This window comes from Anastrepha ludens, chromosome 4, assembly GCF_028408465.1.
Source record: "Anastrepha ludens isolate Willacy chromosome 4, idAnaLude1.1, whole genome shotgun sequence".
NCBI lineage: Eukaryota > Metazoa > Arthropoda > Insecta > Diptera > Tephritidae > Anastrepha > Anastrepha ludens.
In genome coordinates, this window is record NC_071500.1 from 16,583,177 (window position 1) to 16,655,265 (window position 72,089).

The 72,089-nt window shown below is 39.5% G+C and overlaps 1 protein-coding gene across 1 annotated transcript; it reads right to left on the reverse strand.

Annotated features, from left to right (window-relative positions):
* Positions 1–6,248: 6,248 nt before the first annotated feature.
* LOC128860521 (RYamide receptor-like) lies at positions 6,249–47,056 on the reverse strand. Its single transcript, XM_054098107.1, has 7 exons — positions 46,894–47,056; positions 46,497–46,699; positions 40,536–40,684; positions 16,837–16,958; positions 14,770–14,996; positions 11,031–11,222; positions 6,249–7,119 (listed from the first exon to the last, which is right to left on the reverse strand). The coding sequence occupies exons 1-7, from the start codon at positions 46,955–46,957 to the stop codon at positions 6,661–6,663; spliced, it is 1,416 nt and encodes a 471-aa protein (XP_053954082.1). The 5' UTR covers positions 46,958–47,056; the 3' UTR covers positions 6,249–6,660.
* Between the last annotated feature and the right edge of the window lie 25,033 nt (positions 47,057–72,089).

Genomic DNA, 72,089 nt, shown 5'->3' on the forward strand with positions numbered 1-72,089 from the left:
TTTATAGCTGCTTGGCTTTCCACGTAGAAGTTTATTGCGCAGTTAATTAGATATTTACAACAAAGGCCTTTGCTTGAAACTCAGTGCAATAGTTAGGAAGTTTAAATGACTTTTTGATGATTAAATCCGCACAATACGAGGTGTATTCAAAAAGAATCGTGGATTTTGAATTTTCGCAGGTTACGCTTATTCGAATTTCGATTTTTTTTGTTGTGATATGTGGGTACTCTTGTCTCTCCCTCAAGCCGACGAGTTCGGCCATTTTGAATGTTCAGTTAATTGTTGACAGCTGCTTTGCTTGTACGTGTTTCGTCTCGACTTCGATTTTTACCTATTCAAAAAGATGGATCAAATAATCTGTATCAAATGGGTGAAAAGCGAAATTTAGTGCGCGGATGCATTCCGAATGTTGATTGTGTCATACGAAGAATTTACTTTGGACCAAAGCAATGTTTATCGGTAGCACAAAATGTTCGCAGAAGGTCGAGCAGATGTGAACGACGAAAAGCGTGCCGGACGCCGGAGCACTTCAACAACAGACGAAAAAATTGATGAAGTGAAGAAGATGGTATAGGCCAATCGTTGAATCACCGTTAGAGAAGTTGCTAAGGACCTAGACATATCGATTAGCTCGTCCCATTCAATTTTTTTCAATGATTTGGGCTTGAGACGGGTCGCCGCAAAATTCGTACCAAAACTGCTTATTTTCGACCAAAAGCAGCATCGAATGAACATTGCTAATGAGATGTTGGACTCTGTCCGCGACGGGTAGAGGGTCATAACTGGTGACGAATCGTGGGTTTTTTGGTTATGACGTGGAAACCTAAGCTCAATCATCTCAATGAAAGCGGCCGCACGTACCAAGATCGAAAAAAGCGCGCCAAGTTCGGTCGAATGTAAAAGTTTTGCTTACCGTTTTCTTCGTTTGCAGAGGCGTTGTGCATCATGAGTTCTCGCCACAGTGTAAAACGGTCAATAAGGAATATTACCTGTAAGTTATGCGCAAGCAACAAGCGCTAAGCAATCGGCCAGAAACGCCCGGATTTGTGGAAGAAAAAAAAAAATGGACTCTTAGATCACGATAACGCCCCTGCTCATACATTGTTGCTTGTGCGCGACTTTTTGGCCAAAAACAACACACTTATGATGCCACAGCCACCGTATTCCCCATATCTGGCCCCTGTGACTTTTTCTTGTTCCCGAAACCGAAGAGGCCCATGAAAGGACTACGCTACACTACGGTTGACGAGATAAAGACGGCATCGAATAAGGAGCTGAACAAGATAAAAGGGGGATATTAATGAATACATAAATAATTTTTCAAAAAACTCAAAAATAATTTTTCAAAAAAAGTTGGCAGTCGGTCGGTGCACGGTCCGTAGAATACGGTGGATGCTGAAGAACCTCTCTTTCGGGCTCTTGGAGTGTGGCTGTGACGTATTGTGCAACATGGGGTCTGGCGTTGACCTGAAGGGGTATGGTTTGACCATGTCGATCAGAATAGCCCCATTTACGCAGTCAATGTAGAGCTCCTTGTTGATCGTCGCATTGTTTTCGAGCTTTTCCCAGTGCACTATGCCCTCCCAGTCCCACCAAACACATCTCATAATCTTCTTTGGATGAATATCCGTCTTGACTCTCGGCCTTGGCTTATCTTCTGAAGCCACCCATTCCATTCTTTTCTTCATATTGATGTATAAGCACCATTTCTCATATCCCGTGGCGATTCGGTACAGCGCTGTTGCTCGATGGCGGGCGAGATGCTAAGAAACATTTTGAAGGCGACTTTCTTTGTTTTCTGCGTTGAGTTCGTGAGGAACCAAGACTCTCAGGCTCTCAATTTTTGGGTAAATCTCATTGAATGAATATGATTTAGAATAGTTTTATGATCGCAGTCAATTTTTTCCGTCAATTCACCACTAGTTTGGCGGCGCTTCTCTTACAAAATTGATTTGAGACGTTCTCCATCGAATTCAGAAGGCTCGCCCATGCCTCTCTTGCCAACAAGTGCTACTTTAGACAATTGAGTAGTAAAGTCCTCTCTCGACGAACGAAACTACACTCTACAAGGCTCTCATAATGCCCGTCCTAAGGTATTGTGCAGAAGCGTGGACGATGACAACATCCGATGGAGCGACGCTTGGAGTGTTTGAGAGAGAGATTCTGCGTAAGATTTTTGGACCTTTGCACGTTGGCAACGGCGAATATCGCAGGCGATAGAACGATGAGTTTTACGACGTCATAGACATAGCGCAGCGAATAAAGATCCAGCGGTTACGCTGACCCAAATGGATACAAACACTCCGACTATGGAAGTATTCGATGAGGAACCAGCTGGTGGTACCAGAGGAAGAGGAGGGCCTCCTTTGCGTTGGAAAAATCAGGTGGAGAATGACTTGGCTTCACTTGGTGTGTCCAACTGGCGCCGGTTAGCACGAGAAAGAAACGATTGGCGCGTTTTGTTAAACTCGGCCAAAATCGCTTGAGCGGTTATCGCGCCAATTAAGAAGAAGAAGAAGAAGACTCGCCTATAACACCTTCTGTATACACGTCGGCAATGTTCTGGGCTGCTGCGGGCTTCGGCAGCTTTTTGACCTCGATGAAAAGCAAAGAAGAGCAGGTGTCATAAATGTTATTTTTTACTTCCTGGCTTTTTCATTTCTAAGCCTCAAAACTAATAAATAATTAAATAACTTAATAACACTATTAACATAGTTTTGTAGAGTAGAAAAGGTTCTATCGTCAAACAGTGAACAAATCGTTGTAAAATAAAAGAAAATACAAATACGCTTTGAACTTATTCCTGAACCCAATGCCATTTAAGAAAACTTCAATAAAACTCATTTGTATCAACATAATATTGGCAATTAATTGGTGTTCCTATCAAGCGTTCGTGACAAGTTTCTCAAATTTTTAATATGCATACAGGGGTTGGCTTACAATTACAGTCCAGAATAGCAAACCATTTTTATAATACATTTTTTGTTTAGGGCAAAAATGTGTTCGGCTGTTTGTTTTGGACTGCTGAGGGCCGTGTCTACCGTTGTTAGCACTTACTGCATTATGTTTTATGCCCACGGTGAGGGTTGAATGCCGTAAAGTAACACGAAATAAAACGTCGCTATGACATGACACGTTAACCTTTATGATGCCAAAGTTTTGCATTGTAAATACCTGCATTGTTAAAAGATTATTGAATTATAAAGGTAATTATTTTGGACATCGCATGACAAAACTTGGGCTTCCCACAATAGGTGATTTAGCCAAAATATGTAGATACATAAGTTTCTACCCCAACTTTTGCTGCTCAAGCAGTAGCCATAATGGCATAAAAACAAACTAAAAACAAATTTATGGTTTCATGATAAGCTTACTTATCTAATTTATTTACAAAGTTTATGTTTGCGACAAAGTTATCTAAAAAAAATTTCCTTTTCATTCATCGTACTAGAAAAAATCAAGACATTATTAACAGTATAACAAACGGCATGGATAAAAAATAATACTCAAGAGGAGTTGACGTGTTTTCCATGTTTTTATATTACTTAATGGCTAATACTATTACTGAAAAAAAGATCAGCACAAAAATCTTTGAAACGATTTTATGACGTGTTCGCCTCCAATGTTTACGTCTTGACGGTGTGATTTTATCACATCTCCTATTCTATTGTAAATTTCATTACTTCAAGAAGCGAGTGCCGGTCTAATTTATGCCAAGAAGACATTCTTACTGTCAGGTCCTAGGGGCTAGTGGAACACAATGGATGGCGGTAGCCTATCTGGCATACGTAGACGAGTCGCTGGGAGAGGCCCTAGCTGAAGCGAGACGAAGAAAAACCGACGTTATCATCGGCAACGTCGCAAATCTCTACAACATCTGCTGCGGATGTTCAAACATACCCGAGCTCAAAAGACCATGCGGGCGCAGTGCAAACCTCTTATAGAACATGATGCAAAAACCTTCCGAGGTGTATCATAGTTGGCTGGTCCCTATTTATGCTAAGTCGTAGAGAGTTGTGAGATTTACAATTAAACCCAAGACTTGCAAGAGCTCGCATGTATCGCCTAAAAATTTCAGCCTAATCAGTTTTTTATCATTCCTGCTGAAGGCCTTTGAAATTTTGATTTACCTGCACGTAGTGAGTGAAATCTCTCGCTGATCTTTGTTGCGTGCTTCGCACCCTTACTGTAAAGCCAGATCGGTGGAGTCTACCTAGCACACTATTGTTAAATATATAGAAGGTCCAATTTCCCAGAAAGCGTCCAGTTGACTCCTTGCTCGTCATTGAAATGCTTCTAATAATGCCCTCCCAAAGAAAATCACAAAATCTCTGGACGAACTGGCGGCCGGTACCGACCTTATCAGGAGTATCTATAAAATGCTTAAAGACGGAACGGTCGTGGTACAGTCCGGGAGTATCTTTGTGCGCCAGCAAGTGAGTAGATACACTCCGATAAGCGAGGTTCTGTCCCCATTGCCTTACGTTGTAATTAGCGGCTCACTGGATGAATTAGGGACAAGGGACTGCAGGGTGATTGCCTACGCGAATGACGTGTGTCTTATTGATGCAAAGTTGTCTAAATGCAGTTGTCAAACGGGCCGCGTACTACGGTCTGTCGATGAATCCTCGCAGGATGGAGCTTATCTTATTTACGAGGAAATATAAAATACTCGGTGCTCAACCCTACTCAGTAGGGAGCGCTGCTTTGGATATGTCTGAGAGGGTGAAGTATCTGTGACTAATCCTTGGTAGAAAACTAACGTGACATACCAAGTTTGTGTAAGCTAATATAATTTGAGTTCATTCCCGAATTAACTAATCAATGCACAGCCCCGCTTAGGCCAGCCACCATTTTCTCCACTCATTTTCCCTCCAGGGAAAAGTGAGTGGGTTGGAGCACTTGAAGACAAACCTTGTGAATCTTTTCTCGCATGACTCGAAGTAGAACGGAAACGTTGATGGAAGAGGAGCTCACCTTCATACCTAACTTTAGAAAAGTGGACCACTGCAGTGTGTTTTATGTAGAGATAGTGGCAAACAAAAAAGCAGTTGACTGACTGCTTCCTTATGTAACTGGGGAAGTAAACACTTATTCAGAAAGCCAAGCGCCAAATATTGTAGTTCCCTGTGCTCAATGATGGTGCCCTTGAAATTAATCGAGAAATACCTGAACTTCCCCACGACAGCATGCGCATACTTCTCATATAGGAAACTTCGCAGGGGTATTTCAAGAAACCATCAGAAGGGCGAGTTAGCTGAAGAAAGGTGCCATGAGGTGGAAATGTGATAATTAGGGTTAGCTTGACTGATTGTGGTTTGCTCTTATTAAGATGAGCTTTGCGTCACCTTCAGCGGTTAGAGCATCAACTTCCGAGGTGACAGGATTCTTTTGACAACGCAGTCGATCTAGATAACTTCTAATGTATCGATATACTCGATACCAAAAGCGCTGTTTATTATCGCGGTTTGCTCGATGCCGAACGAGATGCTGAGAAGCAATTTGAAGAGGGCTTTCTTTGTTTTTATCGTTGAGCTCGTGATGCACCCAGGCCCCCAATTTTACGTTAAATCTTATTGAATAAAAGTGCTTGAGAATCGTAGTTGATTTTTTCCGCCAATTCACGACTGGTTTGGCGACTGAGTTGTGGCCTTCTTCATCGAATTCGGAAGACCTTCCGCTACGGGAGGTGTAATCGAAATCACTCACCAAGTCGCCATTTTTGAACTTGGCGCACCATTACCGTGATGTAGACTCGCCTATGATACCTTCTCCATACACGTCGCAAGTGTCCCGGGCTGCTTCGATTGCTTGGGCAGCTTTTTGACCTCGATGAAAAGCAAAGAAGAGCAGGTGTCGAAAATATTGATTTTTTGAATTTTTACCTCCTGACTATTCCATTTCTAAGGCTCAAAAGTAAGCAAAAATTAAATAATTCAGAAATACAATCAACATAGTTTTGTAGGGCAGAAATAGCTAAAAAATCCTTGTAAAATAGAAGAAAATATTAAAACGCTGTGAATTTATTCCCCAATCCAATATTTATAATAATAATAAAGCTTGTAACAAATAGTTTTCCCCCTGTAAATTCAGAAGTGTTGAAAATTAAAAAAAAAAATAGTGAGGAGTGCATACATACATATAATATATAATATGTACATAGAGCTCAATAAATATACCAGAGTATTATATACATATTTCTTGTATTTTATGTAGGTATTTTATTTCCAAATTTACGCTTACCTTGATTCAACTTGATTAAAAGTAACAAACTTACATGCTAACTTTATAACTTAAATAAATCTGTATTGACTTTATGAAAATCACGAAAAACCTTTTAATTTGATCACAGATTTTGTATAGCAAAAGCCAACTCAAAATTTTACAACAAAATCAAAGTATTAGATAAGAGCCTTAAAATGTTAATTGTTATTGCATGTATATCCCTATACGAGTACACATTACGAAATATTGCAACATTTTTGTAGCTTTGATTTAACAGTAAGAATTGAAGTGCTAAAAATAAACTCGTATTTTCATAATACCTATTTTGATTATCGTCGTATGCAGGCGTGCCACTGTTGGCTATCACTGATGTTGCACTCTTAGGTATGCAATTTTTCAATAACCACTTTTGATTTTTTTTCTTTTTTTCTTATATTAGAGCAACACTTCTAGTTCACTTTCATCCTGAATAGCTTCCACTTGTTTCGAGTGGTTATAGTTCGAATGGCTTTTGTAAATGTTTGTAATACTGTTATTATTACTGCAAATACTGCTGTGGTGTTGAGAATCAAATGTTGTTAGATCTAAATATACATTGCAACTGGCATCATTGTGCGCCCGATCTTTGGCATGTGTGAGACTATTGTGTGGTATGGCATTGTTCGACGTAGAAATTGCTGGAATTTTCGTTTGAGATACATTTCCTCCGTTGCTGCTTGCTGCAACGCCATGCATGTTACTTCGTATACGTACGGATGAGTTGGGCAAACTGGTGGAACGTATCGAACTGGCCCGGGTATGCATAGATAGTGCACGCTCTTGCCCGTCTATTACTGTGTGAGTCCCACAGAGACAAGTAGCGAAACGTTTGTTGAATTCACGCTTAAATTTTTCCTGAAAAGTTAGAGAAGAGAGATGCTGCATATTTCTGTTTAGAACGGTTGATATTCAAAGTACTGTGGGGTAATCTGCGAGTTTTCCTTAAATGTTATGTTGGGGTTTCTATTAAAATGGGTAAAAATAGCATAAAACCAGCTATATGTGAGGTAGTAAACTAATTAGTGGGGAGACAAAATTACCCTTACTCGTATAAAATACACTCTTAATATTAGCTTTAATACCTTCTATATCTTCTCTATTTCTTAATGCATTGCTCACAACAACTTATAATGGTGCTCACACTCACCAACGTAAACATACGCCCGTATGCCCGTATCAGCTGACACGATGAAACAATGATCTACAATACTACGGTACGGAGACTACATTAACCGTGGTGAGAATAAATTAACATGGGGCGTTCATTTGAGTCATCGTGTCAGCTGATACGGGCGTACGTGTACGTTGGTGAGTGTGAGCACCATAACTCATGATGAAAAGAATATTGAGAAGGCGTCTATCGTGGTATCGTTACTTTGCTCTCAGCGAATTCGCCAATGAGTGACGCCATATTAGCACAATTGGTGACCAGTATGACCAGATTACTATTTTCGTAACTTTAATTATAATAGGTTTTTTTTTGGTATCTAGTCTCGAAGTTTTAGTTCTTCCTTCATGGCATTTCTCTCGCCTGTTCTAATTAAATGTAATGTTTATAAATTTGTAAAATATACATTTTTTTAAACTTAGTTAATAAAACTCAGTTTTATTTAGCTTTACATTTTTGAACACCTGCATTGCCCGCGATAGCGTTATAGTTGATGTTCTTCTGCTTCCAGCAGTCAAATTTCTCTCTCGCTATTGCAGTGTTGCCTAGCTTTGGATATAAAAATTTAAATAATATAATATACCAAATGTTTATTGAATTATTTAAAGAACTTTGTATGTGTGGCAAGTTGTCTTTAAAATGTGCGTCTTTTTTTTAAATAAATGTGTTATGGTTATGTACAATTTAATTTATGCATTTTTTGTTAAGAGCGCAACTTTTTTGCTATATTAGAGGCTATGTACTGGTGCGCAATTAAGGTCCCGCTGTTTGTCAATAGATGCCGCCAGCAGTGTGTTCTAATCGATTCTAACATAACCTAAACGACATAAACCAAGCTTAGACACTTGGCAAACGAACTGCTTCGACACATTAGTGATTTTGTTTTGGTATCCTATACTTTTGGTTTTGTGAAAATGTCTGATTTTGGGAAGTGCTGATTTTCCTCTTTCATTCGAAAAAAATACGGCGGCTGAAGCTTATCGAGAGCTACAAAAAGTTTATGGAGATGCTGCTTTAAATGAAACAACGTACCGAGATTGGTTTCGTCGCTTCAAAGACGATGATTTTCATGTGGACGACCGTCCGCGTAAAGGAAGGCCAAAAACCTTCGAAAACGCTGAATTGGAGGCATTGCTCAATGAGGATCCGTGTCAAACGCAAGAAGAGCTTACTTCAGTATTAGGAGTTACACGCTAATCCATTTCCAAGCGATTACATGCTTTGGGAATGATACAGAAAGAGGGGACTTGGGTTCCTCATGAGTTACAACCAAGGGATGTTGAACGTAGTTTTTTCGCCTGTGAACAACTGCTCCAGCGGCAAAAAAGACAAAGGGAAAGGGTTTCTTCATCGCATCGTGATGGGTGATGAAAAATGGATTCATTACAGTAATCCGAAGGAAAGAAAGTCATGGGAACTGCCCGGTCATGCTTCTATGTCATCGCCTCGGCCGAATATTCACGCTGCGAAGGTTATGCCATGTATTTGGTGGGGCCAAGTTGGTGTTATTTATTATGAACTGTTATAACCAAGCGAAACCATCACTGGGGATCGGTATCGACTTCAATTGATGCGGCTCGCAATACGCGGAGAGGCAAGAAAAAGTGATTCTACAGCATGACAACGCTTGGCCTCACGTTGTCAAACCCGTTAAAAGCTACCTGGAAACACTGAAATGGGCAATCCCACCCCACCCGCCATATTCTCCAGATATTGCGCCGCCCGATTATCACCTGTTCCGATCGATGGCACATAGTCTAGCTGACCAGCAGTTCCATTTATATGAGGGCATCAAAAAATGGCTTGAGCCGTGGATAGCCACATAAGGTGAGCCGTTTTACCACGACGGTATACGAGATATACCAGAAAGAACGTAACAACGACGTACGTTTGTCAAAAAAAAAACTTTGGTGGTGGCAACGTTATGTGTGTAAAATGCAAATATTTGCTGTGTGTCGAACAATATTAATTTTAAAATATACGCGGAATTCTCGGACGATGCTCTCATCTAATTTTTAGATCATAAAATGGATGAAAACAATATTTTCCAACAATATAACGCTGCCATTCACGTTTGCAAAGAATCGTTGAAATGGTTTGAAGAGCACACCATATCACTAGTTAGAACTTCGGGGGTGCATTTCGCTCAAAATTTATGGACGAAAAGCGCAAGGACACCAGTATAAGACTGTACTAGAGCTCAAATTGGCTAGTTTGGAGGCTTGCGAAGATTTGGGCGTACTTTGCTGCAAAATCAATGTCAAAATGTATTTTTAAAGTTATTAATAAAAATGGAGGACTAAACTAAACTAATTACTGACTAAAAATTCTGTAAATATATCTATATTAAAAATTAAGTTGAAGCGTTTAGACGAATATGTTCTTATTTTTAGTATGATATTTAAGGGTAAGTATTAATTATATTTAAGTAAATCAAAAAATTGATTTTTTAAATTTTTTTGTTTTTAATGAACATAATTTAATATCGTTCCGATGAATATTTTTGATGTTACACGCAAATTTGAAAAGGCTTTTCAGAGTGCTTGAAAGTACAAGAGCGGCAGCGCGTTTTTCTCAAAATGGCGTCTTCAAAGTCGGTGCCCAACATTACTCGAAAACGGCGAAACCGAAAAGTCTCAAATTTTAACACGAACTTCTTAAATATAGCTTTTAGTAATTATTAGAAGATTTTTGCTCACCGACAAATATTTATATATATATAAAGATATATTTATAAACAATTTAAGGTCGAAATTTTGGTCAAAATCGATTTGTTTTTTTGACAAACCACCATTTTGTCGAAAAAAAATTATTTTTCTTATTCCTTCGATTAATTACCAGATTTAACATTGTTTTAACGAAATCTGTTTGGTTTTTTGGTTTTGGATCCAGTTCAGAGATATAGTGGTCACCGCAAAATGTCCTTTTTAAGAGGAGCTTCCGGAGATCAGCTGCAGCTGCTTTCCAAATAAGTATTTTTACTAATATTAAGACTTAAAATACAGTTAAAGATAATACCTGTACAAATTTTTAGATCAATAAATATAAAAGTTTTCTCGGAAAATATTCTGGAAAATTCGCTATTTTCGGCCTTTTAACCGTATGTAACCCCTTAAAAAGCAATGATTTAAGTATAACAACAACAACAACGAAACTTTTACTAAACATGCCTTAGATTCACAAATAATACTCGTATGAGATGGAAGTTGTTGTGAGCAATGCATTGAGAAAAGAGAGAAAAAGTAGTAAAACTAATATTAAGAGTGCGTTTATACGAATAAGTCTCACTGTATTTAGAAAACCAAATGGAAATTATTCCAGTTAGCAACTCTCAATTAGCAACAATTAGCAAAACTGGAATTGTAGGAGAGATAGTTGGTTAATTTTTCAACCAGTCATGAATTCACCGCAACCCCAGTTTATATGTAACTACGCACATTTTAGCACAAATCTTGCTCACAAAAAAAAAAAAAAAAAAAAACAAAGTGTAATAATAAAACGGTTGCTCCCCATAAATCTATTTTCGTGCGCTAATCAAAAAGGAAGCAAACCAAAACTTGTAAATTATACGTAAACATTTTCACTTTTGGCTACTCACGTTATAAATTCCATAAATGAAGGGATTGTAGCAGCTATTACTCATCGCCAGCCAATCACAGCTAAACCAAATTATACTTATAAAATGGTATTCATTAATCTCCGGGAAGGTTACATAAAGAATGTTGTACAGCTGCAGAGGTAGCCAACAAAGACCGAATACGACCACAACGATTATAAGCATTTTTATGACCTGTGGAAACATTAGGAAATATGATAGAAACTAAATGGAAGTTCAGCTCAAATGCGAAAGGAAATGACCGACAAAACATAACGAAGAATGGGGGAAAATAGGTAAAAATCACATTTAAACATATGTGGTTAGGAGCATAAGTAAATATGTATTGAATGGAGAATAAGTTCGTGGCCTTTTTATATTTTCTTTTAATTTACAACCATTTGTTTGCTGTTTGGAAAAGGGTAAGTATTCATTCGATAGAACTCTTTCTGCTTTCTGCTATGTTAATTGAATTTTTGAGTAATTGAATTTTTTATTTCATTTTGAGTACTTAAATTTTTTATTTAATTTAAAAATAGAATACCCAGCAAGCAAAACTGAACATTTTCGATACCTGCTCTCTCTCTTCATTGCTTTTCATCGAGGTCAGAAAGCTGCTAAAGCTACCGAAGCAGCCGGGGACATTTGCCACGTGTATGGGGAAGGTGTCATAGGCGGGCTTACAGCAGGGAAATGGTTTGCAAAGTTCAAAAATGGCGACTTTGACGCGGATGGCACGTTCCACAGCGGAAAGCCTTCTGAGTTCTGAATGAAGAACGTCTCAAATCACTTTTGAAGGAGAACGGTCGCCAAACCAGTCGTAAATTGGCGGAAAAAATGAACTACGATCATAAAACGATTCTCAACCACCTTCATTCAATGGGATTTACCGAAAAATTGTGAGCCTGTGTGCCCCGCGAGTTTAACAAAAAACACAAAAGAAAGTCGCCTCAAATTTTGTCTCAGGATCTCGCTCGGCATCGAGCAACACGCGATGATAAACAATGGGTTTTGTACCAAATCGTCATGGGAGATGAGAAATGGTGCCAATACTCGTACATCAATATAAAGTAAAGAAAGTAATGGATGGCTCCAAGAGGTACCCCAACGCTGAGAGTCAGGAAGAGTCTTCATCCATAGAAGATTATGAAATGTGCTTGGTGGGACTGAGAGGGCATGGTACACTGGAAAAAGCTCGAGAAGAATGGCACGATCAACTTGGAGCTCTACTTTGCACAGATACACCGCGTGAATGAAGCTATTCGACTGCAAATACCTCATCAACATGGTCAAACTATACTCCTTCGCGACAACACCAAGCCCATTGTTGCACAAGTCATCAAGGTCGCACTCCAGAAGCTCAAGTGGGGGGTATTCTAGCATCCGCCGAATTCTCCGAACATTTCACCGACTGATTACCATCTTTTCCGCTTCCTGTGAAGGGAGCTCTGCACCGTATGAAGGGCGTTGCCTTCGATAATAAAGAGGTCCTTACTGGCTCAGCAACTTCTTTGATACCACACCAGGCGATTTTTGGCGGAACGCCACCAACAAATTGGCCAAGAAGGGTGAAGAGGTTGTGAACAGCAACTGCGAATATATAGTTGATTAACTTATTGATATAATTATTGTTTTTTGTTTAAATAAAAGTCTTCGGTCAAACGCTACGAACTTATTCCCCAACCTAAAAAAAAAATAAATAAATGAGTGAACTCAGGATTTTTTAGCTTCGCTATGGAATGCCACCGCGTTTAGGAATCAATTAAATACACTTTACTATATTTTTATTAGCAAAATGAGCACTGAACCGTAGCGACTTATTTATTATCTTCAAAACAAAACAATGCCGGTTCTTAAGTAAAGTAAATATAGCAAAACATCGGTATGTTCTAGTGAGTGAATAGCAAAAGTAGGATATTTTAAAGTGGCCGTCTTAAAAGAGGATGAAGAAATCGATGCATTGCTGGTGTGATATGATCACCGTGATATGATCAGCTGCGATTAATGGTGCTGTACCTTAGCCCTAACTGTATCCATAGCAATCAGCTGTGCCGCTCATGCATATGGGCATCACTGTGAACTATAATTGGTGCCGCACCATAACGCCGTAACCATAGTCGTGGCCTTAGCCGTATCTATTGAAATTTGGTTTTTCCCAGTAACCGTAAGCAGCTGTGAAATTCTTAAAATTTGTTTTGATATATTATTTGCGATAAAAAATTTTATATTAGAAATAAATGACGAAAAATTAATTAACTTAGTGCAAAACTACCCGTGTTTTCATGATAAAATGCAAATGCTGCCATTAATTCTACTTCAATATCAGCTGTTTAGGGTTACGGCATGACTAATCGACAAATGCTGAAATGTTGCGGTTATGGTTATGGCTACGGCACTACTTATTGCAGCTTAAACTGGAGCCATGAATTCGATAACTGTTTGATGATATGCATTGAGTTCTTGACAAGAAACTATCAAGGATGACAGACTACCAGGGCTGGCCATGCGAAGCAAATTTGTGAGAGAAACTTCGCCACTAGGCAAGGATGAGAGATGACCAGGTTTGGCTAATAACTATGATGAAAAACAAAATTGTGAGGAGAACTTCGGCTGTCATGTGACGGTGTTATTCGCCAGCCGAATTACGCACAATCATTTCACATGAATTCACACACGCGTCTAGTCATGGCGTCGTTCAGACGGCAACGAAGTAAGATTGTACTAATTTTTTCGGTATATCACTAACACACCCTTAGTTTTTTTTCGTAAACAAACCGATCACTACCCCTGTTACGTCAGCCTATCAACTGATTCTGTCAAATTCGCTGAAAGTCATCTAACGGTCTGATATTGGTCACACCCATGGTGAAAAGATTTTTAGAGGTGTACTACCTTGCAGACCGTTATTCGGCTCAAAGCGATTTCGACAGATATGCTGACGTCATTCGTTTTGTGTTTCACTAAGCTAAAGCTAAATTTTATGAAACACAAAACGAACGAAAGTTCCAATCAGAACATTTTTTTTCACTATATGTAACGAGCAAACCTGGTATCTATCATCCTTGGGTCACACCATTGGCACTAGAGACTCGTCAGCAGCATTCTGTCCGCTCATTTCGTGCCTATTCACGCACTCTTCCAATGAGTAGTTTGGCAGATAGCAACGAAGTAAGTTCTGCCTAGGTTCTTTTTTATTTTTTTAACGTATATCACCAACACAACCTCAGTATTTTGGTAAGCATACTGCCATGGCAACCCGCATGACGTAAGCAAATCAGCTGATTTCTTCAAATACGCTGAGAGTCGGTCAACGGTCTGGCGTTGGCCACACCTCTGCATTCTCCACACCATGAAAACTCGTTCACATAAATCGTTTTGTGAAGTGTTTCCTTATAGTGGTGTGAATGCATGACTTATTTTTCTATAAATCTGGCTTTTCTCGATGAGCTGCTCTGTCAACTACCGAGTAATACTATTTCTTTCACGTTTTGTTCTCTAATTTTGCTTATCCTTTGAAACGGACCTTTGAAACGGACCTTTTAACTTACCAATTTCCAGCTTTTTTGACAGAATATCTTTGCATAAAAGTGCCTACTTTTTCATGCTTTAATAATAATTATAAGACTATTTTTATTATACAACTTGAAAAATGTGAAGAAATGATGGTTTGTATAAGCGGAAATGCGCTCCGATATGTAAATTTATACAATACAAATAACAACTTCCATTATGCCAGGCTTACCTTCTTTTTGTTCCGCAAAAGTGTTATATCGCGCGTATCCTGTGCATTGCCAGGCGCCCGCGTACCCCACAACTTCACAGCCATTTGTATGTAAACGAAACTAATGACGCAAAATGGTACCAAATATTGCATAAACACCAACGCATAGCGATACGTTTGTAATTGTGCCTCGGAGAGATTTTTATTCATGCAAAATGGTCGTGTAATGTTGAATACTTTTCCGTTTTCTAGGAAACATCAGCAAATAGAAAATTAAGAAGTAGGAAAGCCTAAATTCGGTACGGACCGAATTTTATATACCCGCGCACATTTTCGTATAATTCAATTTGGACTGGCTGTTAAGTTCTGAAATCAAACAAACTCATAGACAGTGCGAGGTATAGTCGGTAACTTCAGATGAACGGACGGAAATTGGGTGTTGAAACATACGGAGTGGAAGTGGTTTTTATTTGCCCGCAATAATATTTACATACTTACATAAGCTCTTCGGAAGGGCTATAATAGCACCAAACTGGGGAGAGTGCAAAGGGCTGCTTGTATTGGCATCACCGGAACATGTAGAATTTGTCCCAGTGCAGCCCTCAATGTCGATTTGGCCTTACTTCGCGTCGACTTTTACGTCATTTCCATCCCGCAATCTGGTTAAAGGAGGTTGGCCTCTGGAGGACATCTCTCAAGGAACATAGTAACATTTTCAGGCAGTTCACACAGTATTTTTCTGAACTTCGAACAAACCTCTCCATTCGCTACGTGGAGTTTGAGGGTCGTGCTAGGGAAATCTTTCCAAATAGGCTGGATTGGATCGAGGGGAAAATCTGCTCCCAAGCTTGCAGAGGTCTGTCGAGAGTCAGAGCAGGGGTTTTCTCTAAATGAGCCAGCCAATTTATCTATCTCCTTTAGACTGCCGAATACTGCTAGTGTTTTTCAAACAGAAGTCTTTACGGTCCTGCAGGCATGCAAAATGTTTAGGGAATGTGGGAGCGAGAGAGATATTAGCATTTTTTCCTGTAGTCAAGTCTCGATCATAGCTCTGACGACGTCATAGACCAGATCCAAATTAGTCAACTTCTGTAAGGAGTAGATGAAATCTCATGGGTTTGCAGGTAACATTTCTCTGATCTGGGTTCCAAGACAAAAAAACACATGTTTCTTGCCAGGAAGGGATCGACTGAATTGGCCTCAGGGATCTCCTATCCGGTCAGAGGCATCCCCCTGACAGTTGTCAAAGGGGTTAGGTTAAATGGCTGCCCTTGCGAAGGGACCACTAGAAAAAAAAAAAAATTTGTCCGCTGTGATACCATACAGGGGGAGAGGAGGGAAATAGGAAAGGGAGAGGAACCAGACAGAATCTTGGGCTTGTATCAGAGGATTCGAGGATGACGACCAACGAGTGGGTTAACCGCTTCAAGCTGCTGATAAATTTCACCAGACTTATGATATTTAAGTCCGCAATATGAGCTGGTATAGCAAAAAGGTAAGACCCCAGATGCTTAAACCTTTGCCCAACGAGAGTAGGGTAGCTGAGAAGAAGGTGCTGAGATGATTCCACCTCACCCTCAACACAGCTTCTGCAGAAAGGGCTTGACACAATGCGAAGCCTTACCGCATGGACACGTAACGGACAGTGTCCGGTGAGGATAAATACCAAATTCGTTGCTTTGTTCGCCATAGAAGTTCTCTCGATATGCCATATCTAAACAAGGAGGGCAGCAAAACGTCCACTAATTTTTGGGAGAGTTTTAAGCATTTACCTGCCCATTTTTTTTCAAAATTTTACTTGGGCAGTATTGAGTTCATTACCTGTACAAGATTTTAGTAATTTTGCTTGATTTACAACATAGATATGACATTCGTTAGTAACCGTTATATGGGATGTGCGTATGGCTGCTAACCGATTTCGTCCATTTCCAATGCAAACTTATCTTGCCAAAAGTTTCATTGAAATATGTACGAGTACATACATGATTTCTTTGTTCTGCCACATACATACAACTGTGAACAAATTCATAATAGCCAAGTGCAAAAGTGCATGCGGGTATAAAAATGAATTTAATAATAATTATTTACCTCGGTAACGTTCGTGCTCTAATTCCACACGGAAGGCTATGGCACACGGCGTAGCAAAAATGAACGCTACTAGCCAAATACCAACAAGTATTAATTTGGACATAAGCTTTGTAGGACGAGTTCTGAAAAATAAGAATATTAAATTTTGAAAGGAAAAGTGGTAGTATAATTTTTACTTCGAATATTTCGAGGTTGTAAAGGAATTCGCATACTTAGGAACCAGCATTAACACCGATAACAATGTCAGCCTTGAAATCCAACGTAGAATCTCTGTTGCCAACAAGTGCTACTTTGGACTAAGTAAAGTCCTCTCTCGACGAACAAAACTAACACTCTACAAGACTCTCATCATGCCCGTCCTAACGTATGGCGCAGAAGCGTGGACGATGACAACATCCGATGAAGCGACGCTTAGAGTGTTTGAGAGAAAAATTCCGGGTAAGATTCTTGGAACTTTGCGCGTTGGCAACGGCGAATATAGCAGGCGATGGAACAATGAGCTGTATGAGCTTTACGACGACATAGACATAGCGCAGCGAATAAAGATCCAGCGGCTACGTTGGATGGGTCAAGTCGTCCGAATGGATACAAACGCTCCGGCTCTGAAAGTGTTCGAAGCGGTACCAGCTGGTGGTAGCAGAGGAAGGGGAAGGTCTCTTCTGCGTTGGAAAGATCAGGTGGAGCAGGACTTGGCTTCATTTGGTGTGTCCAATTGGCGCCGGTTAGCACGAGAAAGAAACGACTGGCGCGCTTTGTTGAACTCGGCCAAAATCGCTTGAGTGGTTATCGCACTAATTCAGAAGAAGAAGAAAGGAAGTTTCCGTCTTTTCCCGCCTCTTTCGAATGTTGAATTCTGAGCAATTTTTGGTCCTCAGTTAACTTGTGCGGAATGAAATGTGCACAGACCTTTCGTAAGCCCAAATGATCAGTTAAATTGCGATAAATCGATGTTTTTACTGATTTTGGGCGGCCAATATGTTCATTGTCAATTATGCCCTCACAACCATCACTGAAAGGTGTAAACCGCTCTCGAACTCTAGCACGATCATTGCTATAAACTTTTTTCACCAATTCAAATGTTTCAGTAAAGGTTTTACTGATTTTGAAATAAATTTTTTTTTTTTTTTTATTAGAAAATTGAAAAAGTAATGAATTACAATCACAATGAAATTAAAAAGCATTAGCGACTAGGCCATCTGCTTTACGTAACATACGTATTTATATAATAATATTCGTGTATAATTTAGATTTCAAAATACAAATTAATTTTGTAAATAAAGTGTATAAAACTTTTAATGTTTTCTGCGTTAACTTCGGACAGAAGTTCTTCTATTGTGTGGCTTGATATTGATTGTCTTATTGAATGTAATGCTTCACAATTTGTAACGATGTGTTGGATAGAAAGAGTCTCTTCGTTGCAGAATTGACAAACGTGGTTTTGTAGGTTGTTGTTTTGAAAGAGGTGGCTGTGGGTCAGGCGTGTATGTCCAAGCCGAAAACGGGTATAAATAAGCGTGTTTCGCCTTGTGGTTGTTGCTGGGAAGATTGGAGGGTTGAAGCTTGGATTAATGCATTTATAATAATGGTTTATGTTTTGCCATCGTTGTAACATTTGTTGTCGATTTGCTTTGTTAGTTGCGTTTTTTAGGTCGACCTTGTTAAAACTGTATATTGTGTATAACGGCGACTTAGTGGCAAGTTTTGCTGCTGCGTCTGCTAAGGTGTTACCACGTATTCCAATATGGCTAGGGATCCAAAACAACTTTATTTTTTCAGGGTTTGAAATTAGCGTATCTCTGATTTGAGATATCAATATATCGTTGTTGTTTAAATTTTTTATTGAAGTCAAAGTTGATAGTGAGTCACTGCAGATAAGCCATTTTCCTCCGTTTTTTTCTGCTATTTTACAGGCGTTATAGATGGCAGTTGCTTCGGCTGTGAAAACGGATGCATAATATGGTAATAAGGCAGAAGATAGTGTTGCATTTTCATTAACAATGCTGAAGGCGAGTACATCTTCATTTTTCGACCCTTCAGTATATAGTGTGGACCAATTATGGTAATTGTTGGGTATGCGTTGAAAGTTTTGCAGAAATACGGACACCGGAGTTATTTCTTTTTTATATTGTGTTAACTGTAGTAGAATGCTGTTCGTCGGTAGTGTCCATGGAGGATTCTTTATGTTGGAGGTGATATTGTTTTCCAACGGCATGTCAAGCTGTTTCGCAATCTCTATTAGCCTTTCTATTGCTGGTTTTTTACGTGATTTTCGTTTTCGTTTCAGCCTGTTTTTTACTATTGATTTTAAGGCAGGGTCATCATTTTGTGTTAGTTTGATTGCCGTTCGTCCGGATATATAACTGATTCTATCTTTTATTAGCGGAAATCCCGCTTCGGCGAGAATGTTGAGGATGGGAGTGGTGCGAAAAGCGCCTAACGCCAGACGAATCGCAGAATGGTATATAGATGAAATTTTAGAAATATTTGTTTGGGATGTAGCACCGTATAGAGATAATCCATAATCGATTTTCGAGAGAATGGTAGCTCTCACAATATTAAGTAGTGCATTTGTATTACTTTCAAGTCTGATGTTGCTTAAACATTTTATTATATTAAGTCTGTTTTGTAGTGACTTGTGCAAAAAGTTTGTGTGATCATTCCAGTTGTATTTGTTGTTAAGAAATATACCTAATATTTTAAGTGATGTAACATTTTTTATGTGTGTATCTTCTGTGTTTACGAAAAAACTTTTGCAAGTATGTCTGTTGCATATATGTAAATGATTAGATTTGGCTATGGATATCTTAGCTCCGCTGATGTTGCACCAGTTTGTTATTTCTACTAAAAGGCTATTGAATTTTGATTGGAACGTCGTTATATCTTGTACTTTGGCATATATACATAAATCATCTGCATATAAGACATGATTGAAATATTTGTTCTCATTGATTACTCGACTGAGTTTGTCAAAGGCAACTAAAAAGAGAGTGACAGAGAGGGGGGAACCTTGCGGTAAACCATTTTCCAGAGGCCAACAATCTGTTATAATTTGGTTTGCTTTAACCCGGAATTTTCGATTTAGCATAAAGTTTTTAATGTAATTTATTATTTTTGGGCCTAACTTCCAAGCTAAAAGTTGATCCATTATGGAGTGTAAGCCAACTCTATCGAATGCCTTTTCCATGTCTATGGATATAAGGGACGTGTGGTTTCTGCTGGAAATACTATTGGTTATGTATTCATCTAAGCGAAGTAATGCGTTTAATGTGTTGGTTCCGGACTTAAAAGCGGTTTGGTTACTTGACAGCAACTTATTTGTGTGAAGATACCACATAAGCCTCCGAGATACCATTTTTTCTATGGTTTTTGATAGGCAAGATAGAAGGGAAATAGGCCTATAACCTTCTGTCAGGTTTTTTGGATTGTTTGGTTTCGGTATGGGTACAACAAGGGCAATTTTCCATTGTTGTGGTATAGTGTGTGTATTGTAAATGAGGTTGTAAAGTTCACATAACTTGAGCTTGCCAACTGAAGGAAGTTGTTTTATAAACTCATAGGGGATATTATCTTGGCCAGGTGTTTTTCCTTTTTGTGAAGCTAGGCATCCATCGAGTTCTTGCAATGTGAAGGGCTCTTCTAAAGCTTTCGCCTTTTTACTTAGTTGATAGACCATGCTTATTGGGTTTTTATAACGATTTTTTTGTCCTGTGAACTGAGCTGAAAAATTAGTGTCTTTTGAGTAGTTAGACCATGCTTTTGCCAGCGAATCACCTATTTCGAGGGAGTTAGATGTAGATAATTTGTCATCTTTTTCAGTAGAGTGAATTAAGTTAGATGGGCGGTGCCCGAAGAGTAAGTTCACTTTGTTCCAAAGGACTTTTGATGGAGTATTGCAGTTTATATCCTTAGTGAAATTTGTGAAAGCCACACGTTTAGAAATTTTCGTTTCTCGTTTGAATTTAGCATTTGCCTTTTTATAATTTAGGACATTTTCAGTGGTGGGGTGATGTTTGACTAGTTTCCAGAGGTCTTGCTTTTTTTTTCTAAGATCATGCAAGGTATCATTCCACCAATATGTTGAAAATTTTCTTTTCTTATTGGTAGACATAGGAATTGTATTGTATGCGCTTTGCTTAATTTTTTTGGTAAGGATCGCAGCGGCTTTGTTTGGATTCATTGAATCGATTCTCAAGTTTTCCAGGTCGTTTGTCAAGCGCATATGGTATTGGGCCCAGTTTGCATTTTTTAATATAAATTTTTTGGGAGTGTGGTATGTCGTGTTTGAGGCCATGTTAAATAGTGTTATGCTGATAGGAAAATGGTCACTCCCACAAAGTTCCTCGTTTACTTTCCAGCTAGATGCAATGTTTAGTGGTGGAGTGCACATGGAAATATCAATGTGTGTGAGTGTAAGGTGAGTGGACCAATTTGTAGGACTTTTGTCGTTTAAGATGATGAGGTTAGTATTTTCAATAAATTTGGAGACATTTTTGCCCTTATTGTTAAACCTTGGAGATCCCCATAACGGGCTCCAAGCATTTAGATCACCTACAATTAGCATAGGTCCATTTATTTGTGAAGTGAGTTCGTGTAAATTATGCTCAGCAATTTGCTCGTTTGGTGGTGAATATATGTTTAGTAGAGTAAAATTGATTTTGGATTTTATCTTGATTGCGATTGCAAGTAACTGAGTGTGTAGCTCAAAAGGAGTATATTCAATATTATCAGCAATAAGAACAGCGATTCCACGTTTTGCATTTTCTTCTGTTGTAATATTACTCTTACCATACATAGAGAAATTTTTGGGTATAAATCTTGTGGAAGGACTTTCCTTAATATGGGTTTCTTGGATTGCTACGATTTTATAGTTATTTTCTTTTAATAGTAAGCATAATTCATTATAATTGTTGAGGTATCCATTAATGTTCCACTGGAGAACTTTAAGTACCATATTGAAATTTAAATTGTACTTACTCTTCTAACGTATAACGATAAAATCTATAGGTGATTTAGTTTTGTTGCATTGTTTCACTGTCTTCTATTGTAGAATTTGTTGAGTCTATGTTAGTGAGTGGCATGTTTGTGGTCATTGGTGTGTTTGTTAAATTATTGGACTGACTAATAAATTTGTATTGTTCATAAAGTTGTGAAAGATTTGGGTCTAAGTGTAATTGGGTTGATGTTAGTGCAGAGTTGGTTGATAATTGATCTGTACTTTCTTTGTTATTTGATTTGCAGCTTACGCTCTGGGAACGGATTGTAGTTGTTGAGTTGAGTTTTACATAGTTGTTGTATTCCTTTTTTGTTGTTTGAGGTTCCTTAATTCTTTTTTTAATTGCTTCTTCAACGCTCTCTTCAGGTACATTTTTACGGTAGTCTGTGTTGAATTTGTTGACTGGCTCAATAGCTTCCTTAAAAGAGCATTTATTTACAATTTTATGTTTTATTATATCTTGCCTTTTTCTATACGTCGGACATTGTTTGTTGTTTGAACGATGATTATGTTTGCAGTTTATGCACAAAACTTTTGAACAAGGCGTGGAGTAGTGAATGCTAGATGAGCATACATTGCATTTTGCTTCAGAGGTACAATGTTTAGCTATGTGACCAATAATGAAGCAGTTTTTACATTGCATAGGAGATGGGATATATGGTTCGACTTTTATTTTAAGCCATCCTACGTTCACTTCTTTTGGTGGGCTATAGGTGCTGAAGGAAACGATGTGCAGAGGGGTATTGGTGAGTTTTTTGATTTTTTTGCATTCTACTGCACCTTGCTGTTTCAAACCTTCTACGATTTCATCTTCGCTTAAATCTTTTAATACTCCGGAGTATATTACACCTTTTGAGATATTGAGCGTTGGGTGAAGGGAGACAGATATATTGCAAATATTAGATAATTGTGTTGCTTTAAGGAATTTATTCGCCTGTTGTTGAGTTTTAACCAGAATAAGTAAGTCTCCTTCTTTAGTGAATGATATTTCTAAAGGTTTTTCAGTTGTTATCGATTCTAGTGCTTTGTTGACTGCGAAAATATTGTAGGCTTTAATTGATTTCTCTGTTTTGCTTTTTATTAATAAAAATTTTGGACATGATAAGTTTTGTTGGGTACTTGCGGGTTTGATAGATTTTAACGCTGGAAAGTCATAGTGATTGCTGACGTTGTAGGCTTTTCGTTTAGTTTTTGGTTCTTCGCCTAAGATGGCGAAGTAGTTACTTCTGCCCCTTTCGGGGTCTTCTTCCATAGTGGTTTGTCACAAATAAGCAAATTAGTTTTTAACCGTTGTTATAAAGAGTATTTGAATTAAAAATTGGTGGCACCTTGGCACGTAAAAATTACACTTGAACGAGTGTTATTTCAGATTGACACAAAATACTACACAAGCGACTGTTCTAACGTGACCACACTGTTTTTTTTTTTTTTTTTTTTTTTTTATTTTTATTTAATTTTATTCAATTTCCAAAATTTCAAAATCAAATTAGATTAATAAATCGAGAATGAAATAAAATTTTATATTAGCTCTTTGTTCGAAACTCATTTTTGTACCAACGACATAGACAAACTGACACTTTAGACGCAATAACTTCGCTTCCAGGGAACCGAATGTCATCAAGCTTTCACTGGAAGTCAGCTAGGGATGTAGCTTCCAACGCACTAACTCATTTAGAAGATGACGCCATCAAAAACCTTTTTATGACGCCAGTCTTGTTTATTTTGGACTTCACCTGGGATTAACCGCTTCAAGTAACTGATGAAATTCACCAGGTTTGTGATACATAAACCCGTAATATCAGCAGGTGTAGCAAACAAGTGGGAGCCCAGAAAAGGCTCGGATGATTTTTTTCTCACCCTCCAAACAGCTGCTGCAGCAAAGACTTAAATCAATCCCAAGTCTCACCGCATGTACATCTCACGTACAGTGCTCGGTAATGGTGCCTACCAAATACGAGAGCTGCGGCTTTGTTAGCCTTAGAAGTTTTCTCGAGCTCCCCCAATTCAACCGTGGCCAACACGTTATCACGATTTTGCACGTTTCCGCACTAGCCCAACGCTGGCTGCTAAGCAAATATTTTGTGCTAATTTCTGTGGTTGTGGAGGTAATTGGCACCAAATCAGTCGAATTCGCCATAATAAGTGTTTGACCCTTCATACTTGCTTTTCTTTGAGTTTTTGCTTAACTATTGCCCAAACATTTTCAATAGGGTTGGCATCGGGCGACTGTGAAGGCCAGTGAAACATTTCAATCCCATTTTGCTGTTTCCGCTCTACACAACTTCGGCTTCGATGCTTGGAATCGTTGTATTTTTGTGCAATCCAAGGTTGGCTAGTTCTTCCAAATATCTTCGCAGCTGACGCAATGATGCTTTTTGGTAAATTTAATTCATCAAAACTGCATTTAAATTGCCGATAACCACAAATGGCTAAATTATTTTTCAGAGAAGCACCCAAAACATGCAACTTAACTGGATGTTTAACAGTTCGTTGAAATTGTCGCTTATCAGCGAGGACCAGCTCTGACGTATGCAACTATTCTACCAAAAGGGAATATCCTTTCCGTTCCGAATTTGCACTAACCCGTGCAAGTCTGATTTAAATGTGTGATAATGATAGCAGCGATTTTTTCATTGTGATCCAGAATTTGAGATCTTCTGTACGGAAACGTCCACGAATCGTGTCTTTGGGTGCATTAACACCACTTTTCCATAAAACTGCAGCGGCTTCACCCAATGATAAGTTCGGCTTTGTCAGAACAAAATCAATGATCTTCTGATCTTGCTTTGGAGAGGTATTATTTTGGCTTGATTCGGGGAAGACTTCAACGTTTTTAACTTCGATATACGTACCATTGCGCCTACCTATTTATGAAGGTCTTCGACTTCTTCAAATATTTTGAAATATTTGTACCTATAGGGTGTGTTCAAAGGAACACTGCTTCAACTCGTTTTTCATAATCATTTTCTAAAAATCATCAAAAATCTAAATTTTTCAGAAAACTAACAAATTGCACAACGCGTATTGCAAAAAGGTTGAATTTTGCCGGTGAATTTTGGGCACAACTGCGCGAGGCTATGAGAAATGTAGACACTGAAATTTTGAAGTACGAGGTGAATTCCCGACCATTAAAGGCAAAACACTCGCAATGCAATCGCTTAAGTGATTTGACCGCTTTTTATGCTCCATTGCTTTATACAGTCCACTCAGTTTAAATTTAAATTTTATAAATGCGTTTGCTAATAAAAATGAATTTACTTCGCAGAGCAACTGTGCCAAACATTAAAGTACATATATATTAAAAATTTGGCTCCGACTCCATGCACTACCCCCTCACTTGTTTTGAGAGAAATATTACGAATTTTCCAATGAAATTCACAGGAGATGTTCATTTCGTGCCTATTTTGCTAAAACTAGCACCAACACTATTCAGTTAATAATAGTTTTTAAGTTATTTGTTGATAAAATTTGTCTTTTACCTTCACCGAATTTTGATAGAATAAGTGCACTTATCACATTTATTTTAATAAATATTGAAACTATATTAACATACACACACGTTTTTAACTCTTTTTATTGATATATAACATAAATTAACAATTTAAATTACATTTATAACTTGCAAACACTTGACGCGCCAGCTAAATTTACAATAACTGAAAAGCATGGCTGAATGGAGTGCTGCCAGAAGCAAAAAATAAAAAAAATAATAGAATGCGATTGAAAATGAAGCAACATAGGAACATAATTTCCACACACTCTTTTCTGTTAGAATAATGAGGGAATGGGGGTTTACAACCTCTAAGGTGTATATATTGAGTTCATAAATACAATAAATACAATATCGATATGGTTTTCGAAATACAGTTCCGCTTCACGTAAAACTCCTATGTGCAGCGGAGACAGTGTTTGACTATTAAGGGTGATTTTTTTGCAGTGCGGCCGAAGGCCGCCTACGCAGAAGAAAGTTTTACGCAAAAATACTGTGGTCAGCACTAAAATTTCTCCCATCCTACTCGAATTTCTCCTATCGTACCTACTGAGAATGCATCCCTGCATCTTCGAAAACGGTAATTTTTACTTTCATTTTGTTTTGCATTTTCGTGTTTTCCATTTACCGTTGCCATTTAAAACGCGTTGAAAGTTTTCGATTAAGTGATTTAGATTATATTTAATAATACAAAATGAGTCAAATGGAAGCAGGTAATGTATTTCTTATAAAACATATACATATATATTGAATTACATTAATATACTTTTTAGGTGATAATATACCTTCCACAAGCAGTGGAAGGACTTTGCAAGAAGCAGCAATTTCTAAAAGCAATGCTCTCACTGCTGCTGAAATAAAGCTGCGATGGAATTTTGCAAAAGTGATAAGGAGATTGGGGACAACAAAGCAGTGCGTCCAATTTGCCGAGGATAACGGCCTCATTCTGCGGTCGAAATTATAAGATAAGACACAGATGTCACTGCATATGAGGGGCAACAGCTCACTGGGCATTTTTCGGTGCAGAAAAGCGTCATGCCGAACTAATTCTGAGGTGTCTAGAGCGAGCGGGACTTGGTTTGAAAAGGCCAAGATTTCGCTCCCCCATATTTTTCACATCATGTATGGGTATGCACATCACTGGTCGAATGCCATGACGAGAGAAGAAAATTTCGTCGAGGGCTCCTGCTTGTCTAACGAAACAATAACTGACTGGTACAGTTATTGCCGTGAGGCTGTGGTAACATATCAGGTTGACAAGCAGGAGTCCAAAGGAAAAAAAGGAGGACCGGGCAAAATCGTGCAAATAGATGAGAGCAAATTCGGCAAAAGAAAATATAATAAAGATAAATTTTGTATGCCTGCAATATAAAACATTTTATTAATTAAAATATTTCTGTTGTTAATTTAGGGAGAAGAGTGGAAGGCCATTGGGTTCTCGGTATGATAGAGAACGGCGGCGAAGGCTTAAGGCTGGAGGTATGTCCGGACAACGTGCGTTCGGCGGAGGTGCTCATACCGTTGATTAAAACAGCATGTGGCGGAAGGCACAACAATCCCCACGGATTACTGGAAAGCATACGACTGCCTTCGCGATCATGGGTATGAGCACCTAAAAGTAAACCACAGCGACCCGGACAATCCGTTTGTGACGAGCGATGGTATACATACGCAGAGGATAGAATCTCAATGGAGGGTGCTAAAACGGTTCTTTCAAAAGGATAATTATAACAATCCAAGCCACTTCGCGGATATCATTGTAGAGTATCTTTGGCGCAAGTCAATAATTAAAAGTCGCTATGATCCCTTTGAAAAGCTGATTGATGTCATCAAATACAGTTACAAACCATAACATTCCGTCTTTTTATTGATTTATTCTTTTTAAAATTTTTTAACTATTCTGCGGCGCTTTTTTTTTCTTTTTTTTTAAGTATATATATCTATATATATATATATCATATATTCATAATATAGTGAAAATTTGGAATTAAAAATCGCGCGATTTTTTATTCCAAATTTTCACCTGCGGCGCTTTTTTTTCTTTTTTTTTAAATATATATATATATATATTATATATATCATATAATATATTCATAATATAGTGAAAATTTGACGTGTTTTTGTTTAAAATAAAATATATGTATAAATATATATATCTATCAAATATTACTATATGATATTTTTTCAAATACAACATATATATGTATGAAATATTAATAAATAACTTTTTTTTTGTTTGAATACAAATCTAAATACACCCAGCAAATACAAATCTGTAAACTCAAAATGCATACAATCAAACATACTTTACTGAAAATCAAGCATTAATATATATATGTACAATATATAAATATATACATATATCCATAAATATATCTATATATATTATAGATACATATATATATATGAATAGACGTATATAATATAGAAATAATTTGTAAAATTTTGTATTTTTATTCATTTATTATCTTCTAAAATTGTTTATTTATACCATGTCTGGCAGCACTTCGGCTGGTTGTAGTAACCAAAATAGGAGGGTTCTTGGTCAATTTTACAATTTTTAAACTCAAATAACTTAAAAACTACAAGTCGCCTACAAGTGAGGTTTTCACTTTTAGAAAGTAGAATACCCCCTCTACCCCCCCTTATACCCCTTTTTTAAAACAGACGGGGTAGGGGAGGGGTATTTTCCCAAAAATTTAAATCCACCAACAATTTAAACATAACTTCACCATGCATTTCCACTAACGCATTCACAATTCTCTCATTGCCCTCGTCACTGGCTATGATTTTTCGAAGGCTGTAGATTTACCAAATGATTGTACGTAAATTGCCAATTCGGCGACGTTTTGTTGTAGTTTCCCAAAAAAGGCAAACAAATTAACAACGGAGCGCGCAACTCAGAGCATTTTGCTTTAATTTGGTAAGTAAAATATTATTATTGTATAATCTGTGCTTCACTCTAAAGTACACCCAAGCAAGTAACGGTGGTAGCTTAAAAGTGAATTCTCTTCACAACTGTCTGGATGTCTAGGCTACACAAACAATTTGTCGCTTGTTGTACAGCTGATACGCATTTTTAATTGGCTTCAGAGCATTGCCTTGTAGCCATGGTGTGACGTGGTGTGCGTGTAATGCATAGCTTTATATCGTAAACTAATCCTTATCTACTTTAATTGAGCAACGAATCTGTCTGAATTTTGTATTTCTCCATGCATTTCTCTTACACCATTTGCCCGCGCATTGTTAAAGCTAACGGTACTCAACGGAGACTTGACATTGCCGAAAATACTTGGCGCGAAATTTACTTTTGTTTTTATGGATTGTTCTGCTCCTATAAAATGTAAGCAGCGTAGAACAGTTTTTATTTTTTAAGCTTTTACACTTTGTCAATTTGAAAACTTTGACTTTCAATTTAGCAGTGGGAATAAATCAAAACTTCATAATTAGATACGTCGCAAGGTGGCATGTGTCATATGAGTATGTAATATGTCACATATAAAATTTTAAAAATTCTTAGGCTTGTGAGCATCCCTGTGAGTTGTAAGTCAAATATTAACAATAACAAATATTACAAATTCATGCTGGAAAGAATAATGGTGGTACCGTTGCTCTGCTCTCAGCGAATTGGACAATGAGTGACGTCATATTAGCACCAGTATGGCCAGATTACAATTTTCATAACTTGATTTAGCATGTTTTTGAAGTGAAAACTTCTTTAGAATCGTTGGGAGTGATTTGAGACTAGATGAAACGAAAAAGCGACACTAAAAAGAGACATACATAGAGATCTTGTAGTATATAGCCTGCGAGAGAATGAGATAGAACACAGTTATACAGCGTTCCCTATTTTCCGTCTCCTCTTTGTGCGGTGCTTCGTAGTCTCCCCACTCTTGGCTACGAAGCGTTACATTATATGTTGATATACGTATATGTGTGTGGCTGCGTACTGCTGAGCCACGCTAGTATAGTGAGTATTGTAGTATGTATACTACACTGCCTATTACTTACTTTGGTGTTTAGTTCAAGTGTCATACGTATGTATGTTTGTATGTATGCTAGTACGTATGTGTGCGCGCCTGCGTATTACGGAGCCCACGGTGAGCGAGAAGGCATTATGTATACCTATACTACACTACCTAATACTTGCTTAGACCAAGCGGCCTACGAGTGTTTGTGTGTATGTTAGTATGTTAGTTAGTTAATAGCAACCGCGTGTGCTGTATTGCGTCCGTATTTTTATATTCGTAAATATTTTCATTTTTAAATATAATATTTACCGCAATTATGCCGAAAAATAATGCAGAAAAGTGTCGTGAATATCGGCAGAAAAAAAACGAAAAGAAAATAAAACTAAAAAAACAGTTTTAATTGTGGCAATTTATATTTCACCAAATCAATCAATAAATAGCATTACGGAATTCATTCACGAAAATTTAATAAAGTATACACCAGAAGTATCGCGGATACTTGGAAAAGATTACGATAAAGTTCCAATGATTTTAAGTGGCGATTTTAAAGTAAATTTTGCATTGGACACAGCGGTTCCTTTACTTGACTTTCTCCATACAACATTCAATTTAAAAATGTGTAACAATCGCACTGAATCGACAACACGATCCAAAACAACAATTGACGCGGTATTTCAGAGATATGTTGACAACATCGAAACCAAAGCATTTGTATCATATTTTAGCTATCATAAGCCACTCGTATCATTTGTTGAAATTGAAAACATTGAGAATGAATAATAATAAAATGAAGAAAATAAAATATGAACTTTATAGCAATATTATAATGAACCTATAATTATCCCGCTCCTAATGCTGCTTTCGTCTCATTCTCTCTCAGTTTGTTTTACGAAAGGTTTCACTTCTATCGCGTCTAACCGTTAGACTTTTATTTTTTTTGGTGGTGGCTCATCTGGAGCCTTCCATTCAGCACTTTAACGCTTAGTTTCAGGTTCATGTAGAGAGTTTACGAATTTGAAAAATTGTCTCGCCAGAAAACACAATGTTCGGAAATTGACAGCTTTCGGCCAAGCGAAGCAATTCCTTCGATCTCTCAAGTTTGACTTGTTTCTGCTTTGGTGAGAGGTCATGCATCTTTAGGATATTGTAAGGCTTGGCCTTGAGATCATTTTTCAGTATGCGGCGGATGCTACGCTCGGATATTTTCAGTTCTTTCGCCATTTGATTGGCACTTCGTCCGGGATTTCGCTCAAGTCGCTTCCTCACTTTTTGAACCATTTCAAGTGACGTTTCAGTCTTTTGATGACCACCTCCATGACGTTTCGCGCTATTAGCAGTATAATTGTAATGAGTAATGGTGCGATAAACAAAAACTTTATTTACTTTAAGGTGCTCGAGCTCACGAACAATCGCTGGTTGTGACTTACCAGCCAAATATAATGCAATCACTCTATTACGTATGAAATCCAATATTGATTTTCGTTTTTTCGCGTTTTCTCTCGGCAAAATGCATCCGCGCGCTTGTAAACAATACTCTGAACTGTCAGTTAGCCAACTGACAGACAGGTGATGCCCGTGCATTTGCTTCAGGGACAGTCCTTATATGTGCTTTCACTACAAGAACATTTGTTTGTCTTTTTTGTTTACATGCGGCAATACTTGCAATGTGCCACCCCAGTACGTTTTACATGAATGAAAATGAGAGCGATGCGCCGCTTGTTAAACTGTGAAAGCGCGAGTTATAAAAATACCTCCAAATGCAGTTTTTCTGCGGATGACGCCGTGACAAGAAAATGTGTGTGTGGGTGTGCGTAATTTTTTGTGTTTGGTAGTTTCTGTTGTTTTCGCCACTCACCTTTACAAAAAAGGACTTATTTCCCCCACTTTTGTTTGTATATTTTCGGCATGACGATGCAGCGAATTCGGAAAGCCCAATTGCGTATTTAATCATTCTTGAGGAAGAAGAGAAACGTAAACAAGCAAACACAGTTGGTACAAAGTAACACTGAAGAGACACAACAACGCAGCGTCATATTTATAAAGAGTTTTCCAATAAGAGGAGTGTAGTCTTATTCTTGGAAATAAAAAGTCGTGTGTTTATGCTTACAGATGAGAAAAGAGAATGAACGAGTTTATTTTACGCATGTACATATGAGTATAAGAATAAGATGATGCAATGAACACAGCAATGAACACAGCACACAATCAGCTGTTTGTTTGCTTTAACCTTTGTGTTTTTGTGTAACACTTCCACTTTCATTGATCAGATTATTCATTTTCAAAACATGAGCAAACTTTCAGAAGTGACTTAAAATTATTGAAATTTGAACTCTTTAGAGGCTTCGTGAAAATATCCGCCAGCTGTGTATTTGTTGGCACGTACTTGAGCGTGAAGCCTTTGTTCTCATACACCTCTCTGATGAAATGAAATTTGACCTCAATATGTTTGGTCCTCTTGTGGTATTGTGGATTCTTCACCAGTTTAATTGCGCTTTGATTGTCTAAACAAAGTTCTGGTACTGTGCGATTTCCGGACATTTCCTCCAATAATCGACGAACCCAAATTAGTTCTTTTACTGACTCACAAGCGGCCATGTACTCTGCTTCGGTTGTTGAGAGTGCAACTGTTTGCTGAATTTTTGATGACCACGAAATAGGACCGCCGCATAACATGATTACATAACCTCCAGTTGATCGCCTTGTCCCCAAATCACCAGCAAAGTCCGAATCACTGAAGCAGGTCAAAGACAAATTATTAATTTTCTTGAATAAAATACCTTCACTGAGAGTCCCTCGTAGATATCTGAAGATTCGCTTTATCAAGACGATATGTTCGCTGGTATAAGTGTCCAGAAAACGACTTGCATACGACACCGCATAGGCTAGATCAGGTCGTGTCACTGTAGACAAATACATAAGAGATCCAACAGCTTCGCGATATGGGTACTGCACTTGCTGACTGCTTTCTGTGTTTAAATTTGCACCTTCTGCTGGAGTTGTGACGGGCTTGGCGTCGAGCATTCCAAATCGTTCCAACACTTTTGTTGCGTATGCTTTTTGTCGAATAAATATTTTTCCAGATTTCCTGACAACTTCCATACCCAGGTAAAATATCGACTCAAAAACTTTAATGTCGAAGTCTTTCGTGAGATAATCGATCAGCTTACAAAGTGCTTCTGTTGATTGCGCTGCTATGATGCCATCGTCAATATAAATTGCAAGAATTAATTTCGCACTGTTAAAACTCCCGATAAAAACGCATGGATCCTCTGCACTGACTTTTAGATTACAAGTCTCCAGCATCTGAGTAAATTTCTGATTCCAACATCTCGATGCCTGCTTTAAACCATAAAGACTTTTGTTCAGCTTACACACCTTGTCAGTTCCATCTTCGTAACCAGTAGGTTGATGCATATAAATCTCCTCGCTTAGAGTTCCGTAGAGAAACGCTGTCTTCACATCAAACTGCTTTACAATCATGTCAAGCTCAACTGACATGGCAAAAATCATTCTAATTGACGTAAACTTGGCAACAGGGCTAAAAGTCTCGAAATAATCAGTACCAAACTTTTGCGTAAAGCCACGAGCGACTAAACGCGCCTTAAAACGTTCGATTTCACCTTCCTTTCCACGCTTGATTTTGTAGATCCATTTGTTAGAAATCGCTGTTCTACCTGTAGGCAAACTTACCAGGGACCAGGTTTGGTTTGTTATTAACGATGAAAACTCCTCATCCATGGCACGCTTCCACTGCGCACAATGGTTACTAGACACTGCTTTCACATAGCAATCCGGCTCATCTGCTTCAGCAATATACGCATAGCTTAGTGCAGCTTTACTTTCAATATCTCCTCTTTGCGAACGTGTCATGATCCTACGTATCTGCGGTTGATTGGTTGCATCTTCGCTATCGTGATTGCCACAGCTTTCAGTTATGGTTTCTGGTTTGTTAGCATTCGTAGTTGGTTCTTCCACTGCTTCAACGTGTTCTTCATGCACATATGCGGCTTCTTTGCAGGTTTCTTTGATTATAACGTCTCTTGATACTTCAATTTTTCTTTCGTTAGGTATCCAAACCCTATAGCCCTTGCAGTTTTCCTCGTAGCCTACAAACACACCTTTCTTGGATTTCGCATTAAGTTTTCTTCGCTTTTCCTGTGGTATATGCACAAAAGCCTCCGATCCAAAAACTCGAAGTACAGACAAGTCAGCCTGTTTATTAAACCACAATTCAAATGGTGATTTACCATCCACTTGACATTTACCACTCCGATTAAGAGTGTACACGATATTGTTCACTGCTTCACCCCAGTATTTCAGGCTCAATTCTTTGGCGTGAATCATAGACCGTGCACCTTCGATAATTGTTCTCATGTCTCTTTCTGCGCGGCCATTGTGTTCTGGCGTATATGGTGTTGATTTTTGATGAACCACTTTTCTTCTACTGAATATTTCTGTCACGTCTTTGTTGACGAACTCTAGTCCGTTATCGGAACGGATGCACTGTACTCGCTTTCCTGTTTCTGCCTCAGCTTTATCTAAAAACCGTTCAACAAACAATGCAACATCTGCTTTTGACTTTATGCAATAGACACATCGATAATTTGAAAAATCATCACGAAATAGCAACATATAGCGCGCACCACCATATGAAATCTCTTGCATAGGGCCGCATAAATCAGTGTGAACAAGCTTACCTATCGAATTAGCTCTGTTTTTGCTTTCATGGAATGGCATCCGATGCTGTTTACCGAATACACATCCCTCACAAAAAAAATCATTGCTATTAAAAGAAATACTTCGTTGAGTTAGTACGCTCTTTACATGGTCTTTAGCTTGATGACACATGCGTTCATGCCAAAGTTGCAGCGACTCAGATTTCGCACTAAAATTCGCCTGAGCTTCCACGCCGCTAACCTTCAATAAGAGCTTAAACAGTTTCGAATTTTCTCGTAGACCTTGTAAACACACTTTGCCTTGTTTTTTAAAATAGCAATCGTTGCCCTCCGCTATCAACGAGTAACCTTTGTCTAAACATGCGTTGGATGAAAATAAGTTCATTTTAATACCAGGTACATATAGCACATCAGCCAAGTACTTTGCGTTCCAGACGTTGCCATTATAAGCTTCAACGTGAATATCCCCCCTACCATATGCTTGCACTATGGAACCATCCGCAATGCGAACATCTTTTGGCGTATCAAACTTGACATAATCATGGAACCACTCTTTGCGATAAGACATGTGATCGCTAGCACCAGAGTCCATGTACCAACTGCTCTCACGTGATATGTTCGATTGCACAAACATAACCTCACTTACAAAAGCATTACCATGTGCTAATTTTTTAACACTTTCTCTATTTGGACAGTCTCGTTTCCAATGACCAAACTTTTTGCAAATGAAACATTTTCCTTTCTTCTTATTGTCGCCTTTACCTTTAACTTGATTAGCTACGAACGCTCCTTGTGCATTTGGCTGCACACCCAATCTAGATTCTTCCATACACAAGCGTGCCGTTAGCATTTTCAATGTACGGTCCTTTTTCTCTGTTGCTTCCCACGCCGCAAAGAAATGATTATATTGCTCCGGCAATGTCATTAGAATTTTTGTTACCAGCATATTCTCGGAGATTTTTTCACCCAGATCTTCTAATTGCCTTGCAATCTTCTGCAACTTCGCTATATGCATTGCAATGCTGTCTTCGGCGCTTTTTACGTATTGAAAAAATTGTTGTTGTAGCAAATGGATCGATGTATCCGACTTTTGCTCGTAAACGCTCTCCAGCGTAGCAAACATAGCAGCAGCAGTTTCACAATTTATAATATGCATCAGCGGTGCTTCGCCCATTGAAACGACTAGAATTTTCTGCGCCTTTGCATCATCTTTTATCCATTGCTTTCTAGGTTCACCGTCAGCTTCAGGTTTCGTTACAGCTCCACTTACAAGTTCCCATAGGCCACCAGCTCTAAGCATCACCTTTATCTGGAACTTCCATAAGGTCCAACCGTCCTCAACTTCAAGCTTGTTGATTTTAATTTCTTCCATCTTAAATGCCGCAATATTCTAGGAAACGCGCCTTAAAACGTTCGATTTCACCTTCCTTTCCACGCTTGATTTTGTAGATCCATTTGTTAGAAATCGCTGTTCTACCTGTAGGCAAACTTACCAGGGACCAGGTTTGGTTTGTTATTAACGATGAAAACTCCTCATCCATGGCACGCTTCCACTGCGCACAATGGTTACTAGACACTGCTTTCACATAGCAATCCGGCTCATCTGCTTCAGCAATATACGCATAGCTTAGTGCAGCTTTACTTTCAATATCTCCTCTTTGCGAACGTGTCATGATCCTACGTATCTGCGGTTGATTGGTTGCATCTTCGCTATCGTGATTGCCACAGCTTTCAGTTATGGTTTCTGGTTTGTTAGCATTCGTAGTTGGTTCTTCCACTGCTTCAACGTGTTCTTCATGCACATATGCGGCTTCTTTGCAGGTTTCTTTGATTATAACGTCTCTTGATACTTCAATTTTTCTTTCGTTAGGTATCCAAACCCTATAGCCCTTGCAGTTTTCCTCGTAGCCTACAAACACACCTTTCTTGGATTTCGCATTAAGTTTTCTTCGCTTTTCCTGTGGTATATGCACAAAAGCCTCCGATCCAAAAACTCGAAGTACAGACAAGTCAGCCTGTTTATTAAACCACAATTCAAATGGTGATTTACCATCCACTTGACATTTACCACTCCGATTAAGAGTGTACACGATATTGTTCACTGCTTCACCCCAGTATTTCAGGCTCAATTCTTTGGCGTGAATCATAGACCGTGCACCTTCGATAATTGTTCTCATGTCTCTTTCTGCGCGGCCATTGTGTTCTGGCGTATATGGTGTTGATTTTTGATGAACCACTTTTCTTCTACTGAATATTTCTGTCACGTCTTTGTTGACGAACTCTAGTCCGTTATCGGAACGGATGCACTGTACTCGCTTTCCTGTTTCTGCCTCAGCTTTATCTAAAAACCGTTCAACAAACAATGCAACATCTGCTTTTGACTTTATGCAATAGACACATCGATAATTTGAAAAATCATCACGAAATAGCAACATATAGCGCGCACCACCATATGAAATCTCTTGCATAGGGCCGCATAAATCAGTGTGAACAAGCTTACCTATCGAATTAGCTCTGTTTTTGCTTTCATGGAATGGCATCCGATGCTGTTTACCGAATACACATCCCTCACAAAAAAAATCATTGCTATTAAAAGAAATACTTCGTTGAGTTAGTACGCTCTTTACATGGTCTTTAGCTTGATGACACATGCGTTCATGCCAAAGTTGCAGCGACTCAGATTTCGCACTAAAATTCGCCTGAGCTTCCACGCCGCTAACCTTCAATAAGAGCTTAAACAGTTTCGAATTTTCTCGTAGACCTTGTAAACACACTTTGCCTTGTTTTTTAAAATAGCAATCGTTGCCCTCCGCTATCAACGAGTAACCTTTGTCTAAACATGCGTTGGATGAAAATAAGTTCATTTTAATACCAGGTACATATAGCACATCAGCCAAGTACTTTGCGTTCCAGACGTTGCCATTATAAGCTTCAACGTGAATATCCCCCCTACCATATGCTTGCACTATGGAACCATCCGCAATGCGAACATCTTTTGGCGTATCAAACTTGACATAATCATGGAACCACTCTTTGCGATAAGACATGTGATCGCTAGCACCAGAGTCCATGTACCAACTGCTCTCACGTGATATGTTCGATTGCACAAACATAACCTCACTTACAAAAGCATTACCATGTGCTAATTTTTTAACACTTTCTCTATTTGGACAGTCTCGTTTCCAATGACCAAACTTTTTGCAAATGAAACATTTTCCTTTCTTCTTATTGTCGCCTTTACCTTTAACTTGATTAGCTACGAACGCTCCTTGTGCATTTGGCTGCACACCCAATCTAGATTCTTCCATACACAAGCGTGCCGTTAGCATTTTCAATGTACGGTCCTTTTTCTCTGTTGCTTCCCACGCCGCAAAGAAATGATTATATTGCTCCGGCAATGTCATTAGAATTTTTGTTACCAGCATATTCTCGGAGATTTTTTCACCCAGATCTTCTAATTGCCTTGCAATCTTCTGCAACTTCGCTATATGCATTGCAATGCTGTCTTCGGCGCTTTTTACGTATTGAAAAAATTGTTGTTGTAGCAAATGGATCGATGTATCCGACTTTTGCTCGTAAACGCTCTCCAGCGTAGCAAACATAGCAGCAGCAGTTTCACAATTTATAATATGCATCAGCGGTGCTTCGCCCATTGAAACGACTAGAATTTTCTGCGCCTTTGCATCATCTTTTATCCATTGCTTTCTAGGTTCACCGTCAGCTTCAGGTTTCGTTACAGCTCCACTTACAAGTTCCCATAGGCCACCAGCTCTAAGCATCACCTTTATCTGGAACTTCCATAAGGTCCAACCGTCCTCAACTTCAAGCTTGTTGATTTTAATTTCTTCCATCTTAAATGCCGCAATATTCTAGGAAAATTTCAATTTTATTTCTCACGCGTTGGACAGGCGCTGGGCCCATAACCTGTAGTCTTATTCGTGGAAATAAAAAGTCGTGTGTTTATGCTTACAGATGAGAAAAGAGAATGAACGAGTTTATTTTACGCATGTACATATGAGTATAAGAATAAGATGATGCAATGAACACAGCAATGAACACAGCACACAATCAGCTGTTTGTTTGCTTTAACCTTTGTGTTTTTGTGTAACAAGGTGTTATTTTGATATTCAAAGAAAAATGCTATTTTTTAATATAAATGATCGGATGTTTATTTCATTATAAATAGGAAGGTATGTCGTTAATAGTGGACAATATCCTTTTCATGAAATTTTCCATAACCGAATGGCAAAGTGGCTGCCCTATGTCCTCGATAGCATCCCGAACTCCGTCTTTGATGTCTTGAATCGACCCTGGGCTGTTGGCGTATACTTTCTCTTTCACGTGGCCCCACAGAAAAAAAGTCACAAGGTGTTAAATCACAAGATCTCGGTGGCCAATTGGGATCACCTCTTCGAGAGATAACACGGTCCGGAAACTTTTCCCGTAAAAGATCAAAGGTTTCGTTGGTTGTGTGGCACGTAGCGCCGTCTTGTTGAAAATAAAACTTGTCCAGATCAATACCCTCCAATTCCGGCCATAAAAAATCGTTAATCATCTCTCGATAGCGCCGAATATCATCTGTTATTGGAAAACCCTTTAGTTTTGCATTTGAAACAGCAACAATGTTTTTGCAACAGTTGTACAAAACTATGACTTGGGACATAAATCACATCATATGACACCTTGTGATCTCCCTAACTGCATTGCTTTATACGAGTATCATACATAAATATCGGTTTAGTGAAAGAGAACTGAAATTAGAAGTTTGATTAACTTTATTTACATGTTAGGTACCAGTCAAGTTCGATGAACTCGTTCTGCCTAAGCTAAAATGAGTCACATCCAGTTAACCAGAGAAATCAAACGATACTCGATAGTAAACTCCTCTGGAAAATTAGAAGATAGCGCGATAACCGCTTACGCGATTTTGTCCTAGTTTAACAAAGCGTGCTGGTCGTTCCAAGTGAAGCCAAGTCTTTCTCCACCTGATCTCACCAACGCAGATGAGGCCTTCCTCTTCCTCTGCTACCACCAACTGGTACCGCATCGAATACTTTCAGAGCCGGAGCATTTGTTTCCATTCGGACGACTTGACCAAGCCAGCGTAGCCGCTGGATCTTTATTCACTGCGTGTAGTCGTGAAGCTCATACAGCTCATACAGCTCATCGTTCCACCGCCTGCGATATTCGCCATTGCCAACGTGCAAAAGTCCAAAAATCTTTCGCAGAATCTTTCTCTCAAACACTCCAAGGAATGATTTATCGGATGTTGTCATCGTACAAACTTCTGCGCCATACGTTAGGATGGGCACGATGAGAGCCTTGTAGAGTGTTAGTTTTGTTCGTCGAGACAGGACTTTACTGCTCAGCTGCCTACTTAGTCGAAAAAAGCACTTGTTGGCAAGAGAGATTCCACGCTAGATTTCCCGGCTGACATCGCAGGCAAACTACCAGCTGATATTCAGGCAAAGGAATCGAGCCATCATTAGAAGAAACAGCTGCAGAGTGACTACATTCGATCGAAGTATGGCAAAGCAGATGGGATTCTTCAAAAAAAACGGACGTTGGACTCATAGGCTATCTCAAATATTAGTCGGTGGGTGATCAGGAAACGAGGAGACGTTGACAACTATCTCACGTAAATATTGAGTGCTCCCTGATTTATTTTTTTTCTAAAGTACTTCCAACGGCTGAATCTGAAGGACGCCTCGTTCTCCGCAAACTGCAACTACGCGATTGAAAGTGCGGAGAACATATTCTTCTACTGTGATCGCCTCAGAGAGGAGCGCTTAACGCTTGAAGTACTTCTCGGTGACCAGCTATGCCCGGACATCCAATAACCCAGATGGTCGCATCAAATACTTGCAGGAATGCAGTGCAAAATTTTGCAACGACGATAGTGCTATACCTTCAACGCACAGAGCGGCAACTGGCAACTGCATGTCTGAGCGAAGAAATCAACTGCAGCTTTCGACTGAAGGTGGACTGCCTGCGAACTGACAACAAATCACAGACGCCTGAGCCAAATGCTCACGACGGTATCAGACTACGACACGTGGGTAACACTTAGGAAATTTTGTCCGATATTCCTTTTGCTGCAGAATTACTTATGAAGTGGAAGCAATGGATACCATCTATAGCGTATAACCTCCATATGCTCATGTGGGAGGAGCCTGGGTGGAGGTAGTTGTTGTGTGAATAGACATAAACGCTGCTCCACCTTGATGAAATGTAACCACGGTCCCTGGGTGGAATTCAGCCGTGAAGGAGGATTGTTATAGTGTTAGTGCGAGCAAGGCCCACACACCACTGGTGCGACGGCACCTTTGATGATGTTTCTAACACTTTGATTTTAGCTACCTTAAAAAAAGGTGGGAAAAATTTACACCCCCTTGGCGGTATTCATATAAATTGCAGAACAATAAGCATCAGAAAGTGCTAAAATTTTTAAGTAATTTTCAAATAGGTAATGACGTACCTGACCGAACTTTGCACAATAGATCTATTTTGATCGCAGTGCGCCTTATAATAATACTAATATTACATTGATCTAATCACTTTATAATTACCTGAGTGGATTAATAATCGCACGATGCCTATCAATTGCGATGGCCGTGAGCGTGAAAACAGACACATTTACAGTTAACGCCTGCACGAAGGGGCAAAAGCCACACATAAACCATGGCAGATTCCAGCGTTGCAATAAGGCCGCTTGAAACTGTGTCACAATATAAAAAAAATATGAATTTTTAATTAAAAATATATTTATGCTAAATTTTGCGTGCAAGAGCATAAGAATTATATATTGTACAATAAATATGAGGAACAAGTTCGATAAAAACAGACCTGTAAGTTCATGAAGGCACGAATCAACGTCTATGGACACTTTTATATACTGTTATCTGGCCTTTGTTACGAAACCATTTTACAATTTGTATTTTGCATTGTAGACCATTAATGATTGCAATTTTCCATGTGTTTGGTAGCATACGGAATCCCTGTCGTATTTAAATTATTGACTTCTTCGAAGTAACAAAAATCAACTGGGCCCCACCTACTGACGTGCGAAGAGAACTAGCCATCACCTTCCCATCGGATTGTGAAACCTTATCCCTTAAGCGGTATTGCGTGTTTTTTTTATCTATTACATCAATTCATAAATTCATGTCTCGTCTTACTTTGTAGATTGAAAAACCTCGATACACTAAAATAATGTGAGTATACTTGGTATCTATCTTGCGCTATCATTAAGTATATCAAAAATAAGCACTCAAAGCAGTTGTAAATGATAGATACTCGAACCATTTCTTCAATTTCCTTCCTCTACAACTGAGCATCTTCTAGGGTTGTTTGACAAACTAAATACATAATTTTTTTAGTACTCATTGGCATTTCATCAAGGAAAGACTTACGTCTCAAGAACAAATCGTACAACTGATTGCTTAAATCAACGCTCTGTAAAAAGTACTCATCGGGCGCTTAGGCCAACTTGTGGTGTACATAACCAACCTACGAAACACACTATTCGGCAAACCATCGGCAAAATTGATAATAATATACATTATTGGATGACACGCAACTGATTAGACCACGAATAGCCCGAAGCGCAGAGAATATTGCGGCTGTAAATGACAGTTTTGCCGAAGACCTGGAAGAATCGATTCGGCGCCAATCTCAACAACTTGGCCTATCTTAAGACACTATGTACTTGACCGATCTTGGTTGGGAAGTATACAAAATATAGGTAGTCCCAGATTTGAAGCCGTCCGATCATCCAAAGTGTTATAATATCAGTCGTTGGGCTCTTGAACAACTAGTCAAAACAAGTCCGCATTTTGAGACCCGAATTTCGTTCAGCGATGAGGCTTATTTTTGGCTTAATAGCTACGTCAATACGCAAAATTGCCAAATTTGAGGTGAAGAACATCCCGAAGCCATTACATCCGTTGAAAACAACATTTTGGTGTGGCCTATGGGCTGGAGTAATAATCGGCGCATATTTTTACAAAGACGAGGGTGGCGCGAATGGAACAGTTAATGGAAAACGCTATCGCACCATGATAAACGACTCTTCGATGCCGGAAATTGAAGTTTGCAATTGGCACAACAGTTGGCTCCAATACGACGGCGCTACTTGCCATACAACCCGTGAAACAATGGATTTAATTGAGAATCCTTCGTCGTCAATCGGTGCACAATTTATATCTCATCTCGGACCAGTGGATTGTCCATGAAGATCGTGTGATATCACACCTTTGGATTTCTATTTGTTGGAGTATGTAAAGCTTAAATGCTTTGTGAATAAACCAACTTCGACTGTCGCATTCGAAACCAACTTCACTAAATTTAGTGTTTGCCGATGGCCGAATTACGGTGCAGTTGCGGCCAACATTTGAAAAGGATTATCTTTAAAAAATAATAATTAAAAATAGGAATGTCTGGTCTCACTTTGGATTGCATCAGAATTCTTCGACATAACTCTAATTTGGGTGCTTGGTCATAGTGACATTGCTGAAAACAACGTACCCGACGAGCTGGCCAGACGAGGGAACCGTGAGGTAGTGTGCCCGCAAAAGGAGAGAATCTGGATCCCCTTGACAATCCTCGCTCTACTCCTGGAAGGATGGGATTTGCAGCAACTCAGCGAGCGCTGGGCAAGTACACGAACGTGTAAGGTAGTTACCGTTCATAGTCCACAAATACTCAACCTCTCACTCCTCTCCTTTTCGTCCTACCGTTTTTCTTCACCTCTTTTTTCCCTTACAATGGTATCGCAAAGGATGAACCAAATTTCTTTCGTACAAGTGGGCCCACTTTCAGGGCAACCGTTACAACCTAAACTAACCTACCTGATACTTCTAAATTGATCATCCTTTACAAGGTTTTCGACTTTTTCAAGAATGTTCGTGTAAGCCATCTGAATCGGCCGCCGGCAGATGCAACGCCGTAAAAGCTGTATGCGATATTTTACGAACAAATTACGATATTTTACGTATCGAAATGGGGTTAGAAGTGGAAGAGTTGTGCTTTGAGATACGTTTATGATCTTAAGAAAATGCCTCATTACACTACATAACCTCAAACTCGAATGTTTTGCACTCCTAAGCAGAATATCCCGAGCTCAGGCGTGCTACGGTTATTCTCAGTTCGCATTCGGTTTCAGTACATCAAAGATCTCCGGATAAGTGTAACCTGCTTTTCGGTTTACAATTTTTGTCGGCCTATGCAGTTATGATGCAGACATTTACTATCTTCTTATCAATAAAGAAGTCGTTCATATGGTTAAAACGCCATTCAACATGTGTACATACAGAAGGACAATCTTCCTCGGACTTTTCATACTGCTTTAAGGCGCGAAGTAATGCTTTGCAATTACTCTTGTGTTCAATCCCCTGCTCCAGCAATTTTACGTTTTTGGTTGCTAGAAACGTCTTTGTTCTCAATGCCAAAATGAGACTACTTTAAAAACATTGATAACACTTTTTGCGGCATTAAAAAACTGACGTATGGGTAACCCATAAGCCTTAATACATATTATGCGGTGCCCTTTAAATTGATTTTTATGTTAAAGTTGTTAGGAATTTCCTACAGTGAACCAAGAAGAGACTGGGACGCTAATATTCAAAAATAAAATTATTCATATATTTTTAAGAAATCATTTGCGTTGATGACTTTCATTTTTATCTATTCAATATGCATACTAGTTGTTTTAATATTAACGGTAACTCCGTTTATTTAAGTTATAACCACAATTCGAGTAGCACAATTTTTCAAAGTCAAACAAAAGTGGGACACCCTAATTTTTTAGCAGTAGTAGAAGTAAACTACGAGACGGACTCAACAAGTACCCGTGTTTGACATGAAGACAGAATTTTCTGAAAAAAATTTTATTTTGAAATTTTAACATGCACTGGAAGAGTTTTCAAAATTAATTCGCATGTGACCAAGAGAAAGATTATAGGTTTAATGAACGAGAATTCGAAAATTTCTACAGTTAAATTGGATAAATCACTCAAAAGTTGGCCAACTATGAGGATCTATCCAGAGCATACACTCCTAGAAAAAATACCCTCTTTCAAGGGTTAACATGAGCAAAAGGTTGAATTATTCTATGGAATACGTTAGCACTCCGAATACATTTTGGAGTAAAAATTCAACTTATTTGGGTCGGATGATCGCAGTTTTGTTTGGAGAAGAGAAGGTACAGTGCTCAATCCATCTCATGTGATCGGTGGCTGTGAAATATGGTGACGGGCATGTAAGGATTGGTGGAGCAATGACGGCAAATGGATGGGAATGGATTTTCTTGAAGGCACTATGACTAAAATGAGTTATCTAGACCTATTTAAGGAACATATTCCCAAAACTGTAGAAGAATTAAAGTTACCAACAACGTTCAACCGATCTAAAGCATAGTGCGCTGATTGTAAGAGAATATTTGCTTTGCTATGTAAAACAAAAGTATTGCCTCATCCTCCTCTGAGCTTAGCATCTCAATTCCATTGAGCGCCTGTAGGCCCACATTGAAAGAGAATTGCGCAAGCAGCAGATTAGTGGAAAAAATTCTCTCAAATCAGTCATTGAACAGATATGGGAAAATATTCCACGAGATGTCACCAAAACTCTGATAGACTGCATGGAATGATAGATGGATTAGATAAGATTTTTGAGGGTTGGACAAGTCCAAGCACTCAGTCAGGAAGACCATTGTACTACACCCCGATAGGTTGCAGTGGGAGGAATAGAGAGATAGGATAGATATCTCATGTAGGGTAGGACGAGCAAATTGGTTGGAGGTCACTCTTCTGCGAATCTTTTGGATTCATTGATGAACTTTAAGAGATCCAGAGGAGGATGTGTATGAACTTTATGCATGCTCAAGATAGCGCACCCAAACAGCCTAATTCTGCTTCTAGAGAATGCCGGACAGCTACAAAGAAAATGCTCTGCAGCGTTCTCATTTTCACGACAAGACAGCGATATTGGGTCGTCAATGATTCCCTATGGTAGCCATATGCTGACCACAGGCGTTGCGCCCTGTGTTTACATCTACCAGTACTCTCAGGTCCTTTATGCTAAGTTTTGGGAGAAAGGTTGCTAATTTCCTGTTTGGTTCTTGCACAAAACACTTAGTTACACTGCAGCAAGCCAACTCAGACAAACGCTTTCTATGATTTGACCTCATGAAGTCGTTAATTCATAGTTGAACCGATGCAGAATTGACCCGTAGGAAGGATTCAGCGTCCAATGGTGTGCTTGTAGAGCTTTTATTTGTTCAGGCTAGTATCCAGGCAGCCAAATATGAATAACTTCGCTGTGTTTTTCAAAAAATGTTCGGTTTTGTCTTACATTCACTGACCAATTTCGAAGAGCAACGAGGGTTTACAAGGACTCTCAGTGCAGCTTGACTGTCAGTAAAACAGTATTGGAACGACTACCCCGCCACTTTTTCTCAGTAAGCCAGTATGCTACATTTAACATGGCATAGCATAGGCATAGACTTCTGTTAAGTATACCGTAGCCATCTGTCATGTAGCGTAGGAGTACTTAGTGTCTTCGTCTATCGCTGGCAAAGGGATTCTTCACAAAATAGTAGTTCCTTCAAATTTCCTTCATTTCCATATTTCCATTTACTATTCCACTTTATGTTCGAGTTGTGAAATTAAGTCATTATTTTGTTTACTGGAAAACTTCAAAATAATTGAAATATTATATCATTTCCGTTCTTTACAATAAAAGACTCAAATTAATGTTTTATATTTGCTTTTGTCTGCTAAAAGTTGATTGAACCGGTCTCAAGTTTCAAAGGATTGAAGTGAGAACCAACAAGTGCATCAGTTTATTTTTGGTTCACTGAATATGTGAGTAGTTTTTGTTTTGTTGGTACATAAGTACAGGGTGGGCCAAATAAGGCCTACTAATGTTATGCACAAATAACTTTTTTTTTATTTTTCCCTTTTTGTAGGTTATAATTAAAGTGTTGGACATTTATTATGGCACCACCAACAAAGACTACAATACGCTATTCATTTTACACAATTAGCCACACAAATTGATTTTTTAAATAATGTTTTGATGTCGGTTGAAGCGCATTTCCATTTAAATGGTTATGTCAACAAAAAAAACTGTAGATTGTGGGCCTCTGGAAATCCAAGTGCAACAAACCAACATCAGTTGCACCCATCTAAATGTACTGTTTGGTGTGGTGTTATGGCCACTAGAGTTATAGAGTTATCGGTCCATATTTCTTCGAAAATGAGGATGAAACGCCGGAATCGATTTCAGGAGCTTCTTACAGAACATTGATTGAAAACTTTTTGCGGCCAATGGCGGAGCAGTATCCTAATTTGTGGTTTCAACAAGATGGAGCAACTGCGCATACTGCTAGGTCTTATTTGGCATACATTAGTAGGTCTTATTTGGCCCACCCTGTACATTTCATCAGAACGACAATGAGCTCTTCGCCATTCAACACTTTCCTAGAAACATATAATAAATTGTATGTTAAATTAGTAGTTGAATTGAATCACCTGAAATGGTATACAAAATAGTCCGATGACGACATCAGCAAATGCCAAATTGGCAATATACATATTTGTAACGGTACGCATGTTACGCGTCGTCACCACCACCCAGATAACCAGCGTATTTCCAATAACTGCAAAGAAGCTTATAACGCCGTAGAAAATGGAGAGTATAACTATGATTTCTGTGGACGCCGTATAGAGTTGCTCTATATTTAAACGAAAAATGAAGAGAGAAATGAGAGAGTTGGAAATTTGTATTTGCATTTCTCAGTTAAATTAACTAGATTAACAGTGAATAAGCTATGTATTGTTAAAAATTGCATTGGTGCTTTTTTTTTTGTTTTTGTATGTACATACACACATACATACATAAATATGCACATATAGTTATTTATCTTACCGAATTCTTCTTCTTTTAGAATTTTATCTGCTGGCACTTCAACCACTGGAAACTCATCCATCATGAGATTTTACTGTCTACGAAAAATTCGATTTTAATCTCTTCATCAGAAAAATTGCATTTTTGTATTTATGTTGTAGTTGTGCATGCAGAAGGCGATATTGTTTTTTGAAATTATTTGGCATAGAAGCTGAGGAAGAATGTAATGAAATTTTTGTACATTTAAAATATGCTTTCGAAGTTATTAAGGATTGAAATGAAATTCTTAAACAATTAATTTGATTAGTATGAAATGTTTCTGATAAACTAAAATATTTGTAGATAAAAAAACTGTGAATATTTAGGAAAAGAAGAAGTTAAATGCTGTGCGATTTGGAGCAAATATTTAATTATAAATTAATTAAGTTTAATTTAATTCTAGAGAAAATGGTCTTAAATATAATTCTTACCCTTTAAAAAAAAATAAAATAAAAAATTAAAATAAAAAAAAAACATGTAGATTAGTGGATTTTATTATTAGGTGCGCAACTAAGTTCCCGCTGTTTGTCAATAGATGCCGCCAGCAGTGTGTGCAAGTCGATCCTAACATAACCTGAACGCCATAAACCAAGCTTAGACATATAGTAAACAAACTGCTTCGACACATTAGTGATTTCGTTTTGGCACTATATACTTTTGGTTTTGTGAAAATGTCTGATTTTGTGCTGCATAATCGTCATTTGCGGGAAGTGTTGATTTTTCTCTTTCATTCGAAAAAAAACGGCGGCTGAAGCACATCGACAGCCACAAAAAGTGCCGAGATTGGTTTGGTCGCTTCAAAGACGGTGATTTTAATGTTGACGACCGTCCGCGTGAAGGAAGGCCAAAAACCTTCGAAGACGCTGAATTCGAGGTATTGCTCAATGAGGATCCGCGTCAAACGCAAGAAGAGCTTGCTTCGGTGAACAATATGAAGTGTTACCAACTTCACACTGCTTGTATCTGTAAAACAGCTCATGACATCACCGTCAAAATTGTTCTAATGACAATTCAATATATTGGTTATAAGCCATCAAAAGCATTTGCGTCTCAGTTTTGTTGAATTTTTTTTTCTGTGATGGAATCCAAACGTAATAGTGTGATTGCGTTATATTTGACTGGAAAATCACAACCAGCCATTGTTCGTGAGCTCAGTCACCAGAAAGTGAAGGAAATGTTTGTGTATCGCACTATAAAACGTTACAATGATACTACATAGTAGCATTGCAAAACGCTATGAAGGTGGACCAAAAAAAACCCCAACAACGCCAGAAATGGTTCGGAAAGTGAGGGCTCGACGACTATAACGAAATCCACGTCGAAACTCTCCATTTTCCACGTCGAAGGAAAAATGGCCAAAGAACTGAAAATTTCGCAAGACAGCACTCAACGCATATTGAAAAATGAGCTTAAGGTCAAGGCTTACTCGTACAAGCTCCAAAAAGCACACGATCTTTCACCCCAGCAAAAAAAGGTTCGGTGCGAAAGAGCAAAGGAGTTGTTGCGCTTGCACGAACGTGGCGAATTTCTTAACATTGAGTCTTCTGATGAAAAAAAATTCCGAATTGAGCAGTTCCTAATAACTCAAAGCAATCGTGTTTACTTGACCGAACGCTCATACGAGAATTTGAGCCTACGTATGGCCACTCTAAGCAATTTCCCATCGCAAGTAATGGTTTGGGCCGCAGTGACCGCTGATGGACGCTCTCCAATCGTTTTTATCGAGCCTGGTGTCAAAGTGAATGCGACTTATTATCGGGAAAATGTTTTAGAAGCTGCTTTCGGTCGTAGACCATGGACGTTCCAACAGGACTCGGCACCGTCTCATAAAGCTCGTGTGAACCAAGAATGGTTAAAAAATCATGTTCCACACTTCATTTCGTCCACACAATGGCTTTCGAATTCGCCAGACGCAAATCCGATGGACTATTCCATCTGGTCCATTTTGGAGAGTAAGGTGAGGACTAAAAAATATGCCAGTATGGATACGCTGAGAAAAGTGATTATACGAGAATGGGCCAAAATACCTCAAGATCACATTCGTGCAGCATGCAACTAATTTTTTGACCGTTTGAAGGCTATAGTCATAGCAAAAGGTGGTCATATCGAACTAAAGTGAATATATCGCACTTGTTACGTTAAAGCGTAACAACTCAAAATTTCCAAATTTTAGTTTTTTGCAATAAAACAATGTACAGTGGTAATCTCTACCCACTGTAAAAATCGTTCAGTGGTTTGCCTAGTCTTTCGTTAAAATCAGAATGACTTCTTTTGTCTCAACTAAAGAGTTACATTTTTAGTTGTCTCCAAGTGCTTGAACAAATTTGTGTCACATAAAGTGTAACATTTTGAATTGTGCCTGTTTACAACCAAACGGTTTGTTTAAGTTACGTGTTATTTTTTCAGTTAAACAGAGACAACTCAAAATAACACCACTAGGTGTATAAAAAAATTTCTGGAAAAGAGTAACAACTCAAAAATTTGTTATTTTAGCGCAACTACTAAACAAATAAGAATGAAACAACCGTTATATTGTTTTTAATGATATTTTCGTGCAATTATTGGGAGGTTGAATTAGTTTTAAAGGTGACACACAGATGGCGCTATTTATCACTTTATCGCGTTGGCAATACTGAATATATATTCATGACAAAGCCTCATCCCTAGGCTTTGTTTATCAGTATCTGTCATTTCGCTGAAGTATACTGTCAACTTTCGTGCCGTCGAAACGCAATTTGCGGGAAGCTTTGCTTTTCTGCTTCAATTTGAAAAAAAAAATACAGCCCAAGCCCGTGAATTGCTGCAGGAGGCCTACCCAGACCATACTCCGTCGATTTCAACATGTGAGTACTGGTTTCGACGATTCAAAAGTGGTGATTTTCACACCGAAGACAAGGAGCGTCTTGGCCAGCCCAAAAAGTTCGAGGACGCGGAATTGGAGGAATTGGTAAACGAGGACTCGTGCCAAACCCAAGAAGAGCTTGCTGAATCATTGGGCGTTGATAAATCAACCGTTTGCAAGCGTCTAAAAGCGATGGGAATGATCCAAAAGCAAGGACATTGGGTCCCGTACGAGTTGAAGCTGCGCGACGTCGAGCGGCGATTTTTTACGTGCGAATTGCTGATCGAGCGACAAAATCGGAAGGGTTTTTTGCATCGGGTGGTGACTGGCGCCGAAAAATGGATCCACTACGATAACCCAAAACGCAAAAAATCATGGGGTTTGCCCGGCCACGCATCAACGTCGACGGCCAAGCAGAATATTCACGGCAAGAAAATCATGCTCTGCATTTGGTGGGATCAGGTCGGCGTCGTATATTTTGAGCTGCTCCAACCGGGCGAAACAATCACGGGGGATCGTTACCGACTGCAATTGATGCGTTTAAGCCGGGCATTGAAAGAAAAACGGCCGGAAACGGTAAAAAGGCACGACAAGGTTATTTTGCAACATGACAACGCTCGGCCGCATGTTGCTCAACCTGTCAAAAAATACGTTGGCACACTTGGCTGGGAAGTGTTACCCCACCCGCCGTATAGTCCAGACATAGCTCCCTCCGATTATCATTTGTTCCGGCATATGAGTCTCGATTTGGCGGACCAGCGGTTCTCCTCGTACGAGGCTACCAAAATATGGGTTGAGTCATGGATAGCCAAGCAGCGGCCAGAATTTTGGAGAAACGGCATCCGGAAATTGCCCGAAAGATGGGCGAAAGTTGTAGCTAGCGATGGCCAATACTTCAAATAAAATATTTTGTACCGTTTTTTCACAATAAAGCCCCAAATCTTCGAAAAAAAACTTTAAAACTAATTCAACCTCCCAATACATATTTTTTCCCTTGTAATATATTATTAATATTTACGGAAACAGTTTTTCGTCTCTAATGAAAATGTTCAGATTTTGAGTTGTTACGCTTTAACGGAACAAGTGCGATATGTTAAAATTGTAATCATTTTTGAACAATTTTGTCTTTGAAATCCATAAAAAACTAATTTCACCCAAAAAAGTTATGGTGTTTTGAATAGGTAACACTTCATATCGTTCACACTATATTCGGAGTTACTCGCCAATACATTTTCAAGCGATTGCATGCTTTGGGAATGATTCAGAAACAGGGGACTTGGGTTCCTTATGAAGTAAAACCAAGAGATGTTGAACGTCGTTTTTTCGCTTGTGAACAACTGCTCCAGCGGCAAAAAAGACAAAAAAGGAAGGGGTTTCTTCATCGCATCGTGATGGGTGATGAAAAATGGATTCATTACAGTAATCCATAGAAACGAAAGTCACGGGAACTGCCCGGTCATGCTTCTACGTCGTCACCTCGACCGAATATTCACGCAGCGAAGGTAATGCTAAGTATTTGGTGGAACCAAGTTGGTGTTATTTATTATGAACTATTAAAACCAAGCGAAATCATCACTGGGGATCGGGATCGATTGATGTGATTGAGCTGAGCACTGCGCGTGAAGCGGCCGCAATATGCGGAGAGACAGGAAAAAGTGATTCTACAGCATAACAACGCTCGCCGTCACGTTGCCAAACGCGTTGAAACCTACCTGGAAACACTGAAATGGTAAATCAACCCCACCCGCCATATTTTTCAGATATTGCACCGTCCGAGCTGGTCTAGCTTACCAGCAGTTCCATTCATATAAAGACATCAAAAAATGACTTGATCCGTGGATAGCCTCAAAATATGTATTTTCATCAAAAAATATAGCGAGAACTTAGTTGCGCAAATAATAGAAATAATTTTTATTACATAAATCTGTACTTAATCCTAGAAAAAAATAATCTTAAAAGTCATTGAGTGTGAAGAGTTGGCGTTTCCACCAATAACCAAAAATTACTTAAATTAAAACAGGAAATTTTAAATTAATTATTTGGTGGATCAACGCAGTTAGTGGACTGTGTCATGCAAAGTTCAGTGTGTCTTTATATATAATATAAGTACATATGTATGTATGTATTTGCTCTGATATGCGCCGCTATGAGTTGAAAATTATGCGTTATACATATCTACATCTATTCAGTAAGCCAACTAATGCCATTGAGAAAACATAATACCAGCCACTCTAATCACTAAGAGCATTATAGGTCCCGCTGTGATGTAATTATCAGGATGTAAGAGTGATATGCGAAGCTTAGTAGTGAAGTGAAGAGCGTCGTTGAGTGTAGCGGTATAGTATCACGACAGCGAAGACAAAGCGAAGCCAGTGCAAATACCATGCATGTGTATGGGTGAGTGCAGATGATCCTGTTGAGTGTGTAGTTATGTGCGGATGGGCATTGGTATAATAACGGCTGCAAATTGTGCATTGCGAACTTGCGAAATGAGTTTAACGCCATCATTCTCTATGGCGAAGCGAACGTTCGTTTCGTGTCAGAATCCTATTGCCCGCCTCTTAGTACTCCGCAATTCGAACACAAAAACAAAAGTAAGCAAACAACATTCCCTATAGCGAATATTGGGCAAACCAACGAAGAGTAATATCGAATTCAAACGAAAGCAATTTTGCTATCGTTGTGTTACATTTGAAACGGAGTACAGCACCATCTCTAGCAGCGCAACCAACAACAACATGCCCTACACTCTCGCCACAAACTTCTATACAGGGTTTGATTGAAAAGTAATGAGCGTTCCCGCGCGGAGCGTCTGCCAAGCGATCAACCGAATCGGTTGGTGGGGGAAAATGATCGTTGGGCCTTCCCCTTCCACTAGAAACCGGCCCCAGTTCGCTGGCAACAGCGGTGCAGTCAACATCGCTCCGCGCGTGAAAGCTGTTTTAAAAGTGCGTCAGGATTTTGCAGTGGCGAAAATGCAGCGATCATTGGAGCAACGTTAATCGATCAAATTTTGCGTAAAACTAAACAAAACGAGTACCGAAACCATTGGGCTACTCAAGGAGGCTTACGGGGACCAATCTCTGTCCAGTGCCCAGGTAAAACGGTGGCACAAGTCGTTCATGGAAGGCCGGGAGGACGTCGAAGACGAACAGCGATCTGGAAGAAACAGACGAAGATGTGAACCGGGTTCGTGAAGTTTTGAACATTGACCGTCGTGCTAGTCTACGTGAGATCAGTGAAGAGTTAAATTTAACTGGGAAATCGTGACCGGAAAAAAAAAACGCGTCGCCCGGGTTCGCCCCGACCTCGTCAACAATTGGACCCTTCATCACGACAATGCGCCGGCGCACACCGCCTTCCTCTGCACCTCTGCATTGGCTAAGATAGGGGTTCCGGTGCTTCCCCACCCTCCCTACAGCCCAGACCTGTCCCTCCGGACTTCTTCTTGTTCCCGCGCCTGAAAAGAAAACTGAAGGGGTGGCGTTTCGACTCCATCGAGGCGATCCAAAAAACTGTGACAGCCGAGTTGAAGGCGATTCCGGCGGATGAGTTTAAAAAATGTTTCCTGCAGTGGAAGGAACGATACCAGCGGTGTATTGACGATCAAGGGTCCTATTTTGAAGAATATTAGTTGTATAAGCCAAAAGGTTTAATAAAACTGCTTAAAAAAAATAAGGATCATTACTTTTCAATCAAACCCTGTCCTATAAACAATAACTTCGCTATGAATAATACAAAATATTCCTAATATTATTGACAAACTATTGAATCTACAGTGACCGACAAAAATTTACACACACCCACCATTTCCACTGCATTGAAAGTTCAAAAACTTTACTGAAAAATGTGTTTTATTAGAAAGCTTTTTCTAATCATTATAAACTTAAAAATATAATACATTAACATAAAATAGCAAAGCTATGGCAAAAAACCTAAAACCAACGTTGACAAAATTCTACATACAGTACAGAAATATCTTACTCCAGTATGAAAAACTTCACTTAACTCTAAGTAATATTCCTTCTTAGTATTTAGTTGGTCCACCTTTAGCATTAATTACAGCTTGAAGCCGTCGTGGCATCGAAGTGACTAAATTTGTTAACTCTGCAGAAGTTATATTGTTCCAAGCTTCTATTAGTCGTTCTTTGAGTACTGAAGCGCTTGAAATCGGATTTTTTCTATCTAAATTTTCCCAGACATGTTCAGTAATATTCAAATCTGGGCTTTGCGGTGCTGTATTTAATATCCTTGGAGCATGGTAAAGCAGCCAATCCATCACAATCCTTTGGATCGTTATTCTGTTGAAAGACCCAATCTGGCCTCCAAATCATCCACCAAAGATTTCAGATTGACTTCCAATAGTGATTTGTATTTATAACGATCCATATTACCTTCAATAAATACTAATCTTCCAACTCTAGATGCAGCAACAGCTCCCCAAACCATTACATTAGCGCCACCAATCTTCACTGTTGATACTGCAGTAGTGCAGTTGTGCTGTTGTTAGTGCAGTATTTTTTTTTCTCCACACTTTTGCTCTTCCATCGCTAGCGAATATATTGAACTTCGACTCATCTGTAAACAAAACTTTTTGCCAAAAATCCATCCTCTTTTCCTTGTGTGCTTTGGCGAACTCCAAGCAAAGTTTACGGTTTTTTTTTTTCAGAAATAAGAGGCTTTCTTCGTGGTGTTCTACTATGAAAGCCGTTTTTGTTCAGAGTTTTTTGAATTGTTCTTGGATGAACACACTTGTCGGATGAGCTTGCTATATCCTCGGCCAATTTCGGAGGAGAAACTTTTGGATTTTTGTCCACTTCTTTTAGAATCAAGCTGACGTCTCTGCGAGATAGTTTGCTCGGACGGCCACTGCGCGGCTTAGCCACTATTTTTAAAGATTTTTACAATGTTCTGGACTGTTGCACGACTTAAGTTTAAGATTTTTGAAATTTTGCCATATGATTTGTTTTCTTTCCTGTGCGGAATAACTAAATTTCTAACGTCAACTGATATTGCTTTTCGAAGAGCCATTGTAGATGCTTAAGTATTCAAATTGCAAATAAAATCAATATAAGCAAAGCAACAAACATAAGAAAAGGAAAGAAATAGACAAACGGTATTTTACCGTTATCACAACATAGATATCAGAGCACAAGCTAGGAAACCGGTTCTGTATGTAAACTTTTGTCAACGCTGTTTTTGCGTTTTTTTAGCTTAACTGTGTTGTTTTATGTTAAAGAATGGATTTGTTTTAGTTAAGTCGATTAGAAAAAGATTTCAAATGAAATTGTATAAATACATTTTTAAGCAAAGTGTTTGTACTTTGTAAACAACGAAAGGGAGTGGTGTATGTAGACTTCTGGCGGCCACTGTATGTGAACCACTCTCATATTTATGGCAGAGATATTCATCTGTGCGGCATTTAGCTTTCACATTTTTATCTGAACATTTTGTAAGTTTGAAACATAAAAAATATCTAACTTTTAGCTGTTGCCAACACTTACGCTTTCTTTTTCTGCGATTGTTTTGGCAAAGTGAAATGATACCAACAACAAAAAGTGCGGAAATTTTAACCTGAGCATTCAGAAGTGGTAATAAAACTATTTTTTTGCAGGTAAGCTCGTGAAGAAAAATTTATTTTATTATAAACCAATTCTAATTCAATAACGCATTGATGCCCTTGGGGGAACCTGTTATCCCTATAGGGCGCGTCCCCAGGTGGTGGATAGGGGAACGCCTCCCAGATATGGAAGGCAGGAGAATCGGTCTCCCGCGAACCACACAGGTCGAAGACGTAAACTTCGTTAAAAAAACTCCCTCAACCCAAGGTGTAACGCGACCCGTGCCTATTGGGTGCGTTTGGCAGCCGGGGGATAAAATTAGGCTGTCTCCTAACGGAGCCCTCCTGATATCAGGCCGCCTCAGGTTGTAACGGTGGCCTTACCATGGTATGGGGCGCTGCCATGGCGGACCGTTTATTTCCCCTCCATCCTCATTGGTCACCGCACATGGCGACATGGGCAGCTCTTTGGAAGGGCAGGTGACCGTAAGAAACAGACAAATGAACAAACAACAAAAAAACAAAAAATCGGATACCGCTACCAAATGGACAGACAAACAGACGGACAAACGGACCGACACAAAGACAAAACGAACCGACAGTCGGACAGACAAGTGGACGGACCCAATGACAAAACGGACAGACAAACGAACGGACACAATCGAGCTGAGGAAGTTGGGAACTCCCTCAGAGGACGAGCTCTTGGCTTCCAGTCAAGAGACAGTTGATGACAAAGCTGTGGGCCACAGCACGCCATCAACTATAAATCAACCGATCACATCCGCTGATGCCAAGGGGCAAAAGCGTCAATACCCAAAAAAAGGCCCGTCTAGATATAAGCTTTACCAGCGGTCTCTAGCTATTCTCGGCAGAATAAGCAAAAATGAGGCCGAAGGTAAAACTCATCCCAAAGATGCGGCCGATAAGGCAAGGTGCCAAAAGGTGGTCGATGAGTACCTGGCGTTCCAGGCCACCCAGAAGGCAGAAGCCGTTAAACGCAATCGTTCGCAGGACGAGGGCTGTAAAACTGCGAAAAAGCACAAGACGTCTCACACTGCTCTGACGCCCAAACCAGCCAAACGCGCGTTTAACGAGGTGGCACGGGATCACCTGCAAACGGCGTTGGTGGACGAGTTAACGAACCGCGGTAAACCTGCGTTAGAAAGGTGGTCCGAAATCGAGGCACGGCTGTCTCGCATTGTCGTTGATCACGTCATGGCAAGCCCGGAGGGTCAAGTGCCAGGTTATGATTCAATGGAGGTGGTCCGTGGATACAGGGTGATCAAATGCGACGATCAGTTCTCTGTTGATTTCCTTCAAAACGCTATTAGCAAAATCCAGAGCGACTGTGAAGGTTTGAGGCTCAAACTAATCCCAGCCAGTGAGATCCCAAGACGACCAAGGGCTCGTATCTGGATACCGAACATGGAGTTCGAAGCTAAGCAGTTAATACCATACCTGCAAGCACACAACCGCACTGTTCCAATGGATGACTGGAGTATCATCAAAGCGGAGGCTCCGCAAATGAACAGTGTGTCCTTCCTTCTCCAAATCTTGGAGGGGAGTATTGAGCCACTGGGAAAAGTGGACAACAAACTTCGGTTTGGCGTGAGGAAAGCGCATCTGAAGTCTTTCCGTTCTGCAAATCCGGAGGATAAGCAGGACGAGGTTGACGACGCTAATGAGTTGCTCATGGGCATGCAACTGGAAGAAGCCGGGTCCACCCAAAACAATGGCGCTAACGAGCAGCATACGGGCATGCAGCTTGACGCCCCCCAAAAACGACCAGTAAGTATGGGTCTCAAGGTTGTCCAGATCAATCTGCAGCACTCCAGGACTGCAACGGACAACCTAGCCGTTCTCCTATCGGAGGAGGACGTAGACATCGCACTGATACAGGAACCCAGAGTGCGGAGTACTGAGGTAAGCGGATTCTCTCTCAAAAACTACAACTTGTACTATAAGCGGACCCAGGGTAACCCCAGGGCATGTATTGTAGCAAAAAACATCTAAATATATTTTTAATCCCATCCTACAGCTCATCGGATGTGACGGTCATCGAAATGGAGGCTACTGACGGCGTCAGGATCAAAATTGCCTCCATCTACATGGCACACGACCAACCAGCACCACCTGACGAGGCTCGTAGGCTTGTGCTTGACTGCAAAAACAGTATCCTGCTACTAGGATGCGACGCCAATGCGAGGCATCCCCTATGGGGGAGTACCGAAACGAATGATCGAGGTGAGTCCCTATATGAATTTATCATCAATACTAACCTAACAGTATGTAACAGGGGTAATACCCCGACTTTCACCTTTCCAAGCACGGAAAGCTTTAGAGGATGGGCGGAAGTATATTAATAGATGTTACATTACTGTCTGAAAATACTTCAGTGAGGGTAGAAAATTGGAGAGTCTCAAGCAAAAAGTCCTTTTCGGACCACAGCTGGATCCTCTACCACCTGGATCTTGAGGTAGATCCACCCTTACCATATCGAAACCCACTTAGAACAAATTGGAAACGGTTCAAAAATGTAGTAGGGAATAGGATAGGAAGGATTCCGATCCATCAAATCACTCTCGCAGAAAACATTGAGAGTAGGGTCACAACATTGGAAAAGACATTCAGTAGGGCCTACAAAACGTCATGTCCAATTAAATATAGCAAAAAATCCTATCCTCCTTGGTGGAGCAATGAGCTCTCAAAATTAAGGGAAGAAGCCAGATCAAATTTCAATCTCAGCTACTCAACAGGTAATTGGCAGTTGTATAGAGAAAGTCGGAGACAATACAAGAAGGCAATCAGGGCCGCCAAGAAAGAGAGCTGGAGAGATTTCTGTTCTTCTATCGAATCTACCAGAGATTCTGCGAGACTTAGCCGTATTCTGTCCAAGGACCATTCAATGGCTTCTTGGGTCAAGAGGCCGGATGGCACTTGGACTTCTACGGCGGAAGAGTCTCTAGAACTTTTTTTAGATACACATTTTCCGGGATGTAGCACCCATGACAGTGATGCTGGGAGAATCCGGCGGAGCCGATATGACCCACATCATCTTGTCGATGTAATAGTTACGAAAGAGAAGGTTGCATGGGCAATCAAATTATTCTCACCTTTCAAATCTCCAGGCCCTGATGGGATCTTTCCTAAGATGTTACAGGAAACTCTTGATAGTATTCTACCATGGCTAATGGAAATTTTCAAAGCGTGTCTAAATCTAGGTTATATTCCAAACAGCTGGAAACTTGTTAGGGTCGTCTTCATACCAAAGGCAGGCAGAAGAGGACATGAATCAGCGAAGGACTTTAGGCCGATCAGTTTGTCGTCCTTCCTTGATAAAACTTTGGAACGGCTTTTAGATATGCACATTAGAAGTTCGCTGGAGAGCTTTAGTATATCAACTGCACAACATGCTTACCTCAAAGGCAAATCGACGGAGACAGCGCTTCACGAGGTAATCCGAACAATAGAGGGGTTTCTAGTAAACAAACAGTATACGATGGCAGCTTTTCTTGACATAGAGGGCGCATTTAATAACGTTAGCACGAATGCTATCCAACGGGCGTTAATAGACTTAGGGGTGGAAAATTGTATCACCAATTGGATCATCTCTATGCTAGAAACCAGGATCATTAGAGCTAATATGGGTAACATCAACATAACTAAGAGAGTCCACAGGGGTACTCCACAGGGGGGAGTACTATCTCCACTTCTTTGGTTATGTGTGATTAGCAAAATCCTAATAAAACTTATTAGAGGAGGGGTAAAAGCGGTGGCGTACGCTGATGATGTGGTGCTAATGGCGTCAGGACTGTGTCCTAATACGATCAGTGGGATCATTCAAAGGGCGTTAGGCGAGCTTAATTCTTGGGCAACAGGCTGTGGCTTAAGTTTAAACCCGCGTAAAACAGAACTCATGCTCTTTACCACCAGATACAAGGTACCAAGCTTTACCCTACCAAATATTAATGGACAAACCCTCTCACCTTCACCCAGTGCAAAGTACTTAGGGGTAATTTTGGACTCCAAACTTAGCTGGAAATTAAACGTCGAAGAACGGGTAAGGAAAGCTGAAATTGCTCTATATGCCTGTAAACGTATGCTTGGAAGAAGATGGGGTCTTCAACCTAAGCATACATTATGGTTGTACAAGGCGGTTATACGATCAATTTTATCGTATGGTTCGGTAGTTTGGTGGAAAGCTCTAGGGAGAGATTACAACATCAAATTACTCGGCAGAATACAAAGATCAGCCTGTGCAATAACGGTCGGCGCAATCAGATCATGTCCTAGGGAGGCTCTGAACGCACTGACACACGTTATTCCAATAGACCTACATATTAAGAAGACGGCAACCATGAGTGCGTTTAGGTTAAACGAAGCGGGCCGCTGGAAAGAAAACACTTATGGTCATGCCAGTCTACTATTGCGGCAAACTCAGTTAACCTCGGTGAGGACTGACTACATCGTCCCGACGGTAACATTCAATAGGAATTTTGCCACTCTCTTTCCATCTAAGGAAGAGTGGAATAAGGGATTCTCATTAAACAACTTCGACACTACAGTCTATACAGATGGTTCTAAAATGGATTGTGGTGTTGGAGCTGGTATATATTCTCATAGACTTAAAATTGAAAAATCTGTGCGCCTCCCCAATACCTGCAGTGTCTTCCAGGCGGAAGTACTGGCAATTGGGGAAGCTTGTAGGCTACTAATCACAGACTTCTCTTTTAAGAGCAATATCGCTATTCTCTCGGATAGCCAAGCTGCAATCCAGGCACTGGATTCAGCGACTACAACCTCAATGGTGGTGGAACAAAGTAGGAATAGCCTTGAGCGAAAAACATAATGTTACCTTAATCTGGGTCCCAGGACATCGGAATATTGAAGGTAACGAAAAAGCAGATGAACTGGCAAGAAGGGGATCTGCCATGAATAACGCTCTTGCAGAACCGGTATTCACACCATTAGGCGCAGTCAAGAGTACAATTTCCCTAAAATACCTCCGAATGGCGGAGTGTAGATGGAGGGGCCAGACGAAATGCAAAATCAGCAGAACGTTATGGCCCACCTACAACCTTAAACAATCATCAATATTGTTAAACATGAAACGACGGGATGCCTGGAGACTAACGGCAGTCATAACTGGCTTTTGGTCTGTCGGAGAACAGGCAGCCAAAATGGGCATCCCTCACAACACATACTGTCACAGTTGCAAACAACTGGAGAAAAAGGAAACAATCTTCTATTTCCTCTGTGAATGCCCTGCCCTATGGAAGGACAGAATGTTAACCCTGGGCAAACCGCTGTTCGAGGAGCTCGAACAACTGTCTGGCTTAGATGTCAACAACCTAATAAGGTTCCTGAACCGCACAGACTGGGTATAGTCATGCCGTAAATAACAAGTTGGTAAAGAGGATGTGGCAACAAAATGGTGCGGAAGCGCTAGTTGGATTCAGGATGAATCACCACTCTAACCAACCAACCAACCAACGCATTGATAATTTCAATGGTAAATCAACTTTTTATGGTATTTTATTTTTCATTGTCGTAATGAACATTTTTCGGCTAAATAATACCATAAAAATAGTCTAATGATCTCTTTTATTATTATGGCTTTAGTATAGGTACCAAATAGATTACTAACTAATAAATTTTTTGGGGATTGGGAGAAGTGTATCTTTCTAAAGTGGGACTATGTTGAAAAATAAACAACAAAAAAACAATTGGTGTCTTGATTTCTAACACGAGTTACATATAAAGGGTGGCTAAGTTTCAAGAGCCGGTGTTGATTTTGAATCAAATACAATTTTTCTAGGAAATTACTGTCATTTCTCCTTATTATGATAATATTGGTATAGCTCAATTACGTATGAAACAAAACATCGGTCAAGTGGGTGCCGCGGCCTCGGCGGCACACCTCCATTCAATGGTCCAAATTTTCGATAACGCTTAGGCATAACTGAGGTTCTATGCCGTTAATGTGCCGAATTATCTCATCCTTTAGCTCTTGAATTGTTGCTGGCTTATCGACGTGCACTTTTTCTTTCAAATAACCCCAAAGAAATAAGTCCAACGGTATCAAATCACATGATCTTGGCGGCCAATTGACATCGCCGCGACGTGAGATTATTCGGCCATCAAATTTTTCGCGCAAAAGAGCCATTGTTTCGTTAGCTGTGTGACAAGTGGCACCGTCCTCTTGAAACCACATATGGTCCACATCCATATCTTCCAAGTTCATTCTCATCTCACGATAGCGAACACTATTTACAGTAAACGGTCAGGCAGGCCTTATTTTGGAAAAAATACGGCCCAATGATGCCGCCGGTCATTCTTTGTGGGTGCATTGGTTTTTCGGCAATCACTCTTGGATTATCATTCGCCCAAATGCGGCAATTCAGCTTATTGAAGAATCCACTGACAATGTGCTCATCCCTGAAGATGATTTTCTTCACGAAGTGCGCGATATGCATTTCATTTGAACGCCCGTTTTTATAATAAGCCTGAATAACTTTAACGCTTTGCTCGATTGTGTATCTTTCCATGGTTCAAATTGAGTTAGTCTGAAATTAAAAAATGTCAAATCAAATGCAGAAAAAGCTTGACGTTTAGGTGTGGTTCACATTCAACATCGGCTCTTGAAATTTAGCCACCTTGTCCTTTCTCATTTCTTTTTGTTTCACTTTAATAATATGTTACTGTTACAATATACTCTCACTCTCCCCAACTTCCCCATTCCCAACCTCCCACACTCATACACCACTTTCTCTCACACTTCCACACTTTCCCACTCCCACTTCCAACAATTCCAAACTTTCTCATTATTACTCCTCACTTACTACAAATTTGATATTTGAATAAAACAGACCTGTTCTAAACGAATCATTACATATATACATATAACTCACGGGTACTTATTAAACCCCCTCGTATGACAAAAACAAAATCCAAACCATAAAGATATACCAAATACGAGTAGGTGAAGCCGCACCCATGCATGCACGCCAATGATATATGACATTTTTTTTATGTGCAATAATTTTAACCCTAGAATCGTAAGATAGTTTTACAATACGTTAATGCTAATATACGTAAATTTTACGTACAACACAAAAATTGAAAATAAATGTTCAACAAAAACTTGTATATCTTCTGTTTTGGTTTTATTTATTGAAAATACAAAGTTTTATGTTTCTTAAAGTGAATTATAAAAAAATGTATGCGAAATTCTGCTTACATTCCTGGCATATTTTTATTTGGTGCTCACCGCATAAGGTCGCTTCATCGCATAGCGAGCAATAGGTAGTTGTCATCCGTGTTTTGGAATAGTGACAAAATTTGCAGTATGTCCGTTTGCCTTTTGATGAAGAAGCTTCGCTCACTGTTCCAGTTTCCTTTATATTGAGTATATTACGGATACTGTTCTTCAGTTCTCTAGGAAGGTTTGGTATATTATCAAGTCTCTCTTGTTGCCACGGTCCTGTTAATTGTTCGTGTAGTTTTAACATATACTTTGTTCTATTTAATGGTTTCAATCCCTTTTCCATTACGTTATGAGTGTAGATAACGTAAGAGTTCACTGAGACTATATTTAACATGTTGTAAAATATGCAAAGTGGCCAACGCCTGGTTTTCCTGTTGCATGAAATATTTTGGAACACGGAACACAAATTTCATTTACAAATATTTATACGCTAATAACAAGACCACGTAAAACTTACGTACAAAAATGTATACGTTAATGCTAAGACCACGTAAAATTTACGTGCACACTTTTTTTTAAAGAACGATTAAAGCTAAACGCGAAGTAACAACTGATTTATGATTCACTTGTTAATGCAACAATAAAATAAAGGAAGCACTGCCAAGAGGTCGTAGCGATAGTGCCGAACGGTAAAGTGTAACTGACTTTTTTTTGCGACATACACGTAAAATTTACGTATATTACGATTCTAGGGTTAAAAACTCTTTTGCTATGCCTCTTCTTTTAAGGCTATATTTTAGTCCAAATTCATGAACATACAATTATTTGAATGTGCAGCATTTTCAAGTCATGTGCATGCATACAAACTTTATGTACACATGTAGGAGAGCCTTATACTCGATTTCCGGTGCGGCTCTTTTGTCGTAAGCATTTCTGTACGCACCGAAGAGGTTTGTTACTGGCAAACCAAGGTAGCGGATAAATGTGAGTATTTACCATTTGCGTATTTACATTATTTTGATACAAGAACAAATATTATATAAAAATTGTATTTACTTTGGCTTAATTACAATTGTTCTACGAATGCAGGCAGATAAGCGTATTAAAAGGCAATCATACAAACAAATAAAGTAATAATAGATTCGTTGCCGAGAAACGGACTCATTTTTAGATATGAAAAAAGCTTAATAAATGCCATATTCAAACGCTGTGGAGTATTTTTTTATATTTTTTATTTATTTAATTATGGAAATGAAAACTGAAGTAATAAAATAATTTTCCTGCAAAAAAACTGTAGGAAAACGATTCGTAAACAAATACGGGAGACGTGGGTGTGCCCACGAAAATCTGCCTACCAATGGGCAAATGGCCTAACATCTTTCAGGCTGAAATGCACGCAATTTCAATCTGTGCGAAAATAAATCTTATAAGCCGTAACAAGGGTGCATATGCAGCTATCTACTCGGATAGTTAAGCTGCATTAAAAGCACTCGCTTCACATTCTGTGAAATCGAAGCGAATTGCAGGCATGGCTTAGCAACCTTAATCAACTTAGTGCAACCGGGCCGCTCTGGAATAAAAGGCAACGAAATTGTGGATAAACTCGCAAGGGCGGAGTCAGCAGCAGATTTTCATAGTCCTGGGGTTCAATTATCAGTCAGTGTAAAGGTTTATTTTTCGTTTTCACAGTCACTTTTCACCTGCGGCTGTGTTAACCTCTTTATGCTGCTGATGAAGTTCATCAGATCTTTGTTATCAACACCTGCTATATCAGCAGGCGCTGAAAAGAAGTGAGAACCAATATGCTTGAACCTTTGTCCCGCGAAAGCTGGGCGGATAAGGAGCAGGTGCTGAGATGATTCCACCTCATCCTCCATACAGCTGACGCAAAAAGGACTCGAAGTAATTCCGCGTCTCACGGCATGTATACCTCGCGGACAGTGACCCGTGAGGATGCCCACGAAATTTGAGAGATGAGGTTTTGTCATCCTCAGAATATCACTCGAACACCTCCGATCCAAACGTGGCCAGAAGTACTTCGCGACCCTACACGTTCGTGTACTTGCCAAGCGCTCGCTGAGTTGGTACAAAGCCCATCCCTCCAGGAGTAGAGCTCAGCTTGTCAAGGGGATCCCGATCCTCTCCTTTCGCGGGCACATTACCTCACAGTTCCCTTGTCTGGCCAGCTCGTCGGCTTCGCAGTTTCCAGCAATGTCACTATAACCAGGCACACAGATTATCCTTATGTGGAAGAATTCTGATGCATTCGAGAGAGAGACCAGGCATTCCCTGACCAGCTTCGAATGCTCCATAATAGAGCCTAGGACCCTAAATGCCGCTTGGCTATCGGAGTAAATATTTACCATCTTAACAGTTATTACACAAGTAAGTAGCCAGTCAGCTGCTTTTTTAATTGCGGCCACCTCTGCTTGGAACACACTGCAATGATCCGGTAGCCTGAATTTGAGTTTGATGGGGTGCTCTTTGCAGAATACTTCTCCTGCAACCCTACCGTCCAGCTTCGAGCCATCCGTGAACAGGTTAACGAGGCCCTGTCCCCAAGTGTTGCCCCCGGTCCACTCCTCCCTTGGTGTAATATGGGTGGAGAAAGTTCCGTTTGGACTAAGCGAGAGCACACACTGATCCGTCGACGAGGGGATCAACTCAAAGTTTCTGAGGATGCTTGAGTGCCCATATGTGAGATTGAGCTTATAGCCCAAGCGCCTCAGTCTGATTGCGGTACGTGCAGCGGCAATTCTGCCTGCGATGTCACATTTAACATTGCGTTGAGCGCTAGAGTAGGAATCGTTCGAAGCGCTCCACTGATTCCAATGAGTGCATACCTCTGGACTCTCTCTAGTTTTTTAACTGACGTCGTCCACTCCAGTGAGTTCCACCAGACTATGACTCCATATAACAAGATTGGCTTTATTATGGTATTATGGAGCCAAAATACAACTCTAGGCGAGAGGCCCCATCTTTTGCCAATAGCGCCCTTGCACCCATACAAGGCGATTGTTGCCTTCCTTACTCTCTCCTCAATGTTGGGCTTCCACGTTAGCTTACTGCCAAGGATTAGACCTAGGTACTTCACCTTGTCAGAAAGCACCAACGGAGCGCCCCCCATCGAGGGGAGTTGAGCTCTGGGTATTTTATATTTCCTCGTGAAAAGGACGAGCTCCGTCTTAAGAGGATTTACCGATAAGCCGTAGTCGGCTGCCCATCGAACAACTACGTTCAGATATCCCTGCATTAAATCGTACAGGGTATCTAAACACTTTTCTCTAACAATTAATGCCACATCATCCGCGAAGGCAACCACCCTAGACGATTTGTAGTAAATTTAGTCTTATTTTGAAAAAATTGAATATTTATAGAAATTTGTTGATAGCGCCGAGACGCTCACTTCGCGATGGAAAAAATCGCTTTCAAGTGAGGTTTATTTAGAGGACTTTAAGAAGCCTCAAGTAAACGTTATAGACTTTTGTAGCTACGCAACTACACTCGCACTTGCACGCTTGCCAAGGACCTCCTTCTACTTTTTTTCACACACAAATTTCCACTACAAATTTATATGAGGTCTTCGACAGGCCATGTTTTCCAATTCTAAACACAAACTGTAGTCCAATGGAAAGATCACAGGAATGCTGAGCAGACTAATGGCGAACATCGGTGAACCAACCCGTAAAGAAGTTGATCATGGCCACCACAAACGCAATACTCCTGTACAGCAGCTGAATATGAGCGACGCGCTAAGCTGCAAAACCCGGCGCAAGGCACTGGAGGCTATACAACTAACAGCGGCACTCAGAGTTGCTTCAGCTTATCGCACTATCTCTGGCGCTGCAGTCTTTATGAAAAGCGCCAAGATACCCGTCGACCTCATGGCTCAAGAAGAGACACCTCATCACTAGTACCGCGGAATGGAGATGTCAAACCATGCTGCGCGGTCAAAGCGGATGGGAAATGGAACCCAGTTGCAAATGGTCGGCGAAATTTATTCCATCAATAGTCAAATGGGTTCAAAGGAACTTCGGGGAAGTGGTCTAATTCATGACTCAGTTGCTTTCGGGCCACGGATACTTCCGGAAATATCTATACTGTATGGGTAATGTAAGTGACCCCAGGTGCATATACTGCGAAGCACCGAGCGATGACGGTGAACACACGTTCTTTAATGACAGATGGCCCTTGGAAAGAGATGCTGTGAGGGAGCGGATTGGCGACATCGCGCCGACCAATGTTATGGGCAAGATGCTTGAGCGCGAGATTAACTGGAATGCGGTTAAAAGATACGTTGAAGGTGTATTAGGTAGAAAAGAGATAGACCTCGATGCAGTACAACAAAGCGTAGCCGCACGGGAAGAGACATAAGGAGATGAGTTTATAGGATAAAGCTGGTTACAAGCATGGTGGATCCAGACGTGGGTAAATAGAACTGGCCAATTTTTTGGGACCTCTCGAAGTAACGCTGAAAATAGTGCCGGGAAGGGAGTCTTTCCAGAGAGGAGCAGAGATTGTTTTAGTGGCCACACCACACGACGCGGTGGACGACGCCCGCGAAGGCATTTTGAACGCCCACCAAAAGAACAAAAATAAAAAAAAAAACATGTTCGAGATTTCGTTAATCTGCTGTAGGAAAGTCTTACCGAAAACAACGAAGTCTTGTTTAGACCTGCACATTCACATAAATAATGGAAAATACTTTCTTTCACCCCCTCCGCCTGAAAGTTGCTGCATATGGGGTTGAAATGAAGGTTGAGTTTGCTTGCGTGTTCCCCTACCTTCCAGTGACCTGTAAGAGTTGCACTGAAACGAGAGATGTTTGGGCGAGAGCATCCTAACTGGTGATTCGCTCTCGGAAAAATGTACGATGGCCATGTATTTCTGTATTTCTTGTTGTAGCAGATATAGTTAATTGATCTCACCTTCTTTCGGCTAAAGCATAGCAGTGTCAAGCAATGGATGTTTGTTTTTATTGTGTTGATTGGGTACTCTGTTATGTCTACTACCGAACCTTTTCTTCTCATTACTCTCTATACTTCTATGACTGGAGGCCAATGATCAAGCAATTCTAGTTCCAAGCGGGGGCAGCTAGACTGCGAAAAAACTTGTTGTAGGTTTCGAATCTGAATAGTACCGAATGGTAGTCACGCACCAACGCAATCGGCTACGTAAAATACGAAATACGCGCAAAAAGGAAAACATGCACACTTTTTTTTTTGTACTGTTGTTATCACTTTGTACGGCACTTGCCTTGAATACCATCAAATATTCAACTGCTGGACACAAACACACATAAAAAGAACCAAAATGGAGCAACTGTGAGTCAAAGCAAAATATAAAAGCAAAAACGAAAAAAACTGTTTGCTACGCCGAAAATATTTAAGAAGCTTAAAGCCAGTCGGCATTTGCAGACAAGGAAATTTTTCCGTCGTGAAGTGCTGTGGTCAAGGTGTCATAGTACGAGTATAAATACGTAAGTATTGCATTTCAGTAGCTATGCATTTCATTTCAGTCTAAATTTCCGCTCATCCAATCCACTAATTGAATAAGCAACACTCACTGATATTCGTAGTATTGGTTTGGATGGTTGCTAACACAAACAATGATGCAAAAAGACTTGATTATTTTGAGCCACCTTGTGCATTTCTGCTTTAATTCTTTAAGTTTCTGAGATGAAAAATTTAGTTACCTTTATATTGAAAAAATACACTTCACATATTTTTATGAACCCAAACAAGTGCTGATTGTATGCTAATTGACACGATTTTTCCAAATGAAATGTGTTTACTAAAATCAATCAGCTTTGTGTATACAATAAATTAGTATTGAATGTCAGCTAAATGAAAAGTAGTAAACCAGCAACATACTTACATACATATGTATAAACTGTACAGAGCGAATTAAATTCGTTATTCGAAATTCCCATTAAATTTAGCAATGCACATACTCATACATGTATGTATGTATGCATACCATTTAATAGGGTATTTTAAAATAAGAAAGAGAAATAATAAAGTTAAGGATTAAATTTGCAACTAAACTTCTCCAGCTTATTGTTTTGTCTACCTCGTTTTATTTTCCTACAGAAGATTAAATTTTAATCTATGTAGTACTTCATATACGTATTTAATTGCAAAATATATGTGCAAGCGTACATAATTTCCCAAAACGAAACCAATAGCTGGCAAAAGAAATAAAAACAAAGTTTGCATGCCAGTTATGAAATTGAACACCAATGCGAAAGTTAGGGGAGAAGGCTAACAAGTACAAGCACGAGTACATGAACAAATTAGGAAAGCAAATCTCTTTAGTCTTCGTAATATGATTCTGTTATTTTACTAAACTAAATTCTCGTTTCTAGAAATGAAAGAAAAAACCTACTAAAATGGATAATAATAATAGAGCAATCCATATACGCTTGCAATTTAGTTGATTTAGTCAAAACAGGCACGTCTTTCTTTGAACTCTCACATCTTTGTTATATGTATGTATGTGTTGCTTGGCAGCATGTTTTGATCTTTGCTTTCGGAAGAGTTTGTGCATGCAACCAGCCATCCCACTCTATAATCGAAGTCCAAGAGTATTTTACTGCTGATTAACTTAGAGAGAGTGGGGAAACATACGGAGCGCAGAGTGTGGGCGAGTTATCTCAGCTTTGGGGTTAGTACATATATTTGTTATGTTATTTATTCACATTTTCTAGGTGGCGGGGTCGGTTGCCGCAGTTATGTCTACCGGTTTTAAAACTTCTTGAGCATCGCCGTTGCTAGTAAAAAGTTGCCCTTAGATGAAAGAGATTGAAATGGATGCTTATTTGTAGTTAGCATTAAAGCTAAAAAGTGTACTTCCGTGACTGCCCGCGGGCGTAAATATGATGTTATATTTGTTAATCTTATACAAGGTTACACTTTATTTCTAAGATGAAAGGTGAAAGTGTAATATGTAGATACGAACATTACTGAGAGCATGATGGTGTTTTTTTTTCTTTTGTAATATTTGTAGTGTTTTCCACGTTAAAATTGTGTTGCATATTTGTTCTTGTTTTTGTGATAATGTTAATTCTTTCTCTTCAAGTTGTACTTCAAGATTAGAAGAAAAACATAAAATATAAAATTTAAATTTTTTATGATAAATAATTTTAATTAAATTTAAATTATTTCATATCTTAGTTTAGTTCAATAAATTTAATAAATTACACTAGTCTACAAGGAAAAGTATCCGAAATAATTTAAACTAATATCTGCTTCTCTGTCCATGCAAAATTCGGATTGATAACTAAAATTAATTTATTAGTTTGAGTTTTTACGATAATCGTATCTTTCGTGTTTAATGGAACTAGGCCGACAAAATTTAACCAACATTCAGACCCAGAAACCAGACTATATATTTCCGAAGGTTTATGATGCGCTGAATCCAAATCTGGCCTCAGAATTGCTCTATCAGCTCTGGTTTTCGAGATATCCTAACCTAAAAGTGCAAAAAACACCATTTTTGCCCATATTTGAGGTTATGTAGCCTTGCAGATGTTTTCTTTCACCAAAATTAAAGGATGGCATCTTTAAATACAATCCTTCTTTTTTCAAATGGCGTTTTGTTTGCTCAAATATCATTTTTTTTCGCAGAGATATCGCATTTCGAAATTTTCATGTTTCGAAATTTTCCTACACCTGAAAATCGATTAAGATAACATAGACATGATATAGTCGCTTACTAATTTTCTTGAATTGAGTCTTATTTTTCTTAAAATTTTGTCTCACACCATAAGTGTGCGGACTCACCACATCCCTACACTATCTAACCTTTGGGTACCGAGTCACACACAGCCCTAACCCCTAGAAATCAGCGCATCATAAACCTTCGGAAACATATAGTCTGGTTTCTGGGTCTGAATGTTGGTTAAATTTTGTCGGCCTGTGTTATTTAAATTCTTAATTCACAATTAAATTCGATGTGAATAGTTGAAATGAAATAGGCTGTTTTCATTGATTTTTTTAATGAAAAGGGGTAAATTTGATTCGGGGTATTTTTTTCCTTAACGGAGGAAATTGGTTGGTTGGTTGGTTGGTTGGTATAAGGTTGACCCCGCATCAGAGTGCCTCAAGTTGGGTCGGTTGTGTTGCGCTAGAGCTCATTATATTGTATGATTTCCCCACCTAACCGAGAATTTTTATTATAGATTTTGGTCAAAGATATTAATTCGTTTCGAGAATTTGATGAGAGATTCGATTTTCAGGTCCGAGAGTACTGAAAGATTGTCAATTGTTGGAGAGCCTAGAAGAGCGAGTCGACTTCTGGCTAGACCGGGACAACTGCACAGCAAATGCGTGCTCGATACTTCCTCATCTTCGTCCTCGCAGTGTCTGCACAGGTCATTTTGAGGAACCCCGAGGAACAAAAGGCAGTGGCCGGTGATATGACGTATTATATACCTTAGTTCGTGTTTCGAAAGACTTATAAGGGTTTTGTCTGTTTCAGATTGTAGGATGGCCAGATTTGTCTGGTCGTAACGCAAGTAGTTTCCACTTGCCACCTCCGATCAGCAATGCTGTGAAATTCTCGGTCAATGATCATTTTACATGTTGAGAGCGGAATGTGGATTGTGGGTAAGTTACTAACATTTGATTGCGCAGCTCCAGCTCTTGCGAGCTCATCAGCTTTGCAGTTACCTTCGAATCCACTGTGATCCGGTATCCAGATAACTTGGACAGAATTCTGAACACGTATTTCATTAAGAGGTAAGAGACAGGATCGACCCACATCTGAGTGGGTATAAGAGGAGCTGAGTGCTCGAACGGCCGCTTGACTGTCAGTGAAAAAGCGGATACCCTCTAGTGATATTCTATTTTCTAAGAGAGTTTTCGCAGCATACCAGATAGCGCATACTTCCGCTTGGAATACACTACAGTAGTCGGGTAATCTAAATGATACATTGATGTGAGAGGAATTGGAAAAGATTTCAAATCCCACTTTACCGTCTTGTTTTGAACAATCTGTATATATAATCAGAGGGCCATTGATTTCGTTAAGATTTGTTTTCCATTCTTCCCTAGTTGGGAGTGAACAGCAGAATAGCAAGGGTGGTGATGGAAGACTTACATGATAGTCTATGTCGGAAGAGATAACAGTGTTCCTGTTCAGTCAAGATACTTATTCCATTTCGATGTAGCTTTAATGCGTATCGTTGCTTTCGCTGCAATCGCTTTGCCAGCCAGATCGATAGGGAACAAGTGAAGCAACGTATTTAAAACCTTAGTAGGTGTTGTACTTAAGCATCCTGTTATCAGGAGGCAGGCTGTTCTTTGGACTCCATCAATTGTGGCTACTCTACACCGTTTTTCGAGTGCTGTCCACCATACAACCACACCGTAGAAGAGTATCGGTTTGATGATCGAGGTATATATCCAATAAATGATCCGAGGTGAAAAACCCCAGGTTTTGCCTATAGCTTTCTTACAAGTATAAAGAGCTATGAAAGCTTCTTTACATCTGTTTTCAATGTTCAATTTCCAACTCAACTTCCTATATAGAATAAAGGAGGAAATACACATTTATTTTATTATATA

Excerpts from the sequence above, each read along its gene's own strand:
- LOC128860521 (XM_054098107.1), bottom strand. The coding sequence starts at position 46,957 with ATGATGGATGAGTTTCCAGTGGTTGAAGTGCCAGCAGATAAAATTCTA. Across the intron at positions 40,685-46,496 it reads TATTTTGTATACCATTTCAG|TTTCAAGCGGCCTTATTGCA; the intron begins GTGATTCAATTC and ends ATTGTGACACAG. Across the intron at positions 14,997-16,836 it reads AGAGCACGAACGTTACCGAG|AAAACGGAAAAGTATTCAAC; the intron begins GTAAATAATTAT and ends GATGTTTCCTAG.